This window comes from Coregonus lavaretus, assembly GCF_964263955.1.
Source record: "Coregonus lavaretus genome assembly, chromosome: 15".
NCBI classification, from domain to species: domain Eukaryota; kingdom Metazoa; phylum Chordata; class Actinopteri; order Salmoniformes; family Salmonidae; genus Coregonus; species Coregonus lavaretus.
This window is the reverse complement of record NC_140002.1, coordinates 8,034,320-8,103,940: the sequence shown is the minus strand read 5'-3', so window position 1 is coordinate 8,103,940 and position 69,621 is coordinate 8,034,320. Positions and strand designations below refer to the sequence as shown.

The 69,621-nt window shown below is 43.2% G+C and overlaps 2 protein-coding genes and 1 pseudogene across 4 annotated transcripts in view; 1 reads left to right on the top strand and 2 right to left on the bottom strand.

Moving 5' to 3' along the window:
- Nucleotides 1-9,523: 9,523 nt before the first annotated feature.
- On the bottom strand, nucleotides 9,524-36,445 carry LOC311142481 (protein transport protein Sec24A-like). Of its 2 annotated transcripts, none has more exons than XM_084178131.1 (23): nucleotides 36,052-36,445; nucleotides 32,967-33,530; nucleotides 30,786-30,950; nucleotides 29,793-29,867; nucleotides 29,456-29,619; nucleotides 28,980-29,161; nucleotides 28,735-28,837; nucleotides 26,643-26,769; nucleotides 26,263-26,372; nucleotides 25,832-25,944; nucleotides 21,394-21,512; nucleotides 21,042-21,097; nucleotides 20,596-20,802; nucleotides 18,553-18,676; nucleotides 17,188-17,346; nucleotides 16,828-17,001; nucleotides 15,465-15,575; nucleotides 14,546-14,721; nucleotides 14,112-14,249; nucleotides 13,753-13,857; nucleotides 12,344-12,436; nucleotides 11,732-11,835; nucleotides 9,524-11,389 (listed from the first exon to the last, which is right to left on the bottom strand). In XM_084178131.1, exons 1-23 carry the CDS (start codon nucleotides 36,110-36,112, stop codon nucleotides 11,275-11,277), a joined length of 3,345 nt encoding a protein of 1,114 aa, XP_084034257.1. In that variant the 5' UTR covers nucleotides 36,113-36,445; the 3' UTR covers nucleotides 9,524-11,274. The 2 variants fall into 2 exon arrangements, with proteins under 2 accessions (XP_084034257.1, XP_084034256.1); XM_084178130.1 differs by having other exon boundaries at nucleotides 29,793-29,870; nucleotides 36,052-36,444.
- Nucleotides 36,446-36,945: 500 nt separating this feature from the next.
- Nucleotides 36,946-44,070, top strand: LOC311142978 (small COPII coat GTPase SAR1A). Its single transcript, XM_084178759.1, has 7 exons — nucleotides 36,946-37,116; nucleotides 39,744-39,819; nucleotides 40,622-40,741; nucleotides 40,939-41,004; nucleotides 41,113-41,216; nucleotides 41,943-42,074; nucleotides 42,443-44,070. Exons 2-7 carry the CDS (start codon nucleotides 39,762-39,764, stop codon nucleotides 42,557-42,559), a joined length of 597 nt encoding a protein of 198 aa, XP_084034885.1. The 5' UTR covers nucleotides 36,946-37,116; nucleotides 39,744-39,761; the 3' UTR covers nucleotides 42,560-44,070.
- A 7,954-nt stretch (nucleotides 44,071-52,024) lies between these two features.
- LOC311142614 (E3 ubiquitin-protein ligase Jade-2-like) overlaps nucleotides 52,025-69,621 on the bottom strand; it is a 185,326-nt pseudogene continuing 167,729 nt past the window's right edge. Inside the window, exon 10 of the transcript XR_014615531.1 lies at nucleotides 52,025-58,426. The product of XR_014615531.1 is annotated as an E3 ubiquitin-protein ligase Jade-2-like (transcript). The remainder of the gene's footprint in view (nucleotides 58,427-69,621) is intronic.

Sequence of the window (69,621 nt, the reverse complement as noted above, 5' to 3'; positions counted from 1 at the left end):
GTCACAGTGCCCTTTGATTATCCCTGAGACAATGTTCATTCAAATTGTGTTGACTAACAATCTGTTTAAAACACAATGAACATAAGACATCCTTAAAAAATCTCCCAAATTGAATGAACAGGTCTTTCAGAAATGTGCAATTGGTTGATGAATTAGGAAAAAAACATAAATTTTAATAATCTATTCCTTTTAACTTTAGTTTGTCTGCGTTTTACATTATCATTTAGAATCACTGACTGCACATAGGCTTTATCAACTCTAAAACATCATAACTCAGATGAGCCTTTCTTTTCACTGATTAGACTGCTAAACTGTTAACAGTGAACACCTACATTTAAAACAAATACCGTAGCCTTCACAGGAACTATAAAACATTCACATCTGTAAATCAAGTCCACCTAATGTATTTGATAGAAAACAATACCATTTTGACCAAGGTGTTATTTACATACACATTCATTGTATGCAACCCTGAATAACGCTTCAAAACCCATTTCTCATTACATACAATATATTCACTTAGGCAGACACCTAGTGGCCAATATCTGCAATTACCTTAGATGATTTCTCTACTTACCGTGGCTATTTTTATTTTATTTTACCTTTATTTAACTAGGCAAGTCAGTTAAGAACAAATTCTTATTTACAATGACTGCCTACACCGGACGACACTGGGCCAATTGTGCACCGCCCTATGGGACTCCCAATCACGGCCGGTTGTGATACAGCCTGGAATTGAACCAGGAGGTCTGTAGTGACGCCTCAAGCACTGAGATGCAGTGCCTTAGACCGCTGCGCCAGTCGGGAGCCCGAGTGAAGTCGGAAGTCGGAAGTTTACATACACCTTAGCCAAATACATTTAAAGTCAGTTTTTCACAATTCCTGACATTTAATCCTAGAAAAAATTCCCTGTTTTAGGTCAGTTAGGATCACCACTTTATTTTAAGAATGTGAAATGTCAGAATAATAAATGATTTATTTCAGCTTTTATTTATTTCATCACATTCCCAGTGGGTCAGAAGTTTACATTCACTCAATTAGTATTTGGTAGCATTGCCTTTCAATTGTTTAACTTGGGTCAAACGTTTCGGGTAGCCTTCCACAAGCTTCCTACAATAAGTTGGGTGAATTGTGGCCCATTCCTCCTGACAGAGCTGGTGTAACTGAGTCAGGTTTGTAGGCCTCCTTGCTCACACACGCTTTTTCAGTTCTGCCCACACATTTTCTATAGGATTGAGGTCAGGGCTTTGTGATGGCCACTCCAATACCTTGACTTTGTTGTCCTTAAGCCATTTTGCCACAGCTTTGGAAGTATGCTTGGGGTCATTGTCCATTTGGAAGACCCATTTGCGACCAAGCTTTAACTTCCTGACTGATGTCTTGAGATGTTGCTTCAATATAGCCACATAATTTTCCTTCCTCATGATGCCATCTATTTTGTGAAGTGCACCAGTCCCTCCTGCAGCAAAGCACCCCCACAGCATGATGCTGTCACCCCCGTGCTTCACGGTTGGGATGGTGGTCTTCGGCTTGCAAGTACCCCCTTTTTCCTCCAAACATAACGATGTTCTATTTTTGTTTCATCAGACCAGAGGACATTTCTCCAAAAAGTACGATCTTTGTCCCCATGTGCAGTTGCAAACCGTAGTCTGGCTTTTTTATGGCGGTTTTGGAGCTGAGCGGCCTTTCAGGTTATGTTGATATAGGACTCGTTTTACTGTAGATATAGATACTTTTGTACCTGTTTCCTCCAGCATCTTCACAAGGTCCTTTGCTGTTGTTCTGGGATTGATTTGCACTTTTCGCACCAAAGTACGTTCATCTCTAGGAGACAGAACGCGTCTCCTTCCTGAGCGGTATGACGGCTGCGTGGTCCCATGGTGTTTATACTTGCGTACTATTGTTTGTACAGATGAACTTGGTACCTTCAGGCGTTTGGAAATTGCTCCCAAGGATGAACCAGACTTGTGGAGGTCTACACATTTTCTTCTGAGGTCTTGGCTGATTTATTTTTGATTTTCCCATAATGTCAAGCAAAGAGGCACTGAGTTTGAAGCTAGGCCTTGAAATAAATCCACAGGTACACCTCCAATTGACTCAAATTATGTCAATTAGCCTATCAGAAGCTTCTAAAGCCATGACATCATTTTCTGGAATTTTCCAAGCTGTTTAAAGGCACAGTCAATTTAGTGTATGTAAACTTCTGACCCACTAGAATTGTGATACAGTGAAATATAAGTGAAATAATCTGTCTGTAAACAATTGTTGGAAAAATTACTTGTGTCATGCACAAAGTAGATGTCCTAACCGACTTGTTTAAACCACAGTTTGTTAACAAGAAATTTGTGGAGTGGTTGAAAAACGGGTTTTAATGACTCCAACCTAAGTGTATGTAAACCTCCGACTTCAACTGTATGTAGTTGATTCCTCATGACAGTTTTAGGATAATGCATTTAGTTACAATAGTGAATGACAGAATACTATCTCCAATTCACATCTTTTAGAAACAATATGCATGGCTATAACATGACTATGATGACATAATGCTATACAGGACCATACAGCGCAATTGTAAGTGACTGTGATTGCACTAATTGAGATCAAAGGGGTGCCGCCGCACGTGTACTACAAAGCATAGCACCATCATCTTCAGTACAAGGCTACAACTGCACAATGAACTTGAATACCTCTAAACAGTGAAATACAATTGATATTACATATTTTATACAGGATTTGTTAATATTTGATATTGTGAGCTGCATAGGATTTTGAGGATGAGCACATTCCATGTATTTATTTCTGTCACTGGTGGGTGCCAGAAGGTATGCGTGCCAAGATAGCTGGGGGGCCACTGGTGCTAATCTTAGAAGGAGTATGTGATGGAATATCCTGACTAGGGTGCAACACAATACCATATAGGGTGATACTATTGTGGTGAGGAGTGACACTCAATAATGGTTGGCAACTGTTGGATGGAATTAGCTTGCAAATCAGTATATAAACTGAGTGGTTTTCTATGTAAGTCATTCAAATGACAATAGGCTACTCACGTGCCGCTTGTCATGTTGAATCCGGTACCATAATATTAAATACTTTGTACCAACTCTCCATCTAAGTGTTTAACTATTCTCTTGCATCCTGAATTACTTGATGCCGGAGAAACTCATCATAACAACAATGTAATACCCATATAATGATGTACCATATACAGTGGCTTGCAAAAGTATTCACCCCCCTTGGCATTTTTCCTATTTTGTTGCCTTACAACCCGGAATTTAAATAAATTTTTTGGGGTTTGTATCATTTCATTTACACAACATGCCTACCACTTTGAAGATGCAAAATATGTTTTATTGTGAAACAAACAAGAAATAAGACAAAAAACGGAAAACTTGAGCATGCATAACTATTCACCCCCCAAAGTCAATACTTTGTAGAGCCACCTTTTGCAGCAATTACAGCTGCGAGTCTCTTGGGGTAGGTCTCTATAAGCTTGGCACATCTAGCCACTGGGATTTTTGCCCATTCTTCAAGACAAAACTGCTCCAGCTCCTTCAAGTTGGATGTGTTCTGCTGGTGCACAGCAATCTTTAAGTCGTACCACAGATTCTCAATTGGATTGAGGTCTAGGCCATTCCAAGACATTTAAATGTTTCCCCTTAAACCACTCAAGTGTTGCTTTAGCAGTATGCTTAGGGTCATTGTCCTGCTGGAAGATGAACCGCCGTCCCAGTCTCAAATCTCTGGAAGACTGAAACAGGTTTCCCTCAAGAATTTCCATATATTTTGCGCCATCCATCATTGTTTCTATTCTGACCAGTTTCCCTGCCGATTAAAAACATGGTGTTCTCTGGGTGATGAGAGGTGTTGGGTTTGCGCCAGACATAGCGTTTTCCATGATGGCCAAAAAGCTCAATTTTAGTCTCATCTGACCAGAGTACCTTCTTCCATATGTTTGGGGAGTCTCCCACATGCCTTTTGGCGAACACCAAACGTGTTCGCTTATTTTGTTCTTTAAGCAATGGCTTTTTTCTGGCCACTTTTCCGTAAAGCCCAGCTCTGTGGAGTGTACGGCTTAAAGTGGTCCTATGGACAGATATTCCAATCTCCGCTGTGGAGCTTTGCAGCTCCTTCTGGGTTATCTTTGGTCTCTTTGTTGCCTCTCTGATTAATGCCCTCCTTTCCTAGTCCATGAGTTATGGTGGGCGGCCCTCTCTTGGCAGGTTTGTTGTGGTGCCATATTCTTTCCATTTTTTAATAATGGATTTAATGGTGCTCCGTGGGATGTTCAAAGTTTCGTATATTTTTTTATAACCCAACCCTGATCTGTACTCCACAACTTTGTCCCTGACCTGTTTGGAGAGCTCCTTGGTCTTCATGGTGCCGCTTGCTTGGTGGTGCCCCTTGCTTAGTGGTGTTGCAGACTATGGGGCCTTTCAGAACAGGTGTATATATACTGACATCATGTGACAGATCATGTGACACTTAGATTGCACACAGGTGGACTTTATTTAACTACTTATGTGACTTCTGAAGGGAATCGGTTGCACCAGTTCTTATTTAGGAGCTTCATATGCACGCACCACTTTTCCATTATTTATTTTATAGAATTGTTTTAAACAAGTTATTTTTAAAATGTCACCACCAATTTGGACTATTTTGTGTATGTCCATTACATGACATCCAAATAGAAATCAATTTAAATTACAGGTTGTAATGCAACAAAATAGGAAAAACGCAAAGGGGGATGGATACTTTTGCAAGGCACTGTAACAATTTCAAACAATTGACTGATTTACAGTTCATACTGTATAAGGAAATCATTCAATTGAAATAAATTCATTAGGCCCTAATATATGGATTTCACATGACTGGGAATACATATATGCATCTGTTGGTCACAGATACTGTACCTTAAAAAAAAGTAGGGGCGTGCGACACATCTCTGAGGTTGTGAGGCCGGATGGACATACTGCCAAATTCTCTAAAACGACGTTGGAGGCGTCTTATGGTAGATTAATTAACATTCAATTATCTGGCAACAGCTCTGGTGGACATTCCTGCAGTCAGCATGCAAATTGCACGCTCCCTCAAAACTTGAGACATCTGTGGCATTGTGTTGTGTGACAAAACTACACATTTTAGAGTGGCCTTTTATTGTCCCCAGCACAAGGTGCACCTGTGTAATGATCATGCTGTTTAATCAGCTTCTTATATGCCACACCTGTCAGGTGGATGGATTATCTTGGCAAAGGTTAAAATGCTAATTAACAGGGATGTAAACAAATTTGTGCACACAATTTTAGAGAAATAAGCTTTTTGTGTGTATAGAACATTTCTGAGTTATTTTATTTCAGCTCATGAAACATGGGACCAACACTTTACATGTTGCATTTATATTTTTGTTCAGTATACATAACTATGGATCTATGTGTCGCTAGGAACCTGTTTCAGCGTTCCAAAAAAAAAAAAGAATGAGGCGAACTTGACCTCTCCTTTTATAGATAAGAGGTAAGTCCCACCTCTAGGTAGGGCATTGATTTTAAAAAATATATATGGTCTCGATGATTTTTTGCATCATTCACGGTAAGGACCGTTACACTTATCAGTGACGTTCATCCTTTGGTCTCATAGATCCATAGTTATGTACATAACTTACGATATTGATCATGCAACTGCCGTTAACTTGGGTCAGCTTGTAACTGCGCGTTCATGTAGAACATGGCAAGTCGAATGCCAAACTCTTCATTGAGCAATGCTGAAACAGCAATCAATGGGCGAGTCAGAGCCACATTTTAACTTTTGCAGAAATCAAAATGAAAGAAAGGTTGTCTTCCAAATTCAGCAGGCTATGGTGGGAAATAGACTATTAGAAATTGCATCTTTCTTTTTAATAATCATATTGGTAATGTCATCTTGGATGTGCTTTGGTGTGCTTATCAATGCACAAGCACCTTTTTTCCCAACTGCTATCGATAAAATTATTTTCGGAGGAAGAGGACAACACACAGTTTTGTGGGCATCCTCCTGGTGGTAAAATGTGAACTTGCGGTGCAACCAGCGCCCAACCTCATGTGTCGTTACCCGGGATCGAACCAGGGACCTTTAAGGCCAGTTCAGATACATAAAATGAGACGGTTTTGAGGAAATTTAGAACGAAGTTTCCTTGATCTGAACGGTCTAGTTTTAGAACGTCTCACGTCGGTTGCTGGAGTTTCCAAGTTTCAACATGTCAGATTTTAAGGAAAGACTGACGACGAGACGGATCCATTTAGCAAATAGGAAGTCAGCACTAAGCAAGCTCAAGCTTACGTTTTATGACCTCAAGGGTGGAAAATCATGTGACGCGCAAACTCAAACACTTTGACGCTGATCAAGGTTGAGGTTGGTGATACAACTATTGAATGTCCCTTTACTGCTGTACCACCAGTATATTTTTATTATTCACACATCCCTTTGACTGTCAAATCAATGGTTGGTTATATTATAGAAAGTGCTCCAATATTGAGATCCATGATTCCCTTCAAGTAAAATATCACAATCAATTGTTTCTACCAATCCAAGCAACAATTGTCCAAAAGCTAATAGTAAAAAATATAATTTGTTTATTTATAGAGTAATAGTACTCTAATACCAAAGTATCAATTGATCCCTGTTGAGCAAACTACTTCAACATCTATTTAGAATAAAACACACTAACATTTGATATAACTATTATTTAACCCTTAGAAACCCAGACCCAGTTTTCTTTACATAAAAAAAGTCAGGAGTGATAGAACTGCTCAAGGAGACCCAAATAACATATTGTTGAAAACCCCCCGAAAAACTAAATAATACAAATGTTGGTATATGAAAAATAAAAGCAAATACAGTGAGGGAAAAAAGTTTTTGATCCCCTGCTGGTTTTGTACGTTTGCCCACTGACAAAGACATGATCAGTCTATAATTTTAATGGTAGGTTTATTTGAACAGTGAGAGACAGAATAACAACAACAAAAATCCAGAAAAACGCATGTCAAAAATGTTATAAATTGATTTGCATTTTAATGAGGGAAATAAGTATTTGATCCCCTCTCAATCAGAAAGATTTCTGTCTCCCAGGTGTCTTTTATACAGGTAACGAGCTGAGATTAGGAGCACACTCTTAAAGGGAGTGCTCCTAATCTCAGCTTGTTACCTGTATAAAAGACACCTGTCCACAGAAGCAATCAATCAATCAGATTCCAAACTCTCCACCATGGCCAAGACCAAAGAGCTCTCCAAGGATGTCAGGGACAAGATTGTAGACCTACACAAGGCTGGAATGGGCTACAAGACCATCGCCAAGCAGCTCGGTGAGAAGGTGACAACAGTTGGTGCGATTATTCACAAATGGAAGAAACACAAAATAACTGTCAATCTCCCTCAGCCTGGGGCTCCATGCAAGATTTCACCTCGTGGAGTTGCAATGATCATGAGAACAGTGAGGAATAAGCCCAGAACTACACGGGAGGATCTTGTCAATGATCTCAAGGCAGCTGGGACCATAATCACCAAGAAAACAATTGGTAACACACTACGCCGTGAAGGACTGAAATCCTGCAGCGCCCGCAAGGTCACCCTGCTCAAGAAAGCACATATACAGGACCGTCTGAAGTTTGCCAATGAACATCTGAATGATTCAGAGGAGAACTAGGTTAAAGTGTTGTGGTCAGATGAGACCAAAATCGAGCTCTTTGGCATCAACTCAACTCGCCGTGTTTGGAGGAGGAGGAATGCTGCCTAAGACCACAAGAACACCATCCCCACCGTCAAACATGGAGGTGGAAACATTATGCTATGTTTTTCTGCTAAGGGGACAGGACAACTTCACCGCATCAAAGGGACGATGGACGGGGCCATGTACCGTCAAATCTTGGGTGAGAACCTCCTTCCCTCAGCCAGGGCATTGAAAATGGGTCGTGGATGGGTATTCCAGCATGACAATGACCCAAAACACACGGCCAAGGCAACAAAGGAGTGGCTCAAGAAGAAGCACATTAAAGTCCTGGAGTGGCCTAGCCAGTCTCCAGACCTTAATCCCATAGAAAATCTGTGGAGGGAGCTGAAGGTTCGAGTTGCCAAACGTCAGCCTCGAAACCTTAATGACTTGGAGAAGATCTGCAAAGAGGAGTGGAACAAAATCCCTCCTGAGATGTGTGCAAACCTGGTGGCCAACTACAAGAAACGTCTGACCTCTGTGATTGCCAACAAGGGTTTTGCCACCAAGTACTAAGTAATGTTTTGCAGAGGGGTCAAATACTTATTTCCCTCATTAAAATGCAAATCAATTTATAACATTTTTGACATGCGTTTTTCTGGATTTTGTTGTTGTTATTCTGTCTCTCACTGTTCAAATAAACCTACCATTAAAATTATAGACTGATCATGTCTTTGTCAGTGGGCAAACGTAAAAAATCAGCAGGGGATCAAATACTTTTTTCCCTCATTGTATGTGGTTTACATCACTTAATGCCCCATGATACATATACAGTACATAAAAAAAATGTGTGACTATACTTAGCCAAAAATTAATATTAACTTTCTCTGGACAGCTTATCAGTATTTTGTATACATAGAATTTCAGAAACTCACGTTTTTGACAACATACGCGACCATTCGTTGGAGGAGAATTTACATTGTTTTTTTGGGGGACATTTTCTTTTGCGCCAATCTCTGATAGAGTAATTAAAATGATTGGCAACCAGATGGTGCCAAAAGTGTTTATTGGGATCTCTTCTTGAAGATAGTGGTTTCCTTTTATGTATTGATCGTGTACAGACACTTTACCAGGTGTTTAAAGACAATGTTACATATACGTAACATTTGGCTTTAAATGGTTAATTCTTCTGGAAATGTACCCAAGTATAGGGCTGTGGCGGTCATAACATTTTGTCTCACGGTAATTGACCGATAATTAACATAAACACATTTAGCATCTCCAGGTCTCCATGCACATTTTTCATACAAGCCACTGATGTGTGGCTTTGGAACATCTACATTTAAAAGTCTAATAAATCAATGTAATATACACCATCACAATAAATCCATTATTTATATTAGGCAGGTCTAAAGAAACATTATGATATGTAGTAACGCAGCTTGCACTGCGATGCAGTGCCTTAGACCGCTGCGCCACTCGGGAGACCCTATTTCATTAAACTGTCGACAGCGCCTCTCTCTGCGCGCTCGAGAAAGGAATGAAGGAGAGAGGGGAGGAGATGGAAACGCACGGTGGTGAGATATTCTGTAGCTAAAGGTAATGTGTCAGCCTATTTTGAAAAAAAAAAAAAAAGCCCTATTACTAGGTTTTTCAAAATCAAATAGAAATTCACTATAATTGTAGGCTAACTCTGTAAGCCGCCCTGCACAATCAATGAACCAACAGCATTGCCTAGGCCTATACATTCTCTCCCAGACTCATGGATAGAAAGTTTGGAGCGTAGCATAGGATAACCAACCAGTCCATCCAGCACTCTTAATAATACAGTCCACACTCAAAGGCGATTACTAGAATTTGTTTAATTTGAGTACAGGCTAGACCAAATATGCACCAAAGACCTCTTAAATCAGTTTTTCTGCCATGCGTAATATGCAGTAGGCTATGTATTATATAATGGCAAAATTATTTTAATTCAGGGTTTTTTTTCAGGGTGGGCTCATATATAGGCCTATGCTATGCATAAGCTCTAATATGTATATGGATGTTTTGAATTAATCATCACCTTAGAAAGCACTGTCCATTTCGTTGTTAGGCTTTGAAACAACATCCACAAGGACTGTTTTCAACTCAGTTTCAACCTGTTGTTGAACGTCTTTCTTCAAATTGATCAATCACAGTTCATGGCTTGATCAGATGAATAGAATTAAAGGACCTTGGACAAAAAGGCATACCATTCGAGACAACATCCATTTTAATCGTACCCTGCCCATCCATGGTACAAACCACAACTACGTTTAAAAAGTCCCAAACATTTTATTTTCTTAGCGTCATTTCACCTTCATATGTTCATACTAAAATCAACAATTCTTTACCATTATAATGTAGTCTTTTCAATATAGAAGTATCAATAAGCATGATTAAAAGATCACAATGGCTTTGTTATGTCTGTGTTAAAGAATTTCCCATATCCTATTATATTAAAATATTTCATATATTGTGTCTGTATTTAAACAGAGGTTTAATAATAAAAAGTAAGTTCCCATACAAGGCAATTATAGTATTTAATCAGGTCGGGAATCTCATAAGTTAAACTAAAAAAAAGTATTTTAAAAAGCGACATCTTCAGAGTTGTTTTGAATGTCCATGAGGAGAGAAAGAGAGGGGGGAAAGGGTGGGTGAGTGAGAGAGTCTTTGAAGGACAGACCAGACCCAAGAGATGAGACGGCGTTCCATTGCTTAGGGGCAATTCCAATTCCACGGTAACAGTCATTGTGCATAGAGTTGTATGGTTTGTTTAACTTTGCAATCACTGGTTTTTGTTTAAAATACATTTTAAAGTGAAAAATGTGAGTCTCAGTGTCACTCTGTTACCGTGGAACTGCCCTTAGTCAACAACATTCAAAGCAGGAAATTATAACGAGCTCTGTTCACCTACGTCTACATTTTACTTTACATTAAGCCTAGAGATTTGTTCAACACAATAATAACAACCAAAATAAAAGCACACTTCTGTCCTGTACCAATAATCGGTAGATTATTATCATCATCGTAGCTGAGATACTGTGTTCTTATGCATAAGGTGACATCCAATAATAACAGTCCTCGAGGGTAGGCGATACTCCTCCAACATGGCCTTTAGCATGATGCATATATTACTTTATTAACAAATACAACTGTGCTTTTTGAACAAAAAGACTTCACATCAATAGCCAGAACTGAATCTGAAAAGATGTCTCTCTTAGAAAGCATCTTTTCAATCATTGACGTACATAATATCGTGTCATGGATTCCCTGGTCTCAACAAGATGTTCCAGCTGGAAAAAGAGCCAAATCAGCAGCAAAATCTGAATTCGCCTAGCTGCCTCTGTCCAAGTCCTGCTTACCACACAAAGTTTGATCTGTTTGAGAGAAAGTATGCAGATGGGGGGGGGGGCAATCTTTCGGAAAGGCAATGATAGACACACAAAAATAGTGCGCCACAACTGAAGGTGCTGTGAGGCAGCCGTTCCTGACAGGTTCAATCCTCCCACCGTTCGTTCACACACTGATGCACATCCTGTCAGTGTTCCCAGGGCTGACTCCATAAGCTGCGTTTACTTGGAGACTTGCTGTTGGACGTGGAGTAAAAACTCATAGTAAGACAAGGCTGACTCTGTCCGATCCTCAATCATGTTCTGCATAAAGCTGGCTTTCAGTGGGCTCTCATCCCTGGAAAGGAACAGAAAAGGAAGGTTGGATCCACAAAATTTACACATCGTCTACTGCGGAATTGAACTCTGAGTCGTTTGACAGGTCAGCAAAACTCTGTAGGCTGTCAACACGTTGTCAATGAGTTCAACCTGATCTTAATACTTCTCATTTTATTTTGGGCTTCAAACTTAACCAAATGGCCCCCTATTCCCTATACAGTGCACTACTTTTGACCAGAGTTCTACAGGCCCTGTAGTGAACTATAAAGGGAATAGGGTGCCATTTGGAATGCAGACATAGCCTCTGAACTCCCCCAGTGACTTCATCTAGTAGAGCCACAACAGTGTTACTACTGCCTACCTGATGACATGCAGGATGGGGAAGAAGGGCCTCTGTTCCCTCAGCCAGCCAACAAACGCTCTGGTTCTCTGGGACTCTGCAGTGTCCAACTCTGGGAGAATGTTCTGGGAGATACAACACATAATTATATCTTCATGGTCTCCCTTTCAGGAAATCAGTTTTAAACAGCACAGCATTATACTGCAATATAAATACATAGTACAATGTAAGTCATAAACAAAAGATACAACCAACACGTGAATTAAGTGGTATATGGCCAATATACCAAGTCTAAAGGCTGTTCTTAAGCACGACAATGCAGAGTTCCTGGATACAGCCGTTAGCTGTGGTATACTGGCCATATACCACAAACCCGAGGCGCCTTACTGCTATTATAAAAAACTGGTTACCAATGTAATTAGAACAGTAAATTGTACTTTTTTGTCATACCCATGGTATACTGTCTGATATACCACAGCTTTCAGCCAATCGGCATTCAGGGCTCGAACCACCCGGTTTATTATACAGTATAATACACAGAGGTCCTGGTAAGCGATACAGAACCTTGTCAGGAGCAGGGGAGATGGGCTAAGAGAGACCGTTAAAGGGGGAGCAGGTACTTAGGTTCCTTACCATGTTCTGAGGCACAGCAGCGTAGTTTGGGACCCCGAGGACTTGCGTGAGGAAGTTGGGGTTGCAGTTTCTTCCGATCCAGAGATAGATCACCTGTTGGAGAACATTGTGTTCATGTTATCCATCTGTCTGTTTGTTGAGAAGAATCCACTGTAGATGTTGTAGTAAGTCTATCTATTTTGTATGCCAAATGACAGAAAAATGATTCCTCAATAATCATCATCATGCAAATTAGCGCAAGCTAAAGCATGATGGTGCAATGCATCTTACGGTTGATGATTCAATGTGTCAATGCTTTCATTGTAGTTGTCCCTAACAAATAAATACACTACATTACCAAAAGTATGTGGACACCTGCTCATCCAACATTTCATTCTAAAATCATAGGCATTAATATGGAGTTAATCCTCCCTTTGCTGCTACAACAGCCTCCACTCTTCTGGGAATGCTTTCCACTAGAGGTCAGGGCTCTGTGCAGGCCAGTCAAGTTCATCCACACCGATCTCAACAAACTTTCTGTATGGACCTCGCTTTGTGCACAGGGGCATTGTCATGCTGAAACAGGAAAGGGCCTTCCCAAAACTGTTGCCACAAAGTTGGAAGCACAGAATAATCTAGAATGTAATTGTATGCTGTAGCGTTAAGATTTCCCTTCACTGGAACTAATGGGCCTAGCCCGAACCATGAAAAACAGCCCCACCAAACTTTACAGTTGGCACTATGCATTGGGACAGGTAGCGTTCTCCTGGCATCTGCCAAACCCAGATTCGTCCGTCGGACTGCCAGATGGTGAAGCGTGATTCATCACTCAAGAGAACGCGTTTCCACTGCTCCAGAGTCCAATGGCGGCGAGCTTTACACCACTCCAGCCAACACTTGGCATTGCGTATGGTGATCTTAGGCTTGTGTGCGGCTACTCGGCCATGGAAACCCATTTCATGAAGCTCCCGACGAACAGTTCTTGTGCTGACATTGCTTCCAGAGGCAGTTTGGAACTCGATAGACCATTTTTACGCGCTACATGCTTCCGCACTCAGCGGTCCCGTTCTGTGAGCTTGTGTGGCCTACCACTTCGCGGCTGAGCCGTTGTTGCTCCTAGACGTTTCCACTTCACAATAACAGCACTTACAGTTGACCAGGGCAGCTCTAGCAGGGCAGAAATGTTACGAACTGACTTGTTGGAAAGGTGGCATCCTATGACTGTGCCACGTTGAAAGTCACTGAGCTCTTCAGTAAGGCCATTCTACTGTCAATGTTTGTCTATGGAGATTGCATGGCTGTGTGCTCGATTTTATACACCTGTCAGCAATGGGTGTGGCTGAAATAGCCGAATCCACTAATTTGCAGCGGTGTCCACATACTGCTGTATATATAGTGTACATCATCATCATCATGGTCATGCTACTAACCGAGCCAGCATCCATGAGGAAGGCCCCCTCTCTGCTCAGCTTCTCCACAGACAGCTGCTGGACTCTGGGCTGGGGGATGGCACGCTCACTGATGTTCAGGGCTCCCTGTGGAGGGGGTGGAAGGAGAGGAGGAGGAAAGAGGGGAGAGAAGCTAGGTTAATAAAACAGGAAAAATGCAATATATCCACAAGTCAGATGGAAGCAGAACCATAGACCTAAATATCGGTGTTCTATCTTTTTTATAAATGATCTGAGTGTATAAGAGGTGATAAACTATAAGAGTGTACAGAAAAAAATTGCTCTTCTTTTATTATCATTATCTATGCTCTGGTGTGAACAGTGTTTCCCCTCGCCCTCACCTCGTCAGTCAGGTCGTCCACACGGTACAGCGCTGGGTGGATCATCAGCATGACGTATGCCAGAGGCTGGTACTTCAGCTGACACATAGCAAACACACGGTCGTCCAGCCTGGTGCTTGTTCCCGTTCTGAAGGCTTTCTGTGGACCACAGGGAATAAAAACAACATATGAGCAAAGCAGCACAAAGGGTGCCAAGGGTTCTGTTCCAAGACTTATGCCATGCCGAGTTGTATTATAACTACAGTTGAAATCCCAATGGGAAGTAGGTTTCATCCCACATGGCACCCTGTTCCCTATATTGTACACTACTTTTGACCAGAGCCCAATGGGCCCTGGTCAAAAGTAGTGCACTAAACAGGGAACAGGGTGACATTTGGGATGAAGCTGTAGATTTCCAGGGGACTAGCCAGGGAAAGAGTGGGTGGGTAGTGTACCTGTTTGAGCAGGGCCAGGATGTAAAGAGGGAACAGCCTGAGGCAGGCGGGGGCCAGGAGGCCAGGCTGCTGGATGGTGAGCACAGAGGTGCGGTAGGACGTCAGAGAGTCGATGGAAGCGTTGGTCATCGCGTCTCGGGCGTCACTCAAACTGGCCGTCACCGAGCGATCCACAGCTAGAGGGAGAGGACACACATCAGGAACAGGGCATTGAATTCAAAACTCTCAGCTACATTTTTACCTCAGGGATCGGGATTCACAAGTTACATGATTGTACATTACATGTTTGCAGTCATGGCATTCATTACAAAAAGCAACCATTGGGTTCAATCATTTCTGCTAAATGGCATATTATTATTTCTTGTTGCTTTATATCAGGGTAAACCAGCAATAACAGTACCTCATATTACAGTAAATTCTCTTTAGAAAAACAATATTTGGATAGTCTGTAGAGCATCTACAGATGGACTATCTACTAACCCTGAACTTAGCCCTTACCCTAACCCTTATTCTAAACCTAACTCTAACCTTAGCAAGCAGTTGCTTATCTGTAGAGCTTCTACAGATGGACTTTCCAGACTATCCAAATAAAGTGTGACCGAATAACATTTAGAAGAATTACATTTCATCAGTGACTGAATAGAATGAATAAAACCTCTAATACATTATATGAAGATTAGTCTTCAGTCAGTTTGATTTAGCCACTTGGATTCAACAAAGGTCACGGTAATCAGGCAACCATCTGACATCACCCATGACCATCTGTCCTTGCAAATGAGGCAGCTATGGCACTGTGTGAATGACAAGCCTGTTCTCACTATGAGACATTAAAGATCACAGGATGATGGGACCTGGTACGTAATGGAAATAAACATGCATTTAATAACTACACCAAGACTGCATCCCAGGAACTACCTACCCATGCTAGCCAGCAGACCAGTGATAGCCTGGACATCAGCCCCAGCAAAGATGTCGGACAGGGAGTTGACAACAGGCAAACACATGGTGTGGACTCGAATTCTTCTCTCTCCTGTAGAAACAACACCAAGCAACAAGTTATTATTTCAGCGTTACAATTGGTATGCATCGGAAATATAATATTTGTCCAGAAAGGCAACAAATAAAATTAAACTAAATTGCCCTTCAGAAAGAAATAACATTTTCAAATTTCAGTATCCATTATAAAAAGTGTTCCATCGCACTCGTTCATGGTTCATGTTTACAAACAGTGAGGCTGAGTCCCAAATGGCATCCTATTCTCTATATAGTACACTTTTCTTGACAAGAGCCTTTTGAGTCCTGGTAAAAAGTAGTACACTATGTATGGAATAGGGTGCTATTTGGGACACAGCCAGTGAGTCTAAACCAAGTAAATCCCACAGAAAAAGAATGACAATAGCTGTGTTCGAATACTCATACTAACATACTGTATACAACATACTTAATGAACATATACACTACATACTATTAGTTCATTTTTATTTACTGTAAACAAACGGTATCCTTTCAGTTGAGTGTGCTAGCGCTTTGCCCGTCTACCGGAAGTTGATGCTGTTGCTATGCAACTTCTTGCTAGCTTGTTAGCATTTCAAATACTAGCTAGACATCTTACGACTTCATTAACAATGTCCATTGAGAACGCACAACAACTATACCACAGCTAAGCATGACATGAATAATCAAGTCAATAAACGTTGAGTAGTTAGTTAGATAGCATATAGTTAATATACTAGCAAGTTCGATGTATTAGTAGCCAACTAACGTTAGGTAGCTAGCTAACATACCGGTACATACAAGCAACTGCTGTAATGATATGATATGTGGTTCATAAGGCTAGATTAGCTAACAAATTGTCAGCCAACATAACTTATCTGAAAAGTAATTACTTTATTACATTGCTCAACATCTGTCATAATTAGTTAAATCATGAATTTGTATCGGCTCTCGTCGGACTTCGGCTGCATATTTTCCACAATTATCTTCCAATCTGAAAATGTTGTGAAGCTACGCCCATTTTCTGAAGAATTGCATTATGGGCCCTAAAAGCACGGAAATAGTGTCCACTTCTTGTATACTTCGTATTTTGGTGAATATAGTACGACATCAGGGAACTTTTGGCATACTAACTATATCCATACTATGACCTATAAGCATACTACATACTCAATGTACGTCACAAATAGTACGGTTAGTATGAGTATTCAAACACAGCTCATCTTTTTATGGTAAAGCTCCCTACACCATCTCAGAGCCCCCCATCACAGGAGCTCCAGACAGTGTACCTTTGCTGGATGTGTAGAGCAGCGCAGCCTGGAAGGAGACGGACTGCATGTCCACCAGGTTCTCCTCAATGGACATCTGCACAGCGAAGCCCGCGTCTGGGTTCACGTTGGGCAGGGACAGCAGATCCGTGGAGCGCACAAAGAAATTCCCATGGAACGTGTGGATGGACAAACCTGCATGGAAGTTGAGGGGTCAGAGTTGAACATTTTCTTTTCACAATAATCAACATACAAAATAGATATAGAAGTAGGTCAGAGAGATTTGAGTTAAATACATTTAATCTGACAGTTTTTCCACGTGAAATAACATAATACAAGGCAATCTTCATAGTGAAAAAGTATTGAGTGATGACTTGTTACCTTTAGTGCAGCGGATCCTCATTACGGCCTCCAAGCCAATCTTCCTGGTAAGGTACCTCTTGAGATCCTTCTGGAAGCACTCAACCCCAGCTGGGTTGTGCTGCTGCTGGTAGGAGGGGTAATAGTACACACTTCCTGCTGAGTACCTGGATATGCAAGCTGACGGGAGGAGAGACAGAAGATGAAGCAGAGATTACACATTAATCGTATAGTACGATGTTCTATACGAAGGGCCTTATCATTTGTGGCATTTGAATAAATGTACATTGAACAAAAATAAAAACGCAACAACAATTTCAAAGATTTTACTGAGTTACACTTCATATAAGAAAATCAGTCAATTGAAATAAATTCATTAGGGCCGTGCATTATCATGCTGAAACACGAAGTGAAGGCGGCGGATGAATGGCAAGACAATGGGCCTCTTATCACGGTATCTCTGGGCATTCAAATTGCCATCAATAAAATGCAAATTGCGTTCGTTGTCCGTAGCTTATGCCTGCCCATACCATAACCCCACCGCCACCATGGGGCACTCTGTTCACAACGTTGACATCAGCAAACCGCTTGCCCACACGCCGCCATATGCCCGGTACAGTTGAAGCCGGGATTCATCCGTGAAGAGCACACTTCTCTAGCGTGCCAGTGGCCATCGAAGGTGAGCATTTGCCCACTGAAGTCGGTTACAACGCCAAACTGCAGTCAGGTAAAGACCCTGGTGAGGACGACAAGCATGCAGATGAGTTTCCCTGAGACAGTTTCTGCAGAAATTATTCGGTTGTGCAAACCCCCAGTTTCATCAGCTGTCTGGGTGGCCGGTCTCAGATGATCCCACAGGTGAAGAAGCCGGATGTGGAGGTCCTGGACTGGCGTGGTTACACGTGGTCTGCGGTTGTGAGGCTGGTTGGACGTACTGCCAAATTCTCCAAAACGACATTGTTGGTGGCTTATGGTAGAGAAATTTACATGCGATTCTCTGGCAACAGCTCTGGTGGCATTCATGCCAATTGCACGCTCCCTCGAAACTTGAGACATCTGTGGCATTGTGTTGTGTGACAAAACTACACATTTTAGAGTGGCCTTTTATTGTCCCCAGCACAAGGTGCACCTGTGTAATGATTGATTGAGAGATGAAAATTTGAGAGATATAAGCTTTTTGTGCATATGCAACATTTCTGGGACCTTTTATTTCAGGTCATGAAACATGGGTCCAACACTTTAAATATTGCATTTATATTTTTGTTCAGACGTATACAGCAACATCAGAGACACACATACAGAGCACTGCTGGCTGCTGAAATAAGGTAACTTTGTTAATAATAACACATTGAAGTTCAGATGTTTGAGTCAGAAGGCACCGCTCACCTAAAGAGGCCAGGTCACAGTACTGGGTGCTCAGTAGGAACAGGTCTACAGCCACCTGCTGTCCTGAACAGTCCAGGGCCAGCTTCTTATAGAAGTCTGTGGCAGGAGACAGGTTCTGGATGTCCTGGGGAATCACCACACAACACAATGAGCACCACAGAACATTTCTAAAAAAGAATGAGTATATTATGCATAAAAAATTTCTGAACTGTATTGAGATAAAGATATCAAGTTTCAACCGCCACTGCAGAACAGATGTGCACACTGCATACAGTGGGGGGAAAAAGTATTTAGTCAGCCACCAATTGTGCAAGTTCTCCCACTTAAAAATATGAGAGAGGCCTGTAATTTTCATCATAGGTCCACGTCAACTATGACAGACAAAATTAGAAAAAAAAATCCAGAAAATCACATTGTAGGATTTTTTATGAATTTATTTGCAAATTATGGTGGAAATTAAGTATTTGGTCAATAACAAAAGTTTCTCAATACTTTGTTATATACCCTTTGTTGGCAATGACACAGGTCAAACGTTTTCTGTAAGTCTTCACAAGGTTTTCACACACTGTTGCTGGTATTTTGGCCCATTCCTCCATGCAGATCTCCTCTAGAGCAGTGATGTTTTGGGGCTGTCGCTGGGCAACACGGACTTTCAACTCCCTCCAAATATTTTCTATGGGGTTGAGATCTGGAGACTGGCTAGGCCACTCCAGGACCTTGAAATGCTTCTTACGAAGCCACTCCTTTGTTGCCCAGGCGGTGTGTTTGGGATTATTGTCATGCTGAAAGACCCAGCCACGTTTCATCTTCAATGCCCTTGCTGATGGAAGGAGGTTTTCACTCAAAATCTCACGATACATGGCCCCGTTCATTCTTTCCTTTACACGGATCAGTCGTCCTGGTCCCTTTGCAGAAAAACAGCCCCAAAGCATGATGTTTCCACCCCCATGCTTCACAGTAGGTATGGTGTTCTTTAGATGCAACTCAGCATTCTTTGTCCTCCAAACACGACAAGTTGAGTTTTTACCAAAAAGTTCTATTTTGGTTTCATCTGACCATATGACATTCTCCCAATCCTCTTCTGGATCATCCAAATGCACTCTAGCAAACTTCAGACGGGCCTGGACATGTACTGGCTTAAGCAGGGGGACACGTCTGGCACTGCAGGATTTGAGTCCATGGCGGCGTAGTGTGTTACTGATGGTAGGCTTTGTTAAATTGGTCCCAGCTCTCTGCAGGTCATTCACTAGGTCCCCCCGTGTGGTTCTGGGATTCTTGCTCACCGTTCTTGTGATAATTTTGACCCCACGGGGTGAGATCTTGCGTGGAGCCCCAGATCGAGGGAGATTATCAGTGGTCTTGTATGTCTTCCATTTCCTAATAATTGCTCCCACAGTTGATTTCTTCAAACCAAGCTGCTTACCTATTGCAGATTCAGTCTTCCCAGCCTGGTGCAGGTCTACAATTTTGTTTCTGGTGTCCTTTGACAGCTCTTTGGTCTTGGCCATAGTGGAGTTTGGAGTGTGACTGTTTGAGGTTGTGGACATGTGTCTTTTATACTGATAACAAGTTCAAACAGGTGCCATTAATATAGGTAACGAGTGGAGGACAGAGGAGCCTCTTAAAGAAGAAGTTACAGGTCTGTGAGAGCCAGAAATCTTGCTTGTTTCTAGGTGACCAAATACTTATTTTCCACCATAATTTGCAAATAAATTCATTAAAAATCCTACAATGTGATTTTCTGGAGAAAGAAATTCTCAATTTGTCGGTCATAGTTGACGTGTACCTATGATGAAAATTACAGGCCTCTCATCTTTTTAAGTGGGAGAACTTGCACAATTGGTGGCTGACTAAATACTTTTTTCCCCCACTGTAATTCTCTTTACCAAGTAATTAAAATAGAAATGTACAGCAAATGGCACCCTATTTCCTACATATGGGATCTATGGGCCCTACAAAGTAGTCCACTATATAGGTAGTAGGGTGCCATTTGGGATACAAAATGTATAAACCAATGTGACCCAGGCTCTCGCTAGTCCCTACCTTGGCTGAAGCTCTCTGGTTGGGGTCCTCTCTGGACTTGAGGGCCCCCACGCCCAGGTTGGGCAGCTGTGTCTGGAAGACGGACACGCGCCCCCCGGTGGCCGACAGCAGCTTGAAGGCTGCCTGCAGGGCCGGGCCCAGAGCAGACTGGGTCTCCATGGTCTTGCCAAACATCTGGGGCAGGCTCTTCAGCAGATCCTGCACCAGCTGTAAAAAAAAAAAAAAAAATCTATAAAGTTTTGTAATGCAAAACAGAGCGTAAGAGAGGTTCAGGCAAAAAAAATTACCCAATGTGAATGTGTCTTTTGATGGATTTTCGCAATGTTGTTGTGAGTAGTTTGACAGATTGGACTCGTAACATTTTCTTTTGAAATGTTGTATTGAGAGTGCCTGTCTCTGGAGAATATTAGGGAATATGCTCAGGAATAGTTTTAAGGGCTCCTTACCTCCTTGCATTCATTGAGGTTCACTAAAAGGCTGTCTGGTGTTGGTAAAAATATATCTGGAAGAAAGGAATAAACAGCATAGAAGACCATTAGACCATTTCAACCTGTTGAATACTTTAAAAGTACAGCATTACAGCACCATTTATTTTGTAGCCCTATTTCTACGGTGTTTTCTATGTCGTCACAACTTAAGACACTGATGATTGGGCGATGCATTTGTCACAAAATAATGAATACATTTTCCTTTCTTTCACTGCAAATACTGAGTGTGGACCTTCCTCATTTTCCTAAGCATTTCTAGACAGTGAATTACTCTAATGACAAAGCTTGTAAGCCCTTGCTCCTCTCTCACCTTCAATGTCAGAGACAATGAGCATCTGTGGTTGGGCCAGGCCCTCCTGGAGGTTGTAGAAGTGGATGGTGCTGTCAAAGGTGATGAAGCCAATCTTTGTCCTGGAGTCTCCAGGGAGCCTGGAACACACATGGTCAGTCAGCTGATACTCACAGGACACACTGATGTGTTCAGATACTCACAGAACACACTGATGTGTTCAGATACTCACAGGACACACTGATGTGTTCAGATACTCACAGGACACACTGATGTGTTCAGATACTCACAGGACACACTGATGTGTTCAGATACTCACAGGACACACTGATGTGTTCAGATACTCACAGGACACACTGATGTGTTCAGATACTCACAGGACACACTGATGTGTTCAGATACTCACAGGACACACTGATGTGTTCAGATACTCACAGGACACACTGATGTGTTCAGATACTCACAGGACACACTGATGTGTTCAGATACTCACAGGACACACTGATGTGTTCAGATACTCACAGGACACACTGATGTGTTCAGATACTCACAGGACACACTGATGTGTTCAGATACTCACAGGACACACTGATGTGTTCAGATACTCACAGGACACACTGATGTGTTCAGATACTCACAGGACACACTGATGTGTTCAGATACTCACAGGACACACTGATGTGTTCAGATACTCACAGGACACACTGATGTGTTCAGATACTCACAGGACACACTGATGTGTTCAGATACTCACAGGACACACTGATGTGTTCAGATACTCACAGGACACACTGATGTGTTCATATACTCACAGGACACACTGATGTGTTCATATACTCACAGGACACACTGATGTGTTCATATACTCACAGGACACACTGATGTGTTCATATACTCACAGGACACACTGATGTGTTCATATACTCACAGGACACACTGATGTGTTCATATACTCACAGGACACACTGATGTGTTCAGATACTCACAGGACACACTGATGTGTTCAGATACTCACAGGACACACTGATGTGTTCAGATACTCACAGGACACACTGATGTGTTCAGATACTCACAGGACACACTGATGTGTTCAGATACTCACAGGACACACTGATGTGTTCAGATACTCACAGGACACACTGATGTGTTCAGATACTCACAGGACACACTGATGTGTTCAGATACTCACAGGACACACTGATGTGTTCAGATACTCACAGGACACACTGATGTGTTCAGATACTCACAGGACACACTGATGTGTTCAGATACTCACAGGACACACTGATGTGTTCAGATACTCACAGGACACACTGATGTGTTAAGATACTCACAGGACACACTGATGTGTTCAGATACTCACAGGACACACTGATGTGTTCAGATACTCACAGGACACACTGATGTGTTCAGATACTCACAGGACACACTGATGTGTGTGGTGGGGTTCAGATACTCACAGGACACACTGATGTGTGTGGTGCGGTTCAGATACTCACAGGACACACTGATGTGTTCAGATACTCACAGGACACACTGATGTGTTCAGATACTCACAGGACACACTGATGTGTTCAGATACTCACAGGACACACTGATGTGTTCAGATACTCACAGGACACACTGATGTGTTCAGATACTCACAGGACACACTGATGTGTGTGGTGGGGTTCAGATACTCACAGGACACACTGATGTGTGTGGTGCGGTTCAGATACTCACAGGACACACTGATGTGTGTGGTGCGGTTCATATACTCACAGGACACACTGATGTGTGTGGTGCGGTTCAGATACTCACAGGACACACTGATGTGTGTGGTGCGGTTCAGATACTCACAGGACACACTGATGTGTGTGGTGGGGTTCAGATACTCACAGGACACACTGATGTGTGTGGTGGGGTTCAGATACTCACAGGACACACTGATGTGTTCAGATACTCACAGGACACACTGATGTGTGTGGTGGGGTTCAGATACTCACAGGACACACTGATGTGTGTGGTGCGGTTCATATACTCACAGGACACACTGATGTGTGTGGTGCGGTTCAGATACTCACAGGACACACTGATGTGTGTGGTGCGGTTCAGATACTCACAGGACACACTGATGTGTGTGGTGCGGTTCAGATACTCACAGGACACACTGATGTGTGTGGTGCGGATCAGATACTCACAGGACACACTGATGTGTGTGGTGCGGTTCAGATACTCACAGGACACACTGATGTGTGTGGTGCGGTTCAGATACTCACAGGACACACTGATGTGTGTGGTGGGGTTCAGATACTCACAGGACACACTGATGTGTGTGGTGGGGTTCAGATACTCACAGGACACACTGATGTGTGTGGTGCGGTTCAGATACTCACAGGACACACTGATGTGTGTGGTGCGGTTCAGATACTCACAGGACACACTGATGTGTGAGGTGGGGTTCAGATACTCACAGGACACACTGATGTGTGTGGTGGGGTTCAGATACTCACAGGACACACTGATGTGTGTGGTGGGGTTCAGATACTCACAGGACACACTGATGTGTGAGGTGCGGTTCAGATACTCACAGGACACACTGATGTGTGAGGTGGGGTTCAGATACTCACAGGACACACTGATGTGTGTGGTGCGGTTCAGATACTCACAGGACACACTGATGTGTGAGGTGGGGTTCAGATACTCACAGGACACACTGATGTGTGAGGTGGGGTTCAGATACTCACAGGACACACTGATGTGTGTGGTGCGGTTCAGATACTCACAGGACACACTGATGTGTGAGGTGGGGTTCAGATACTCACAGGACACACTGATGTGTGTGGTGCGGTTCAGATACTCACAGGACACACTGATGTGTGTGGTGCGGTTCAGATACTCACAGGACACACTGATGTGTGTGGTGCGGTTCAGATACTCACAGGACACACTGATGTGTGTGGTGCGGTTCAGATACTCACAGGACACACTGATGTGTGTGGTGCGGTTCAGATACTCACAGGACACACTGATGTGTGTGGTGCGGTTCAGATACTCACAGGACACACTGATGTGTGAGGTGCGGTTCAGATACTCACAGGACGACACACTGATGTGTGTGGTGCGGTTCAGATACTCACAGGACACACTGATGTGTGTGGTGCGGTTCAGATACTCACAGGACACACTGATGTGTGTGGTGGGGTTCAGATACTCACAGGACACACTGATGTGTGTGGTGCGGTTCAGATACTCACAGGACACACTGATGTGTGTGGTGCGGTTCAGATACTCACAGGACACACTGATGTGTGTGGTGCGGTTCAGATACTCACAGGACACACTGATGTGTGTGGTGGGGTTCAGATACTCACAGGACACACTGATGTGTGTGGTGGGGTTCAGATACTCACAGGACACACTGATGTGTGTGGTGCGGTTCAGATACTCACAGGACACACTGATGTGTGTGGTGGGGTTCAGATACTCACAGGACACACTGATGTGTGTGGTGGGGTTCAGATACTCACAGGACACACTGATGTGTGAGGTGCGGTTCAGATACTCACAGGACACACTGATGTGTGTGGTGGGGTTCAGATACTCACAGGACACACTGATGTGTGTGGTGCGGTTCAGATACTCACAGGACACACTGATGTGTGTGGTGCGGTTCAGATACTCACAGGACACACTGATGTGTGTGGTGCGGTTCAGATACTCACAGGACACACTGATGTGTGAGGTGCGGTTCAGATACTCACAGGACACACTGATGTGTGTGGTGCGGTTCAGATACTCACAGGACACACTGATGTGTGTGGTGCGGTTCATATACTCACAGGACACACTGATGTGTGTGGTGCGGTTCAGATACTCACAGGACACACTGATGTGTGTGGTGCGGTTCAGATACTCACAGGACACACTGATGTGTGTGGTGCGGTTCAGATACTCACAGGACGACACACTGATGTGTGTGGTGGGGTTCATATACTCACAGGACACACTGATGTGTGTGGTGCGGTTCATATACTCACAGGACACACTGATGTGTGTGGTGCGGTTCAGTTAAAATCTACATTGTTTTTCTCTCTCTCAATACTTCTGTAAGTAATTGTATTTCTGTGTCTGAATCACTGTTGACATGTTATTAATATTATTGGCTACATTTTGTATATTGTCCAATGAAAAACCAATAAATAAACATAGTTTTAGGGCTATCTGAGGTTAAACTGAAGCCTTTAAGCTAGCTAGTATTGATCAGTATAGAAAATGTTATTACATAGCTTAATAGGACAATACAGATAGAGACAATAAGTAATGAACCATCCTGTCAGGGCTGTGGACATTATCCCAGGACTGTATTTCATCTGCATCCCAATGGCTTCCATAGGGTTCTGGTCAAAAGTAGTGCACTATATAGGGAATAGGGTGCCATTTGGGAAGCACCCTCGGTCTGTAACTGATGTATACATACGCATTGATGTTCTCCAGCAGTGACTGACAGACGACATCTAGGTATCCAGTTTCCACGGCGTTGTGGGATACATCCAGCACGAAGAGGTAAACGGCAGGCTGGGGGGGTCTCAGCTGAGGATGACAGGTTTCACACCATCAATACAAAGACTAACACAAACACTGATACACACCACACACTATCACATTCTAACAAAACGTGCAAATGCTTCCTAGATAAACAACTCCAGGAAAACAAATCCATGGAGTCAAAGCCTGATGGAATCACTATGAACACGGCAGCAGTGGAAGACTGCACATTTCATCTGTATTTAGCTAGCAGATAAAAGGGGGGGAAATGTAGCCATTTAACATATATTTCCAGGCAAAATAACATGCAATGAGTTGCTTTAAATAGACAATAACTCTTAAGACTATATAATGTGTATTTACCATGTATTCTGAGGGTGCGATGAACTCGATGGTGGCGTTCTGGACCTCAGGTCTTTTGTGTGGCTCTCCGTACGATCTGCTAACTGGGTTGTACATGAACTCCTCTGGAACTGCACAACAAACATGGAGGTTATCATCAGTCAGAAAAGAACAGTACTGGGCTTGTCCGTCACTACAGTCATCAGGTGAGTGATATTCTGGACGTTTAGGTCAAAGCTATGTGCTGGAAAACCTTGGTAGTGAATTCCTTTTCCAGCCTAACTTCTCACTTAAAACAAGTGTTTGTTTTTAATGAACATTGGAGCTGGTCAAAAGTAGTGCAATATATGGGGAATAGACAGGGTGTCATTTAAGATGAGCTTGGTGGCTGTGGTCCTTACCGTCATTGACCCGGTAGCACAGGTTACACTTCCATCTCCTCTGGTCCAGGAAGGTCACAAAGGGGTTGATATACGTCCTGCAGGAACGACACCTCACTATAGTGCTGGAGGTGACCACAGGCAGTTGCTGCAGTGTACAGACAAACCAAACAATTAAAAAAGGGCAATCTGGGATTGGTACATCATTTAAAAAATATAAAAAATGTAACCATTGATTCTTGAAGAATAAAACTTCATACAGCTAGTTGCTGCAGTTCACAGACAAATCAAACCATTAAGACAGGACATGTTAGGCTATGACAATCGTCAATGCCAAGTTCCACACAAATGAGAAACATCAAATTACAAAGGAACATTAAATTAAGCAGATTAAATACACATTTATTCTAGGCTATACAGTGAGGGAAAAAAGTATTTGATCCCCTGCTGATTTTGTAAGTTTTCCCACTGACAAAGAAATGATCAGTCGATAATTTTAATGGTAGGTTTATTTGAACAGTGAGAGACAGAATAACAACAACAAAATCCAGAAAAACGCATGTCAAAAATGTTAGAAATTGATTTGCATTTTAATGAGGGAAATAAGTATTTGACCCCCTCTCAATCAGAAAGATTTCTGGCTCTCAGGTGTCTTTTATACAGGTAACGAGCTGAGATTAGGAGCACACTCTTAAAGGGAGTGCTCCTAATCTCAGTTTGTTACATGTATAAAAGACACCTGTCCACAGAAGCAATCAATCAATCAGATTCCAAACTCTCCACCATGGCCAAGACCAAAGAGCTCTCCAAGGATGTCAGGGACAAGATTGTAGACCTACACAAGGCTGGAATGGGCTACAAGACCATCGCCAAGCAGCTTGGTGAGAAGGTGACAACAGTTGGTGCGATTATTCACAAATGGAAGAAACACAAAAGAACTGTCAATCTCCCTCGGCCTGGGGCTCCATGCAAGAACACCTTGTGGAGTTGCAATGATCATGACAACGGTGAGGAATCAGCGGGAGGATCTTGTCAATGATCTCAAGGCAGCTGGGACTATAGTCACCAAGAAAACAATTGGTAACACACTACGCCGTGAAGGACTGAAATCCTGCAGCGCCCGCAAGGTCACCCTGCTCAAGAAAGCACATATACAGGCCCGTCTGAAGTTTGCCAATGAACATCTGAATGATTCAGAGGAGAACTGGGTGAAAGTGTTGTGGTCAGATGAGACCAAAATCGAGCTCTTTGGCATTAACTCAACTCGCCGTGTTTGGAGGAGGAGGAATGCTGCCTATGACCCCAAGAACACCATCCCCACCGTCAAACATGGAGGTGGAAACATTATGCTTTGGGGGTGTTTTTCTGCTAAGGGGACAGGACAACTTCACCGCATCAAAGGGACGATGGACGGGGCCATGTACCGTCAAATCTTGGGTGAGAACCTCCTTCCCTCAGCCAGGGCATTGAAAATGGGTCGTGGATGGGTATTCCAGCATGACAATGACCCAAAACACACGGCCAAGGCAACAAAGGAGTGGCTCAAGAAGAAGCACATTAAGGTCCTGGAGTGGCCTAGCCAGTCTCCAGACCTTAATCCCATAGAAAATCTGTGGAGGGAGCTGAAGGTTCGAGTTGCCAAAGGTCAGCCTCGAAACCTTAATGACTTGGAGAAGATCTGCAAAGAGGAATGGGACAAAATCCCTCCTGAGATATGTGCAAACCTGGTGGCCAACTACAAGAAATGACTGACCTCTGATTGCCAACAAGGGTTTTGCCACCAAGTACTAAGTCATGTTTTGCAGAGGGGTCAAATACTTATTTCCCTCATTAAAATGCAAATCAATGTATAACATTTTTGACATGCGTTTTTTTGGATTTTTGTTGTTGTTATTCTGTCTCTCACTGTTCAAATAAACCTACCATTAAAATTATAGACTGATAATGTCTTTGTCAGTTGGCAAACGTACAAAATCAGCAGGGGATCAAATACTTTTTTCCCCTCACTGTATGTATTCTTCTATCTTTTATCAGAAGTGGGATTGGTACTAGGAAGAGTCTACTGAGGGTTAGGAGTGTTTTGCATGTTGGGAGATAGTGGGCAATGTCATACCGAGAGATCTTTGAAGGGGTGGAGCAGCAAGCCGAGTGGAAGCTTGGCTTTATTTAACAGAGACTGGGTCTGGGGGATGCTAGTCAGGGTACTCCGGAAGACCCTGTAGTGAGAGGAGGCGAGAGAAACACAACAGGTCTAAACCAGTACATTTTATAGTTAAAGTACATGAACACTTTTTACAATATTCAACATTGTGGAGGGGGTTGATGTTGAAAAACACTGCCAGAAAAACTACCACTCACTCTGGGTGGCAGTTGATTTTCTGCAGGTCCTTGGGCAGGCAGGGCGTAGGAGGGGTGAAGGGGCCCGGGGGGAGCAGGTTCCTCTCCTGCAGCAGGTTGACCACCCTCAGGGCCTCAGGGGTCTGGGACTGCAGACTCAACCCAGCTAGGGAGGGGCTCAGCTGGGATGGACCTGCAGAGGGCTGGGGAGGAAACATAGGACAGTACAGTGGTGAGTACAATGAACGAAGGTCAAAAGCAGTGCACTATAAGGAATAGGGTGCCATTTGGGACGCATCCCTGTTAAGTTTCAATATTTATAAACAGTCTATACATGTCCTATTTCAACATTCAGAGTTCATTTTAAAATGTCTGTAAGGGTTCACGTGATCAGACAAGAGCTAAGCTCTAAATGTATATAATAGAGAAGATTCAGCGATGTACTGTTAGATTTGGATTTGGTTTGAGAAAGCAGAGAGCACAGTCTTGTGTCTTACCTGCTGGTATGACTGAGGCGCATGGCTGTAAGGCTGCGTCGGGGCATGCATGGGATGGTGCATGGGGGAGGCGGAGGTGTTCTGGTACCCTGGGGGTAGAGAGGGGTAGGACAGACCCATGTGTCGAGCAGGGGGGCCCGGCTGCTGGGGCGGGAGTGGGACAGCTATAGGGACAAGCACCAAAACAGGCCTCATGTCAGTTCTGAGTGTTGCTAGCAGTACATATAGGGGACTAAAATGGCACATTAGTCATTCATTAAATGTCACATTAGTCATTCATTAAATGTCACATTAGTCATTCATTTCTGATGAAACTATGGTGTAGTAGCAGCCTTACCCATTTTAGGGCCTGTCTCCAAGTGATCAAAGCGGTTGGGAACTTGAGCGCCATTACCAGGTGTGGGTATGTGTCCTGCTACAGTGCAAAGATTCCATAGTCGGTCAGTTCAGGATGGATAAAAACAACAACAACAAAAACATTCCGCTACTTTTGTGAAAGCACTTGAAAAAGGCGCTATCTGTCGGTTTAGTTTATGGAAAATAACTTAGGAATTAGCATACATGTTTTTGTTTGATGTTTCAGGTCAGTTGTGGTTCTACTTTGTTTTATTGCCACAAGGTAGAGAAAATGTAGGAATTGCATCTTCAATGCACATAATTCACAGTCACTATGAAAGACAGTAAGACACAATGTGATGAAAAATGTGATACCCATGAGGTCACTAAAATGTAATAATGGCAAAAACTAAGACAACTTAGAAAGTGTCAAACGTAAACACTGAATATCTGAAAGATCCATGGAAGTTCCGTAGGCCTTTTCGTCCTTTGAGAAACCATACTAATAATCTAACAGAGGACATGACAGATCAAATATGATCTCATCAAAACTACACAGGGACCACACAACACTGATAGTGACTAAACCACACCTGGACACTCAATATCATTCTCCTGGTTGTCGCACTCAGTGTGGGCATCATCATCACTAGCATCACTCCCACACTGAGCTGGCATGGTAGGAGGAAAGAGATGGCAGTGAGACCCAAAGGGTGGCTGTTGGAGATACTCTGGGATACCCCCCCCCAAAAAAAAACATCCATTTACAACAAATAAACCACAATAAATATCTGTGGATGCTTCAAAGACCAAGGTAAACAACAACATATTGTTAGATGAGAGGATCAAAACAAATGTCTCTGAGTAGGAGTGCTGATCTAGGATCAGGTTACCCTCTTATTCATTATGATTTAAAATACAAAACTGAACTTGGATCAGCACTCTTGCGCTGAGATGTTGTATAAATATGGTCCCAGAAGTGATATTTCCTTACCATCAGTCTCGGGGCCAAAGGGAAGGGGAGGGGTAGCATTGCCCATGGGGGGTGGAGTGGGTCTCATAGAGGGTGGGGGTCCTGCAGGTGGGTGGCCGTAAGGTGCTGCCATACCTGGCTGGTATGTGTGAGGAGCCATGGGGTTCTTTGGAGGAGGGTCAGAGCCTGGACAACCACAACAACAGTTCAACATCACATCATTCAGGATCTTTAGCCACACATATTAAATGTATTATACAGTATCCTATCACAACCCTCTACAACACAAACCTTGTCCAAAATGTCAACATGACAATTGTATATTTACAGAAGTGGCTCATACACAGTCTTCTGCTGCTAGCCCATACATCACACTGTACAAAGGCTTGGTCGAGGCTAACCTAAGACATTGTATTTTATTGTATTTTAATATTTAAGGAAGCTTGGAAGATTAGTCCAAATGAGGACTAAAAGAGATCCTAATAAAATAAAATCAAGACAATAAAACTGGCACCTATAGGCTACATCATGATGAATCCTGATGCATATCATGACAATGTATCCTATGGCTGTATTTACACAGGCAGCCCAATTCTGATTTTCTTTTCACTAATTAGTCTTTTGACCAATCAGATCAGCTCTGAAAAAGATCTGATATGATTGGTCAAAAAACCAATTAGTCTTGAAAAATGGAGTATACCGTATATATGGTATGGGGACTATCATGCATAAGAGGAAAATAGGCCCCTCTGAGGAGAGTAACATTATATCCCTACACTGGAGGTGACGAGTCCCACAACAGCTGATGCTGCAGACCCAGAGTTAGCTAATGTCAATGAACCCCAGTGACTAGAGACTACACTGACTGTGGCATTTCAGACAAGAGTGAACTATTCTTCCAACAGCAAAGATCTGTCATTCAGATATTGTGAGTATGAAAAAATATTCAGTCATCATCAAATCATGGCAACAAATCAATTTGAATGAAAATTGTCAACTGGCCAGATTGGAGTGAATCATATTAAAAACCAGGCATCAAGGAGTAATCTTTGATTACTGATCATGTGGTATTTCTTACACCACATTATTGTGGCATAATGCCCTTGATCATCATTCATGAATCACCGATGGCTTCTGACCAAATATAAGCGGTGGAAAACATAATCCTAAATATAAACCATAAATTTAGTGAATACCATTGGCGTTTAATATGAGGGGTTTTTGACAGACATATTTTTCTATGTCAATATGTCTTTGTTGTCTTTGTTTTGCTGTCAAACTGGAGGCAGTTGTGAAAAAAGTCAATATTTGGAAAAGCTGCAGAGTTAATTGAAAATAATGCCACTGTTTATTAGACGCTATTTTCATTCATTAGGCTATTTTCTCTTGAACCATATGGTCTATCTACTAGAAACTCATCGACAATATGGACACCGATATTAAAAAAATGAATACTATATATATGAATAGATTTTTTTAAAACGTTATTCCAATATAAATGACCAAAATGACTGAAGCCCGCGCACCCACATGCTGCTGCTCCGTTCTTACACTCATCTCTCCAGATGTCTAGTCACTTTACCCTGCCTTCATGTTCATATCTACCTCAAATACCTCAGACCTCTGCACATTGATCTGGTACTCCCTGTATATAGCTCCATTCTTGTGTATTTTATTCCTTGTGTTAGTACTTGTATTTTGTATTATTTATTTGTTTAACTGCATCGTTGGGAAAGGTTCGTAATCAAGCATTTCATGGTAAAGTCTACACCTGTGGTATTCAGCGCATGCAGCAATAAAATCTGTTTTTTATTTGATATTGGTGGTGGATATGTATATCACCAGGGGTTACTGGAACTCTCCTTTGGTCCCTGGACAACTATTCAAGAGTGTCTGCCAAGGAGATATGTGCAGCCAATTGGATCGGTGTGTGTGTGGGAGCGGCAGCAGGGGGCAATGTCCACTTCCAACATCAGCTTGCTAGAACACTTCAGGCGCTTCCCTGTGACATCATAGTGACCTAGCATTTCACGGTTGTTAATCCCGATATGGAGTGTCACTACACAGTCAAACCACCAGTCAATGTCATAACATCATAATGTCTAAGTGTTTTTCATCATAGAAAGTCAAACTGCTGTAGCATATGTAACAGTGTGTTAATCATGGAGCCGTTGGACTGCTCCCTTCTGCACTGTGTTTTACCTTCGTGGGTGTATCTGTGGAGGGAGGTGGGAGGCAGGGAAGGCCCCGGGGATTGCATGGCGTTGTTGAAGACAGGAGAAGGCGCTGCGCTGTACCCCGCCGAGGTGGCCTGGGGTGGTGCCGGGCTAGGCGAGGAGGTCACGTGATTACCCACAAACGCGAGGGGAGGCGTGGCCATAGGAGGCGGCGCCCCAATTGGTGGAGGAGCTCCCATCGGTGGAAGGGCCCCATACTGCCAGGCTGGGGGGTGCTGGTAGTAGCTGTTAGCAGACACAGGTGGAGGGGTGGCATGCGCTGGGGGCATCCTGGGGCCTGGGCAAGGGCTGGTGGACTGGGGGGGGGTCATGGGCTGGGGAGGTCCCATAGGAGGCCTGTTTAACATGGGCTGACCTGGAGGGGCCTGGTAAGAGCTGACTGGTGGGATGGGCTGGTAGGGCCCAGAGTTATAGAGTCCAGTGCCAGGCGGCATGGGGCCCTTGGCTTGCATTGGGTTGTATGGAGGCTGGTGGGACATGTTGTAACCCGGTCCTGGTGGCTGCAGCACTGCTGGATTCTGTAAGGGACCTGGAAGACAGGTTCATGACGACAGAGATTAGATTCCAGACCAGAGTTTGACATAAATTACAGCACCTCACTGACATCCCATGTGAATGTCCCATGACTATAGTAATAGCTGACTGCCTCATTTGCCTTCCAGTTAATAAAAAAAAGATGAGAAAATCTCATTTTTAAAACAATGTTTCATTACTAGAACTAGAACTGCCTGGCAGTATTGATTGACTAGGCCTACAACAGTTTTTGGCTCTGAAGAAGGATTTGGGCTAGATAACTTTGAGAGCAGCAGAAATATTAGGCTAAATGCAGTCGGGCTGGGAATTGCCAAGGACCTCCCGATACAATATTTTCACGATACTTAGGTTCCGATACGATATGTATTACGATTCTATACTGTGATTTCATTGCGATTCGATACTGTGATTTCATTGCGAGTCGATGTTCCAAACATATTGCTCACCATATGTCTGCTGCAAAGGGACAAGAGAGAGCCATGAGAAAACAAGTTTTGATCAGTCACGGAAATAAAAGTGCTGAAAACAAATTAGCTCGCTATTTAAAAAGATGGTTTGGTGCAGGTACACCCAACTTGTGCAAAATAATATCCCGATATGTAACTAATTTATTCCCCCCCATGTCCAGGAAGTCTTCAGCTACAATACTAGCTAGGATAAACAGGTGGAGATGGTGGGATTAGAAAACAACTCTTCTCAATGGCGAAGATGAACACCCATAATCCCTGTCTTTCCGGGCAGCACCGGTGAAATCTCCAACATTAAGCTGCCGGACGGCCACAGTAGTCGTGTTGAAGGCTTCCCTCCAATCACAGTGAACCTGGCCTGGGCCGAGTACAACTGCTCAGCCAATTACAGAGGCAAGTGTAGGAGTCAAACTCTTACCACTACTGTACAGCAAACAGACCACTGATAAAATATGCTATTGTTTAGATAAGGGCATTGTTTAGGCCTAAAGCAAAGTCTAGGAATTTCCTGGACTCAGCGAAGATATTCTTGATTAACGAGGGTCTATTGTTTTAACAAAGTGGAAAAGTAAATTAACTAGGATGAATTCAGCCAAGATTAAATCCACTTTGGCAAGAATGATCAGAGTTCAAAAACCAATCTTGGAGTAGAGACTTTTTATTGCCTCTTACACATAGATAAGGAAAAGATGAAGGCCTAGGGAGCTTAATCATAAATCATCAATAGCCAGACCCAACAGCATAAAGAACTTGTCCTGCTGTAGTCAAAACCCTCCCTGGTTATCTATGGACAAAGAGAATGAGTACTACTGGTACTGTACAAATAACACTGAGTTTGACTGCCAGTGTCTAATTCAGTCCAGTTGGATGGTTAACTTTCCCTCCTGAGATTATTGATACGAAACAGCTATCAAACAGTACATAAACATACAAACAATATTTTATAATTACTATGTCATTCAGGGAGAGACAAAAACCCGTCTGTTTATACTACTGAACTTAAACAAAAAAAAAAATATCTGGCAACTAAATTGGATCATCCCAAACGTGCCACATGTACACACAGAGGTAGAGCACAAAAAAGTCGCTGTGGTACGTCATTCACTTCTGAGTAGATGTAGCAAAGCATAATACGATTAGAACTATAATTTTACATTTTATGTGACACCAGCCAAGTGATTCGGAAATGGCAACGCAGTACGCAACAGTCACGCGACCCATACCCAAAGAACCTCAACAAATGAGAGGAAAGTTTAGCCCTAAACAAAGGCTAAGCCCCTATAAAACAACTAGTCGTGGACACGGTATCAATCAAATCACAAGACTCAAAGGATATAGCTAATAGGATCTTTTTTGTGAATTACTCTGGTTAAATATTTACCCAAATCTTAGTTCCACGTACAATATGAGTCAACTAGCTATAGCTAGCTAGCTAACTACAGTGAGCAAACTAGCTAGCTCAAAAACGGACAACTTGTAGCATCATCGTGACCAAAACAACCATCAGTCTCTCCCCTGAACTTGATCTTCAATTGAGAGTTATTCTGACTACAAATTAATGTGTAGTCATCTTCTAATGTTAGCTAGGCTGTCATTCAAGGTATCACTAGCAGCTAGCTAACGTTAGCGAAGCTAGCGAATTGTCAGTAAGCTGCAATTTGTGTCAGTCTAGTCTATAACCAAGTTTAGCTAACTAACGTGAGATACCTGACTAAATGTCACCTACTCTAGCTAAGCCAGATCATCCTAGCTAGTTACGTAGTTGGGGAATCAAAGCGATTACTTATGTCCAAATAACTAGCTAATATGAACAATGTTTTTTTTTTAGCTACAGTCTTGATAGGAGTAAGAGACCATTAGCCCCACTAACATTAGCCATAATTTATGTTAGCATTATTAGCAAGCTAATGTAGTTAGCTAGCCATCTCACTAACAAGCCAAATCAGATTCGGATAAAGTAAAAGCCTATATTGTTAGCTAGATAGCTAGCTATCAAACAGTTGTGAGGAGGTAACGTTAGCTGGCTAACATTAGTGCGAAATTGCTCACCATTTGCGTATGGCTGTCCTCCTGGCCCATTCTGAGAGTTGAATCCCGTGTTACTTGACATCTTGAAATAGACACCGACCGTAATCAAATTAAGAAGCTTGGTTGGAGAATAGCTAGTTGCGTCTTACTTGGCTAGCCGGCTAGCTGTTTAGCTAGCAATGGGAGCTGTCTGTTTAACGGAGCGTCTTTACCACAGGCTTTCAGGTAAAAAAAAAAAAAAAAAGAAGAAGAAGAAAGTGAATTAGCCGACTTATTAGCTATCACAGACCATGGTTGGGACCGTTCCCCGTCCAACTACGGGTGTAAGCCTTGTCAATATAATCGTGTGATACTCTCCTTTCTCTAATATCTCTGTTGCTTCTCTCTTCTTGCACAGGAAGTTGGGATCACCCACCCAGCACGAACAACGTAATACCTCCTCAAGCATGCGCAGTTGGTACACGTGGCACTTCCTGTGCATAGTGGATTTCTACAGTACTGGAAACAGTGAAACACTCGCAATGTTGTACTGTCTTCGCTTCCTCTGATGTTTGAGTAAAAAACGTAGGATCAGTTAAATACATGGTGACAGACTGTATATTACAAATACAATTAGTTTATATAAAACCAGACTAATGGTTCACTTTATAATAAATACGTTTCTCCAGCGTGATTTTATACTGGAGTGGAAGACTGGACTGGAAGTAGAAATATGTTCAGATCAGAAATATAGACATACCAAACTGCCCCTTCATCAAAGAGTTTGTACAATATGGTAGGATGAATATGAGTATTTAAATAAAATGTTTTCTGTGTTAACACATTTAGATTACAGGAGTGCTAGAATTTGGTTCATATTTTTGTTCCCCTATCGGAAAGATGATTGTGAAACAGAAACAGGAAGCGGCTAGACCTGGGCCTGGGGAGTTGTTGGACACCCATTGCATTGCTGTGTCGTGGCTCTGTAACATAACACGAAGGTGGAGAGGAAGACGTGAATTGCGGGCTCTCATTTGACCACAAGGCAGATTTTCATGATTTTAAGAGCAAACATATTTAGTCAATTGATCTACACTTAGATAACGGGTAAGTGTACGCATTAATTATTTCAAATATGGGGTTTGCTACACTAGTGTATTTGAACGTTTGGTAACAAGGCTTGCTAGCTAACGTTAGTTAGTCGGTCAGGAACCCTCAATCAAACTGCTGACGCTAGCTAATGAACCCTTTAAACTTATTTTGACACATAATGTGGTAAACTTAAAGTAGGCCCATTTGTGGGTGCATTTTTATATTGAGACGTTCTCTAGCTGTAACAAACAGCCTTTACCGTCAATAAACCTAGCTAGCGCTTCCTTACGTTTACAATTAGCTAGCAAACTGCTCCCTCCCACAACTAGCTCGATGCTACTATAGTTAGCTAGCTAGTTCTGAAAATGACACGTATCTATGAATTCAGATGCACTAGTTAGCTAAAGGGCCAACCAATCAGTATGGCAATTTACGTGTGTAGCTATGTCAACGATACTGTAGCTAGATTTTAATGTTAGCTAGCAAACTAGCAAGTTACGGTAAATGTGAACAACAACCAACTCTCGCTGCCAGCTAAAGGTACAATTTGTTACTCACAGCTCTCTATCCTTTAGCGTTGCTATCAAACGTTAGCTAACCAGCTGGATATAGTCGTCATAACTATATTATTAATCATGGCGATTTTGCATCGTCAATTAAGCTGATGATATGTTAACGACAGTCACCATTTCGAGATCAAATTGTATGTATTTGTAGTCAAAGAAATCAAATTCGATAGGTATCGGAGACGTTAGTTACATTCGCTTTAGTGTGTGTGAGTTGGTGAATTCTTGCATTAGTTGGACACTATTCTACTAGCTAATAGAAATAATTAAATCAGTCAAAAAAAAGTTTATCTCCGGATTCTCCACTATGTGACTGTCCTTTGTCTTCCAATTTCAGCCACTGCTGTTAAATGTTTCAGATTAGTTTGATACGGACTACACTGAATTTAATCCCAGTAATTTGACCTTTCCCCCATTTATAGCAGCTATAGTTTTTTTTGTTTTTTGAGCTATCTGCGCTCACCTCATTCTATTAGGGCTAGAAAACTTTGAGCTGAAAATGACTTGATTGATCAGTGTATGTAAATTATAGCTGTCAGAACCTGTAGTTTGTTTCAGTTTAATACAAATCCTCCAATTTGAGAGGCTCTAGCAACATGGTGAGAACACGAGCCAGCTGGGCTGGCAGGTAGATCTGCCTGGGAGCCTGGGGTGTAATCATTAGTCCAAACTCCAAACGGTTGCAAACCGAAAACGTTTTGCAACGAAAATTAGTTTATGTTGGACAAATTCAGGTAGGTCCCTCCCTGTTACTTGTGTTTGGTTCCTAGTGAATACACCCCTGATATCCTACTGGAAGTATATTTTATCTATCATCCTTAAGTAAACTTCCTCTCCTGACCTCACTGCCCTCTGACCTTAATATTTAAATATATTACAATATTTTGCAGAGGTGCATTGCTACTTTCATATATATATATATATATATATATATATATATATATATGCTACATGCTGTATACAAAATATTATTGTTGGGCTTATATATATTGTTGAGCAATGACATAAAGGACTGTGATGTTCAGGGGAATTATCAGAATTAAGTAGAACATTATGATACCTAAAGGTGTCCTAAAATTTAAAATGAAATAGCTAAATGATCCATGGTATGACCATCTTAAAACAATTCCATATGTCAGCTTAGAACCCCCCCCCCCCCCCCGATCACGCCACACCCTGGAAGCCAGCCAGGGAGAGAGCTCCTGCTGAGTGTAGCCTAGTTCAGCTGTATTTGCATGGTCTTGACCTTTAGATCGCTTATACTTTAGCTGTGGAGCTGTTTGCATGTTGCGTTACGAGAGCCACAGTGTGGCACATTGTGGTGCCACACTAGCCAGGGAGAGAGTTCATTCTGAGTGTTGTGACAAAAGTCTTGGTGTCGTGGAATTGTGGTGGAAAATAGCCACCTCAGCCAGCCAGGCCTCTCTCTTTTTTCTTCTTCAGAGAAAGTATTTTTTCTCCTGCTCAGTCCTCACCGAAGGAAGAATTTATGTAGAGATGTTAGAGCAAGTTCCCTTTGTTACCGGGCCCAGCTCTGCTCCAGAGAACTCATCTGTAAGATGGCTTTCTAATATTGACAACTACTTAGATGTTACATTGCGCCAACCACTTTCTACTGCATGTTATTATCAAGCTATTTTCAATCATTTCATTCACAGTTAAATATCTTTCTGATCTTGTCTGCTAGCTAACAATTTGAACCTCGAACCCCAAAGAGATGGTTATATAGCAAATATGATGACTTTTCCTTTGTATTATTCCAAATTAAAATGTCCCCTCCCATTGTGCTATATGGTCCATTCTATCATCTCTCACAACCCGTTGGCCTGTCTACACTCCAGTCCTGGAGCATGGGACTAGTCCGTGTCAACAGACAACACACTGCTTTTTGGAAATGGAATTACCTTAAATGCCAATACAAGTGACAAACTCTTAAGAAATGTATTAGGCCTAGGTGTTTTGTGTGAGAGTGTATGTCAAAGGAAGTTTACAGAGCCAAGTAATCAGTCAACAGTTTTGTCATGTGCTGTACTTGCACGCCTGTTGTTCATCACCTCTGTTGTTGCTGTCTTACAGGATTCACCAGCTCTGGATATGTCCTTCATATTTGATTGGATTTATAGTGGTTTCAGTAGCGTACTGCAGTTTCTAGGTAAGTACCATGTAAACATCACCTATTCCACTTTCAATACTGTCCTCTGAATGGCTTGTATAGGAAGCTGGATCTCAAGCTACCTGGTACTGAGAACTTTTCTTTTGCTTATTTCCTAATTACCACCTGTTCTAAAGACTGACAACAAGTGTGGTACTGTCTGTCGTTCCTAGAAATCCATGTTGTCCCTCTTGTGGTTGAACATGGAAGCTGGTGATTTGAGTAGTCTAGGACTAGGCCTATGTGTTGTTTTACAACGTGTGCCCACTACCTAGCTACAGTGAAACACACACAAGCTCACAACAGGCTGATGCTACCACTCCCTTTAGCCTCCCTCTCCAGAGCCCTCTCTAGTTTCTGTGACACTAGCTAGCTCTCATCTCCGAGAGGCGTGGTGGCACTCCTGCTTACCTTGTTAAACAGGTACTGCTGATGTTCTCTTGGTGTTGCGTAATGATGACGACGGCTAGGCCTAAGAGCTGACTCAGAAAAGACAGCCATTCATCCAGGGCTCTGGGTATAATGGTTGTGTGTGGTAGTGCAGGTCAGCAGTGTATTTTGAATCTCAGATAAAAAAAAGTATTGTTCACTATAGTTCATGCATATCTGATAGCATGTTTTAACTTGATACTTATTTTGTTGGTGAGAAGATTGATTTCTTAGACTTTCCAAAGATTTGGTTTCATTGTGAATACATTGTTAGGCAAAGGAAAGTCAACAGGTCTTAACAGGGCAAGGTGATAGTCACAGCTTCTTTGTTATCAATGTACAAAAAAAATCTGAAATTTAAATTACATTTTAGGACTGTACAAGAAATCGGGCAAGTTAGTATTTCTTGGACTGGACAATGCTGGCAAGACGACGCTACTGCACATGCTCAAAGATGACAGATTGGGACAGCATGTGCCAACTTTACATCCAAGTGAGTAGATCTTTTATAGTCACGTTTGTATAATTTTTCAATCCAGCTTCTGAACAGACCTAATAGTTAGACAATCAAGCTAAGTATGGATCATCCTCTCAATGTACATAAAAGGCTAGCGCTATTTGATGGTTACTCAATTGACTGAGCTTGTTTAGTAGTTTCCCAATGTAACAATGACCCATTTTACCCACCAGCCTCGGAAGAGCTGACGATCGCTGGCATGACCTTCACCACCTTTGACCTTGGAGGCCATGCACAAGGTATGTATGCCCGACTGCCCTTGTGTGAGAGAGAGAATTGATTTGTTAATTTGTGGTTCCCAGCAAAACTGCACTAATTTATCTTATTTTGTGCTTGTGTTCACACAGCTCGCAGAGTGTGGAAAAACTACCTCCCCGCCATCAACGGCATCGTCTTCCTTGTGGATTGCGTAGACTTCCCGAGATTGGCAGAGTCCAAAACAGAACTTGATGTGAGTATCATTGATTTACAACCACATTGGAAAAACCTCATGAATAAGATGGATGGGACTGAAAACTATCACATTTCAACTTAAACCCTGCCAAATATGTTCTATCAAAACAGATGGCCTTTTCATAAGCAGTTCATTTGTTTTGTACTGATTCCTTCGTATATGCTTGATGAAAGAATGGTACCATTCCCAAAGTCTCATGATAGCTCATGAAATCTGCTAAAAGTTAGTCAGTTGATGGGCCTCCTGAGTGACGCAGCGTTCTAAGGCACTGCATCGCAGTGTTAGAGGCGTCACTACAGCCCCGGGTTCCATCCCAGGCTGTGTCACAGCCGGCCGTGACCGGGAGACCCCAGCGTCGTTAGGGGAGGGTTTGTGTTTTCTCCGACACATTGGTGCGGCTGGCTTCCGGGTTAAGCGAGCAGTGTGTCAAGAAGCAGTGCAGCTTGGCAGGGTCGTGTTTCGGAGGAAGCATTGCTCTCTACCTTCGCCTCTCCCGAGTCTGTACGAGAGTTGCAGCGATGGGACAAGACTGTAACTACCAATTGGATATCACGAAATTGGGGAGAAAAAGGGGTAAAAAGTACAAAAAATAAATAAATATTGTCAGTTGCAATGAAGCCATGCCTTGCTCTTTCACGGGTAGATAATGTCTAAGATTATGACATGTTTGGTGTGGAGTAATGTGATAACTAACCAGACATTTCCGTCCTGTGGTCCACACAGGCTCTAATGACCGATGAGACCATTGGAAACGTGCCGATCCTGGTCCTCGGCAACAAGATTGACAGAACAGACGCCATCAGTGAAGAGAAACTGCGTGAGATGTTTGGATTATATGGACAGACAACAGGCAAGGTAAGGAGATCCCTGCACTAACACACATCTCCTGTCTGTCATCTCCTGATACTACTGTGCCACCCACTCTTCTCTCCTCCCAGTAGAACTACTGAACTGTACAACAAATCACAGTGCTACTGTTTTTAGAATTATACAAACCCTCATCCATTCAAGGGTCTTTATGGGCTCATAGGGACAAGACATGGGCTATAACTAGGTCCTGGCCCCACCATTAACCAAAGCAATATCCTGTTGAAAGGCCACCGCTATAACGTAGGTAAGGTTTTTAGAACAGAAGAAAAAAAATAAACGGAGCCCCTCAGGTGCTTAGAACAACCATACATTTTAATGATGTGGTTCCCTGACAATGTTTGTCTGGTCTCCAGGGCAACATTCCCATGAAGGAGCTGAACACGAGACCCCTGGAGGTGTTCATGTGCAGCGTGCTGAAGAGGCAGGGCTATGGCGAGGGCTTCCGCTGGCTCTCCCAGTACATTGACTAGAGCCCTGGCACCAGGAGGCGCTACAGGGAGACTTCTACCGCCACCGCCACCATATTCAGTCCTATGTTTGGTTTATAAAGTCTGCCTCCGCCATCAGAAAAAAACAGTACAACTTGAACCCAATAGACTTTTATTGGTCTCCAGAACACTTTTTTGGGGGGTTACACACTTTTTCTCTTCACACTCTTTTCCAAGAGAATTAACATAGCATCGGTTCTGCAGAAGTGTTAAAAAAAATCAAACGGATGAATATTTTTTTCGATTTTGTTTCCATCTATTCGCCTCCCCATGACATCTGTTGGTGTGAAAAATGCAGTATATAATTGTAAATCTGTAAATGTATCTAATGGTATAGGGCAGCACATTTTGAGCAGTGAGACAGTAGTTGTACACATCGCAATACACTTTTTTTTAACAGGAAAGGCAACATACAGACATGACTCGTGTTTAATCATGTTTCCTTCATGTCTTTTCTTCATCCTATATTTTTTACATAGTAAGAAGTGTGGCCACCTAGACAGCAGCATTCACCTTAAAGAAAACCCTTCCGTCTCTCTGGCTGTGTCATTGTCATAATAAACCGAGCCCTGCATTGATCTTCATTAATGTATTGGAAATAGTTACATTTCTTAAGAGTTTGTCACTTGTATTGGCATTTAAGGTAATTCCATTTCCAAAAAGCAGTGTGTTGTCTGTTGACACGGACTAGTCCCATGCTCCAGGACTGGAGTGTAGACAGGCCAACGGGTTGTGAGAGATGATAGAATGGACCATATAGCACAATGGGAGGGGACATTTTAATTTGGAAAAGTAATAATATTTGCTATATAACCATCTCTTTGGGGTTTGAGGTTCAAATTGTTAGCTAGCAGACAAGATCAGAAAGATATTTAACTGTGAATGAAATGATTGAAAATAGCTTGATAATAACATGCAGTAGAAAGTGGTTGCCGCAATGTAACATCTAAGTAGTTGTCAATATTAGAAAGCCATCTTCCAGATGAGTTCTCTCGAGCAGAGCTGGGCCCGGTTTCCCAAAAGCATCTTAAGGCTAAGTTCACCTTAGAACCATAGGATCCTTTTGGGAAACCGGGCCTGAACGGGATGAATATAGTGACCAAGTTAGATATGAGGAATAGTCCACGAGTGAGAACAGACAGGAAAACCTAGAAGAAAGGGACCGTATGAAATGTACATGACTACCGTACGTGGAATTTTTTTATATGCGGTTTCCTTGATCAATGTGCATTATAAAAACTATTATGCATGCCTTGTTCTTTGATTTGTAATGACCATATACAGAAGTACAAGAGGGAGCAAATGCCAAATTAAAATGTAAGGAATTGAGTGCTTATCTCAAAATCTAGTTTTTTAAAGAACCAGAATGAAGTGGTTTTTCTGTTCTGCCCATTTGTCCCTTTATTTCCTCATATTCCATGAGCTGTTCCGATAAGGGAGAGACTTACTGTTTGCATCATAAATTGTAATAAATGTTTGCAATGAATAACCGACTTAAGTGGTACGTAACCAACAGTTATTTTGGCGTGGCTCAGTCGGTTGACTTTGCTAGAAATTACACAACCGTTTTCTCTCTGCTGTTTACTGCGATAATGGACTCAATATTATCAAGGTATACCAACAGACCAGGAACATGTTTATCTTTCTACTGACGCAATAGATCTGTCCCAAATGGCACCCTATTCCCTATATAGTGCAATACTATTGACCAGAGTCCTGTGGGACCTGTAGTGTACTAAATAGGGAATAAGGTGGTTTAGATCATTTGGTTGTTTACCCTGGGGAACTGTATTGACTGACGAGTATATGGCAATATGATTTGACCTATATTTGCGAGGTGATGTGGACACTACAGTTAGCAGTGCATTGGTATTGTATAGTCATGCCGATGCATTACAACATTAGTCCAGTAGAGGGCATAACTGATAAGGTAGAGAACAGTGATATTCATTTTGTACTAATGGTAGCCTTTAAATTACTTTACAGACAGGTAGTCAGTAAACAATACATTTGATAGGTAAACATTGCTTCTTTAGTGAAGCAATTATCAAATACAGTATCAAACAGTTTAAATACAAATTGTAGTGTTTTTACACCATTTTCTTAAAGACTTGCCTGGTTCAGCTTCTCTCTATGCTACCGTCTCTTGTGAATAGTCCCATTGGCCCTTATTTCAGTCTCTTTAAACATATACAGTTGGCAGTGATTTCCATTTTCTTTTCAAACAAATTAATCAATTGAGTATGTGTCCTCATCCAGCTTACAACGGTCCCCTTTAACAATGTCGACAATGCACACTCCCAATGCTATGACGGGAGAAAACAGCCAGGAATACCGCCAGGAGCATGTGGCCACACTTCCCACAGCGCCTCTGGCTTTTCTGGGCACCTCCGTCCCCCTCAGTCCTGCCACCTCCACAGTTCCACTCACAGTGGGCACCACCACCATCTCTCACAGGGTTGGCCAGTTTGGGGTCCAGGGGGATGTTTCTGGGGCTGGGAGATGGAGGTCTACCACACCTCTGGCTCTCCTTCAGGGGCACCCTGGTGGTCTTTCCTCTTTTAGCTGGTCTGATGTAGAATCCCCTGGTGGTCGACTTCTATGTTACACCCCTCAAGTGGGAGGCTGCTCTCAGTCTCACCTGTACCCAGGGAGGATGATCTCTGGCCTGGGAATGGATCAGTTGTTGGGCAATGTTGTCCACTTCCATAACCAACTGAGACTGGCTCGGCATGTTTGAAGACTGGGGTGATGAGATTCAGCTGTTGATGGTTGAATGATGCTGAAGAGTTTGATATGAAGATAAACCAGAAGACATAACTTAATTGGAGCCAAGAACACAGTGGCCTCCATCACTATTAAATGGAAGAAGTTTGGAACCACCAAGACTCTTCCTAGAGCTGGCTGCCCGGCCAAACTGAGCATTCGGGGGAGAAGGGCCTTGGTCAGGGACATGACCAAGAACCCGATGGTCACTCTGACAGAGCTCTGGAGTTCCTCTGTGGAGATGGAAGAACCTTCTAGAAGGACAACCATCTCTGCAGCACTCCACCAATCAGGCCTTTATGGTAGAGTGGCCGGAAGGAAGCCACTCCTCAGTAAAAGGCACATAACAGCCCGCTTGGAGTTTGCCAAAAGGCACCTAAAGACTCTCAAACCATGAGAAACAAGATTCTCTGGTCTGATGAAACCAAGATTGAACTCTTTGGCCTGAATGCCAAGCGTCACATCTGGAGGAAACCTGGCACCATCCCTACGGTGATGCATGGTGGTGGCAGCATCATGCTGTGGGGATGTTTTTCAGCGGCAGGGACTGGGAGACTAGTCAGGATCGAGGCAAATATGAACAGAGCAAAGTACAGAGAGATCCTTGATGAAAACCTGCTCAGGACCTCAGACTGGGGTGAAGGTTCACCTTCCAACACGACAACGACCCTAAGCACACAGCCAAGACAACGCAGGAGTGGCTTCGGGACAAGTCTCAATGTCCTTGAGTGGCCCAGCCAGAGCCCGGACTTGAACCTGATCTAACATCTCTGGAGAGACCTGAAAATAGCTGTGCAGCAATGCTCCCCATCCAACTTGACAGAGCTTGAGAGGATCTGCAGAGAAGAATGGGAGAAATTCCCCAAATACAGGTGTGCCAAGCTTGTAGCGTCATACCCAAGAAGACTCAAGGCTGTAATTGCTGCCAAAGGTGCTTCAACAAAGTACTGAGTAAAGGATCTGAATACTTATGTAAATGTGATATATTTTTTAATTTTTTAAATAAATTAGCAATAATTTATAAAAACCTGTTTTTGCTTTGTCATTATGGGGTATTGTGTGTAGAGTGATGAGGGGGGAAAAAAACTATTTAATCCATTTTAGAATAAGGCTGTAACGTAACAAAATGTGGAAAAAGTCAAGGGGTCTGAATACTTTCTGAAGGCACTGTATGTAAATGTAGAACGTGTCAGTGTGTAGCCTACCTACAACTTGATTTGTGTTATACGTTTAACTAAGGATGACCTCACCAGTGAGATGCTGACCATTCACAGTGCAAGACATGCTTTGATGTCTGGGTAGATAATGTAAATATGCATGACCTCATGCGTCTCTGTACTGTACTCCCAGTCTGGGTTCAGTCTGTTGTTATTACAGTAGCTGATTGATCTGGTGATTGATTGATGGGTGAGAGAACAGGTATTTCTGGCATGTGGCTCTTATTCTCAGCTCAAGAAAGGAGACCAGACACACAAACACTGCACAGGTGACTGGAATGTTTGAGGAAGTGTTCCATAAAGTGTCCAATCGTGTGAAAGAGTATAATGTATGGATATTTAATGATAGGTCTGTGGTTATTGAAGCTCAGCATGATCTATTTTGAGCATTTTATTTCTATTTTATGGAAAATAAATTAGTTTCAGTGTGCCATTATCAAAGTTATTTGACTTGACTTGAGCTTATCTGTTGAGGCAAAAGTTGAGACAAAAAGCTGATGGACTTGAATAATTGATATTCATAACTATAAACCCAATCTTTGTTTGAAGAGGCCTTTCCCACAGGGCAAAAACTGGTTGACTCAATGTTGTTTCCACGTCATTTCAACGAAAAAATGCAATGTGATGACATTGAATCAATGTGGAAAACAGATTAAATTTGCAAACAGTCATCAACATAAGGGAATTGTGTATTTTTTTCACACAACTTTTAACCTAAATCCAATGACATCGTTAAATTTTTTGTTGAATTCACATTAGTTGACAACTCAACCAAATTTAAATCAAAACTATACGTTGAAATGACATCTGTGCTCAGTGGGTTGTGAGTTTGGACATACGTCTTTTGATTGGAAAGGCCACTGCAATTTACTGTATTTCAGTAAAAGCAGGCAGTTAAAAGGGTCAACACTACATTATAGGGCCAACACCACTAAGAATTTGAGGCTGGACCAAGTCTTTTCAAAACACATAAGACCTGTCTTCTTGCCTAGCAATTAAACATTATGACAGAATCAAGTTCAGACTTTTACAACTTTCCATTAGGTGAAACGCAGATAAAACACGCACACTGGCCCTGCACCGATCTGCATATAAAAACAACAGTGGACCATGTGGCTGGGATCCTATCCCCCACTTCCTAGGATTAGTGAGTGTCGGTACACCTTGGGCTGAAGTATGTGCTGAAGCCAGGCCCATTTGTAAACTGTGAGCCGTTGCCAGAGAGACAATACTTCACTCACTATGGCAGGTTGCTGCCCGTTTCCGGGGGCGACACTGATTTTGCACCAAGGTCACCAAAAAAGACATACAATGTTTACAGACTGGACAGACTTGGAGCAGCACTGGATCTGACTGTGGCACATCCACATCAATGAGATCACTGGCTCTGTTTGGTTTTAGTGAAGAGATAGAGAGAAACAGGGAGAAAGAGAGGGAGGGAGGGGAAAGGAGGAGGGGAGGGTTAGAGCCTCTCCTGATTAATGATGCAGTAGTAAATGAAGTCTTTTGTTGTTCACGACAAAAAACAAACTAGAAGTACAAACTGGGAAGAATTTAAGCCACTGCACAGGCATGCATGGACTGCCCCTCCTGTAGTGAAAGCCTATCGTCTGCCTCGCTGAAGAATCACTTCCTTGTTACCATGGGAAGAGGCTAGGTGGCTGTTGGCGGCATCACACTGGTAAACATCTCTGAAAGGGTGAGCAAAAAAGAGAGAAGGGAACTGCAAAAGCAACACTCTATTTTTAATCTCTGGGAGAAAGGGGGATAGGCCAGAGAGTGCTGGGTGTCCTTGAGTGATGGCACTCGGAACAATGCTGCCTGGATCTTTTTCACGCACGCACGGACATACACAATCCCAGAGGACACAGTTCCTAAATATACAAACTTAAACAGTGGAGACAGTGCTAGTGGAGGGGGACTCGCAGCTCTGTCAGCCCAGACACTTCAAAAGAGCCAAGAAAAAGGAGAAAGCCCCGGGCTATGACAGAGGATAATGCAACTGGCTGAAATACCCTCCCCTGATTATATAGCAGAGAAGAAGACCCACTGTAACTCATTATTAACCTACTATTCTACAGCTTAATAAACACTTAGACTGAAGACTACAGGTCCCAGCCATCTTTGAAAGTGCTAGTTTGGGGTTGACAATAGATCCAGTGTCAGGTTTGGGACTGTCAATAGAGCTTATCTCAAAAGTAGGACAGTATTGTAGCTAGTTGTCCTCAGTGGTGTACTGTAACTGTAGCCTAGTACTATGCGAGGAAGCCATTGATTTTGAAGTCATGTAATATGGCCACAAGAGGTCACTAGAGGTGGGTAATTGAGTGTTTCACCGTCAACACCTCCCTTCCGGCTTACACTGTTCTGCCAGAGAGGATCCGCAGTCTTCTCCTCCAAAAGGGTTTTCCAAGTCCTGTCATGGTAGCAGCCACCATTTACACCACCATTTATGTTACAAAGGGATGCATTGGCATAGAAAGGCATATTAATGGCAGCAAACGCCACTCCGAAGTTACTTTCTTCCACCTACCCTGCAGGAGACAAAATGATGGCTACTCCCTCGTGTGGCAGGATGTCCCAACTGCAATCTGTTTCTGTTTAGGAATGAATGTTTCACAAGAGGAAGAAGAGGACATGGGGGATTATTCACCAACAAACATATTACAGTCACACAATCACATCACATTTACCAACTGTTTGTTCAAACTGACCGACCGACTGACTGACATAAGAGGTATCAATGAGTCTATCTTACCAGCAGTGAGGCTATCAAAGAATTATACTAAACAAAAATATAAACACAACATGCAACAATTTCAAAGATTTTACTGAGTTACAGTTCATATAAGGAAATCAGTCAATTGAAATAATAAATTAGGTCCTAATCTATGGATTTCACATGACTGGGAATACAGATATGCATCTGTTGGTCACAGATACCTTAAAAAAAAAAGTTAGGGGCATGGATCAGAAACCCATTCAGTATCTGGTGTGACCACCATTTGCCTCATGCAGTGTGACATCTCCTTCGCATAGAGTTGATCAGGCTGTTGATTGCGCCCTGTGGAATGTTGTCCCACTCCTCTTCAATGGCTGTGCGAAGTTGCTGGATATTGTCGTACATGTCAATCCAGAGCATCCCAAACATGCTCAATGGGTGACATGTCTGGTGAGTATGCAGGCCATGGAAGAACTGGGACATTTTCAGCTTCCAGGAATTGTGTACAGATCCTTGCGACATTATCATGCTGAAACATGAGGTGATGGTGGTGGCTGAATGGCATTACAATGGGCCTCAGGATTTCGTCACGGTATCTCTGTGCATTCAAATTGCCATCGATAAAATGCAATTATGTGTTCGTTGTCCGTAGCTTATGCCTGCCTGCCCATACCATAACCCCACCGCCACCATGGGGCACTCTGTTCACAAAGTTGACATCAGCAAACCGCTCGCCCACACGACGCCATTCACCTGGCCTGTGGTTGTGAGGCAGGTTGGACGTACTGCCAAATTCTCTAAAACGACATTGGAGGCGGCTTATGGTAGAGAAATGAACATTAAATTCTGTCAACAGCTCTGGTGGACATCCCTGCAGTCAGCATGCCAATTGCACGCTCCCTAAAAACTTGAGACATCTGTGGCATTGTGTTGTGACAAAACTGCACATTTTAGAGTGCCCTTTTATTGTCCCCAGCACAAGGTGCACCTGTGTAATGGTAATGCTGTTTAATCAGCTTCTTGATATGCCACACCTTTCAGGTGGATGGATTATCTTGGCAAAGGAGAAACGCTCACTAAGAGGGATGTAAACAAATTAGTGCACACAATTTTAGGGAAAGTAAGGTTTTTGTGCATATGGAAAATTCCTGGGATCTTTTATTTCAGCTCATGAAACATGGGTCCAACACTTGAAATGTTGTGTTTCTATTTTTGTTCAGTGTATGTAATAAGGATAAATGGATATAAATTAACGAAGGCCTAATGTGTGCAGCAGTCAAGACACAGTACCACTACTTTTTGAATCAACCAACTCTTAGTTTGGTCGTTTCAATTCACAGAAATTATTATTTCTCTAAAGGATTATTTCTCTGTACAGTATGTCTGTACAGTCCAACACACAGGTAATTTAACAGAAGCTCTTATCCAGAGCGACTTACAATCAGTGCATTAAACTAAGGTAGAGACGACAACCACATATCACAGTCATTGCAAGTAAAACCTTCCTCAAAAAGCAGCTGCTCTACTCCCACTAGTTTCCCACATGTAGGATAGAGCGGTAGCACTCTCCTTCTGCCATGCTGGGTATTTACTAGGGGTAGTGCCCTGCCTGGACCCAGGTCAAGAACAACAATAACAAACTAGCTTTCATTTCCAGTGGCTTGGTGTGTAGGATACTTTAAACAAGCCCTCCACAAAGTCAACGCCTGTTTCTTTAAGAACAGTAGGATACTCTAATTCATCGCAGAGCACACAGACAGACATGCTCTTAACATTTAGCCTTTATGGATGGGAACAGGCGATTTCAGATAATTTAAGAATGATTTGTTCAAACTAGCCTTTGTGTGCATCCCAAATGGCACCATATTCCCTAATATAGTGCACAGGCCCATAGGGATCTGGTCAAAAGTAGTGCACTATAACAGGAATACGGTGCCATTTGGGACACAAACATTGTGTTATGTTTCATCCCAAAGTTGCTCTGCTTGCTGGATGTCCTGGTAGTGTTGTAGGAACATGGCAGAAGTCCATGAACATTTTGTTATAAAGATCTCTGCTTCATGGATTCGTCACGGAAAGGCATGTTTTGGTTTTGATGCTTATTTGGAAATGTCAACTGTTGATATAGGGGCATGGTATAGTTAGCTACAGTATGTGCTATCAAGCACTGGAAGTAACTAGCTGTATGAGGATACTATTGTAAAGTTCACCTGAAGATAAATGTATTAATACCTACTAATTCATCACCTTAAGCTATTCTTACACATGCAGCTATGATGTCAACATTCACTAGGCCTACAACTTGGGATGTTTCGTAAGTTATGGGGCACTCGATCTCACAACCTACATGTAAAATACAAGTGATAGAAACAGTCTCTGACAACAAACCAGGGAGTATCTAGTCTAGTTACCTCTGAGTCCGTGTAGAGGCCCAGATTGATTCAGAATTGCACTGTGTTGAATCAATCAACCTTGAAAGCTCTTTAAAGGGGCATTCTGGGATTGATACATCAATTTTTGGACTTTTAAATTAATGATATATAGCCATTGATTCTTGAAGCATGTAACTTATAAATGCCTCATGAGCTTAGTTCAACTGTTATACCCTATCCCTCAACTGTTTACCAAAAAGTGTCGGGGTGTCTGCTTTGTTGTTATTTGAAATCACAGATTGCCCCTTTAAAAAGAAGAGATGAGCTCTTGGGATGGTGAACTGAACAAAAAGACGAGCGAGAGCATGGGTACACAGAAAGCTTTATTGACTACACTGGTCAACCACTCAAGAGTGCCGGGGGACAGGTGGGGTCATAGTGTACGCAGCCATCGTTAAGGCAACACAAACAGCATGCAGATACAGTCACATGGAACATCATATTGCTTTATAACGTTTTGCTTAACATTGAAAGTGTACAAAAAGGAAAAAATAGGTTTTTGCACTAATGAAAAATACAGGTTTTGTTTTTCCTCCTACAAAGAAGATTCTAATACAAGAAAATAAATATTGCAAAAAAAAGCCCAAAAATAATTTAAAATAGCTCTTCTTTTTAATATATGTTCAATATTTATCTTTGCTATTAACAAATGGCACAACATTCTTTGAAACAAAGAATACAGAAGGATAAACTCCTGCAACATTCATATTATCGTATTGTAGAACTGATGCAGATCGAGCCGAAATGGGTGAGGAATTGAATTGTACACGGCAGCAGAGATTTCAGCGCCTTTTAAGGACAAATAACAAAGGCAGGTGGAGGAGGGAGGAGTAACCATGTCAGAGTCTGCTTTGAAAAGAGAGATCACTGACTCCTATCAAAATGATGGATGTGACCAGTAGGAGATACAGGACAGGCATTTAGAGAGGCTGAGTTTGCATCCCAAATGTCACCCTATTCCCTAGTGTAATACTATTGACCAGAGCCGTAAGGGCCCTGGTCAAAAGTAGTGCACTTTATAGAGAATAGGGTGCCATTTGGGATGCAGCCTGAATTTGGAGGCAGCAAATTGATGCCAGATCAGTTACACAAACAAAACCTGCCAAAAATCTGAGCTTTGCTCGGTTGCAGAGACACTAACGGTAAATTGGCCCAACCTTAGGAGGAGCAGCTGTGGTTCTGGATATTAAACCTTATCTCCTGGAAATGGACTCATAAGTGCATTAATAAAGGTCAGGGAACGAACATCGCAAACAAAATCAACATGGTAACAACTGTTTGAACTGTGGAATTTGAACAGGAAACCGAAATAAACGTTCCTGTGCACTCTGTCACACATTTGAAATGTTATTGGATTTTAAAAAGTAAAAGGTTTGAGCCTTCTGGAGGGGAACGATTGGTTTTAATGAGAGCAACACATTCTGTGACCCTGCTGGTCAGAAATAGCTTGTGTGCATCCCAAATGGCATCCTATTTTCTTGATAGTGCACTACTTTTGACCAGGGTACCATTTGAGACCCAACCACTGTGCTGCCAGAGAGCAGTGGTTAGTTCCCTGTGAGTGTTCTCCACGGAGGAAGTGAAAGAACAAAAGGTCTCTCCCAGGCTTCAGCTGCACGCTGATCAGCACACTGAAGGGCCAGCCATTTTAACTATCAGCACACTGAAGGGCCAGCCATTTTAACTATCAGCCCACTGGGGAGCCGGCCATTTAAACTATCAGCCCACCGGGGAGCCGGCCTGGCCATTTGAACTATCAGCATACTGAAGGGCCAGCCATTTGAACTATCAGCACACTGAAGGGCCAGCCATTTGAACTATCAGCACACTGAAGGGCCAGCCATTTGAACTATCAGCACACTGAAGGGCCAGCCATTTTAACTATTAGCACACTGAAGGGCCAGCCATTTAAACTATCAGCCCACTGGGGAGCCGTCCTGGCCATTTGAACTATCAGCCCACTGGGGAGCCGGCCTGGCCATTTGAACTATCAGCCCACTGGGGAGCCGACCATTTAAACTATCAGCCCACTGGGGAGCCGGCCTGACCATTTAAACTGTAATTAGCACTTCCCCCTTTTGTGTTATCAAATCATTTTCTCTCTGGTTCTATAAAACAAAAGCAGAGAACGCAAATAAAAGTAGCTCCAGTGAAAACAGAAGTGTTTGCACTGAGTTTGTGGCCTTACAGAAGAAGGGAGAGAGACGGGTGTTGTTCAGATTCCCTGCCAGTTTGAGTTCACTGTGTGGACAGGGCGCAAACACTAAGAGGAAAGAACAAACTGTGTTCTCTCGCTCTCTCTCTCTGAGCAGCAGTGACAAACGCTCTCTCCACTACACATGCACGTCATTATTTGACCTTAAAGCTTGTTCCTTTGATCCTGCTGTGCTTCAAAACAATGAAGAAGTGGAGGCGGGCCGGCGGAACACTGAAGCAGGGGAGGGGAGTGAGACAGAGCGCTGGTCTGTGGGGTGGGTGTTGGATGGGAACCATACTTCACTGTGTGGAAGCAGTCAGTCGACGGTTGGGGAACTAAAGCGCCAGTAAGGAAGCTATTGGTCTGATTATGAGTCAGCGTTCTAGTTAAATGAGCCGCGGCAGAAGCGTTACAAAAACAGCTTGCGAAGGCTTTTAACAAGGAAACAAAAAGGTCTCTAGTACAGTATTATACATTATTGTTGGTGCATACAAAAACCAGATAGGTAAACGGCAGTCAAACTACTACAGCCTTGAACCAGTTCCCTATGGGAGGAAGCAGCTAACACAGAAGAGGAGATCCTTTTCAATGACGTCTTCGTTGTTGTGTTCTGTTTGTGTGCTGATGGCCTTTTCACGCTACAAACGACAACAGCAGCAGCAGTTCCTAGGTGGTACGGAGACAGCACTAGGACATTCATCCACAGCTACACCAAAGCAGCTTTTCTCAACCCTATTCCAGGGGACCCACCGCCCGAATGTACGTTTTGTTCCAGCCCAGCGCCAACACACCCTAAATTAAACTGATCATCAATTTGATTAGCTGAATCAGGTGTGTTAGGGTGGGCTGGAATAAAACATGCAACCCTGTGGGTCCTCAGGAATGGGGCAAAGAAACTCTGCTTGAGGAGGATAATAGCAATACCATCCATACATACATACTCTGTAGGATAATATATCCATCTAGGATATAATACCATCTATCCATCCATCTATACTCTGTATGAAAAGTGCAGTCACCTGCTGCCTGCTGGACTAAAAGGCCTCACTACCTCACTAAAACGCCAGCTTACTGTTTCTAAGAGGAAGCGGAGGCTGAGGACGTAGATGCCCCACTCCAATAATAACAACCTGTTTCTACTACGTTAGGGGCCGTACATGAAGCGCTCCGTCTAAAACACTGTCTAGTCTAAATTGGTGTATATATTGAATATTGAAACCAAGTTTACATTTCATCGTCTTAGCAACACGTAAACAACTAGGTGGTTGGGTGGATTCTGTGGGGCTACTATAGTGCTAACCCCATTCATCCACCCAGACGACCTATCTGCAGACAACAATAAGCATGGTTGTTGTTATTGTATATGTTGTAATCGTAGAATATGAATGAATAGAATCTTCTACTCATTCTATTTCTATGGTTGTAATGGTCTGTCTCCAAGGGTTACGGTGGATGGAAAGGAAGTGGCCAAAGGAAGTAACCAGACTGGCTACAGACAGACAGACAGAGCCAACTGACCAATACGCTGTTTTAAGGGGTTTCATCCTGAATATGTGTGTCCCATCTGGGACCGGACAACAAACATAAAAATCTAGTCATCTCCTACATTCCAACCCTGTTATAACAGCACTGGGGGTGTCAGTGGGCTCTGAACCATCAGCCACCTACACGGTTCAGCAGCATTCAACCCTTCCCCAGGTTGGGGGCGGGGGGGAACTGGGACACTCCATCCAGAGTAGGTCAGTGGCACAGCGGGCCAGTAAGTAACACCCTTAAGGGAGCAGGGAATGGGAGGGTTCAAGGTGGAATAGTGGTGGTGGGTGTTAAAACCCAGCCACACCATGCCAGCGCAGGCCTGAGCAATGCGGAGCTCCCAAATGAATCGACTAGAACAGCGCTGCTGGCATCAGGTAGAGTTCCGTCTTCATGTCCTTTAGCGGATCCCATCATGACACCGGAGACTGAGGTCGTGTCCCAAATGGTACCATATGCACTATATAGGGAATAGGGTGCCATTTGGGACGCATCCTGAGTGAGTGCATGCTGCCCAGTCTGTTTTACACTGTTCTTTGGCATCATCAACTCAGGAGACAGCCAGGTGGGTAGTATTAGTAGCAGTAGTAGTGTACTGATTGAGACAGGAGAAAAGCTCTCCGTATAGTAGTAGTCAGGTCAAACAGTGAAGCTTTGCCAAAGGAACTTTTTCTATACATACTTATATGTATAAAATATTTACGGTTTAACTTTGATTTCAATACATTTTCAACCCTTCTTATGTCTTCTTCGATTTTTTTAAACCCTGAGAAAATACCATGGACCGCTTTAAGTATAAAATTCAACTCTCTGAGACGAAAAAACAAGAGTTAAAACAAATGTACAAAGAACTAAAAAAATAAGTCCGAATCCAGGAGTCTGTACTGTAGCTGATTATACCATTCGTCTGACGGGAGCAACAATGACTCCAGAAGTTGCTTTGTTGGGGCAGCACTTTGCACAAATATGGTAGAATTGTGTATCTGTGTGGCTTTGCGTGTGGTTGGGTTGATTAATGACAAAAGCTGTATTTACATCCTTTTTTTAGGCACTACAATTAAGGTAATCTGTTTCGGTACGCTTGATTACCAATACAACAGGTTTTCCTTTTTTGATTGTAACAAATCAGATTATAGAAGTGATTGATTGATTGATAAACTCATTTTGGGGGAGCGACAGAAGGCACACGATTAGTAAAATATTGTTTCTCCAATGATTCAAACGGAAGAGGAGGCAGTGTCAGTGAAGAGCTGACGTAATTCTCAAACAATATGTTACAACAATGGCTGAATGCAGAGGGAGTAGCTTTGAGAATGTAATCATGTGTGTGTTTGTGTAATGTGTGTATCTGTGCAAGTGTTTATGCACAATGTTTGTATTACAGTTCCTGTTAGCTATTTGTGCTTTTAAAGGCTAATATTTGTGTGATATTTTCTGTACATTTCTCAGACTGAAGGGTTAGCCCATTATCTGTGTTCTGGGTCTGATTCTAAACTGAAAGGCTTTTTAAACATCCTATCCCAGGGATCTCATCAAGGGATTCATCTTAGGTCAAGAGAAAATAAGTGATTCACCTGAACTAGATTATAATGCCCACAAAGTATTCACCCCAACTCTTGTGGTTAGTTACCACTGACCACACGCTGCTAGAAAGGATTGATGACATGGTTTACCACCATGATATACTTCAACATCTAAACCAAACAAAACCTAAATGTAACGTAGTCCAAATCCATTTCCTCCTTGTCTTCTTACATCATCATACAGCCTTTGTTACTTTAACTACTAACATCTAGGGTCTCATTGTTTAACTATGCAGCAGCTACATTAAAATCCCCAGAACAGAGCAGATAGACTGATTTATGACTAGTGATGTACAGAGATTTGGTTCATTAAAGCGATCTAGAAAGAAAATAACTGCATGTTTAATATCAAGAGCACAGAAGCTGTGGCAGCGGGAGCTTGGATGGAGCTCCAGTCAGTCTGAGAAAACAGTGTGTGTTCTGGTCGATGGTGTGTGTGTGTGCGTCTGTTTTTTCTACAAAGCCAGCACGCTCCTCCTCAGCAGGTCCTCGCTCCCAGAATGCAACTGAGCCAGACGAAGCTTGCGGCCGCTGGAGCGCGTGTCCGAGTCGCTCTGCTCGGCGTCAGAGAAGTAGCCGTCTGTCTCGGGGTCCAGCAGCGACGATGATGACGTCTCCTTCACTGGGTGGGAGACGGGGTGAGGGTCCCTCTCTCTCTCCCTTTCCAGGGGGCGCTCCACAGCTTCCTGCAACCCTCCACCCCCACCCTTCCCCCGGGACTTTCCCTGCCGGTGCAGGCGGAGGCGCAGGGCCGTGCGGGGTCCGGGACCCCCCCCTAACCCCCCCTCAGGCACTGTCCCAGGACTACTGCATGGGGGGCAACAGGAGGCCAGGGGGGCAAACGCTACCCCAGTACCCGTGAGGCTGTCCCAGCAGCCACGCTCCTCTGAGATGTGACAGGAGTACATTTTGGAGGTGGGCGGCTGCGGTGGCGGGTCCAGTGGGGCCTCAGTGCTCCTGGTCTGGGGGTGGTGGTGGTGGAGGGCCTTGCTGCCCCGGGACCTCTCCCCTCTACGAGCCCCGTGGCCTGGTCTCTCCTCTGCCAGAAGAGCCCCCTTGGCTGTGGAGGCGGCGGTGGCTGCAGCAGCAGGGGGGGTTTCGGTGGTTGCTGCGGCGGTGTTGGTGGTGGAGTGGTGGCCCCGGGTTCGGGGCTTGCCCCGTATCTTGCGGCCCAGCTGAGGGGTCTTCCAGGTGGACTTCATGGAGTGGTCCATCATAAGGCTGAGCAGGCTCTCCTCTCCCTGCAGCAGCTGGTCAGACAGCAGGCTGGCTGTCTTGTCACGGTGCTGCCCGGCGTCCAGGGCCCACTGGCTCAGCATGTCGTCAGCCGTGATCTGCACTGACTGGGCAAGCCAGCTGTCAAACAGGGAGTTGTCCAGAGGGAAGGTCTTGGGGAAACCTGGGGGAGAGACAGACAGACGAAAGGTGAGAGAGACCATAGAAACCACACTACAGAGCAGGGGTGTCAAACTCACTTCCTGGAGGGCAGTGTGTCTGCTGGTTTTGTTATTTCCTTTAAATTCATGTCCAATTAAGACATAGACAACCAGGTGAGGGGAGTTGCTAATTAATAATTTACCTTAATTGCTCAATTAAGTAGAAGGGAGGAGCGAGAAACAGACACACGGCCCTCCAGGAAGTGAGTTTGACACCTTTGCTATAGAGATTCACAGTGCTTTGGTTGATCTGTCTATGACCATGATTCTAATGATAATGACTGTGGGAGGTTAGTAAGATCAAATGTTCCATCCAAAATATAAAGCCTTCTGGGAGGAAGTCTGGAACAACCCTGGAACCCATAGGAAGAGGAAGTCTGGAAGAACCATGGAACCCATAGGAAGAGGAAGTCTGGAAGAACCATGGAACCCATAGGAAGAGGAAGTCTGGAAGAACCATGGAACCCATAGGAAGAGGAAGTCTGGAAGAACCATGGAACCCATAGGAAGAGGAAGTCTGGAAGAACCATGGAACCCATAGGAAGAGGAAGTCTGGAAGAACCATGGAACCCATAGGAAGAGGAAGTCTGGAAGAACCATGGAACCAATAGGAAGAGGAAGTCTGGAAGAACCATGGAACCCATAGGAAGAGGAAGTCTGGAAGAACCATGGAACCCATAGGAAGAGGAAGAGGAAGTCTGGAAGAACCATGGAACCCATAGGAAGAGGAAGTGTAGGACTGACTGAGTACAGTACGGGGGATTTGACCACACTTTCTTTCACTGAATCACTTTCTTTCACTGAATTTAAAATAATTTAACAGACAGTGTGTGTGTCTCAAATGGCACCCTATTCCCCAGATAGTGCACTACTTTTAACCAGAGCCCTAAGTAGTGCAGTACATAAGGAATAGGGTGCCATTTGGTACTCATCCTATCAACCCACTTCCTGTGTGAGTCTAAACAATGCATTAGCCCTGTTCTGGGTCTGTCAGTCTGTCTGTACTTTGTCACCACCACCAGGGTGTCAAACGCAGCTTTTGGAGACGATGCATGCTGCGTGTGTATATAAGATATGCATGGCTCCTTGTCTGTCATTATGGCCCAGTGTTAGCTGCCAGAGCCTCTCTGCAGCCCGGCAACTACAGTTCTCACAGGGCCAGACAATAGAGGGATAGAAAACCAGAGGTGGGAGCAAGTCACTATTATTCGAGTCACAAGCATGTCTCAAGTCACAAGGTCGGAGTTCAAGTCGAGTCCCAAGGAGAACGGGTCGAGTCTCGAGTGAAGTCTAAGTCATGCATTCTAAGAGCAAGTTAAGTTGAGTCACAAGTCTCAAGTCAAGTAAAAAAAAATTATAGACATGCAATGACTTGTTCAACTACAAATCAGTCTATTTATTGAAGCTACCAGACAGCCATTTTCATTATTTTGTCTACAACATATTTTGATTATGTAATTGTAAAATAGGGACTTGTAGCAGTCGTAAGGGCATGACATCAGCAAAAGGCAAGGCAGGTTGACATGCTCAGAGAGTCTTGGTGATCCAATGGTGAAAGCACCATATCATACAAAATATACAACTAGATTTACGAAATATACAGTGGGGAAAAAAAGTATTTAGTCAGCCACCAATTGTGCAAGTTCTCCCACTTAAAAAGATGAGAGAGGCCTGTAATTTCATCATAGGTACACGTCAACTATGACAGACAAATTGAGAGAAAAAAATCCAGAAAATCAAATTGTAGGATTTTTAATGAATTTATTTGCAAATTATGGTGGAAAATAAGCATTTGGTCACCTACAAACAAGCAAGATTTCTGGCTCTCACAGACCTGTAACTTCTTCTTTAAGAGGCTCCTCTATCCTCCACTCGTCACCTGTATTAATGACACCTGTTTGAACTTGTTATCAGTATAAAAGACACCTGTCCACAACCTCAAACAGTCACACTCCAAACTCCACTATGGCCAAGACCAAAGAGCTGTCAAAGGACACCAGAAACAAAATTGTAGACCTGCACCAGGCTGGGAAGACTGAATCTGCAATAGGTAAGCAGCTTGGTTTGAAGAAATCAACTGTTGGAGCAATTATTAGGAAATGGAAGAAATACAAGACCACTGATAATCTCCCTCGATCTTGGGCTCCACGCAAAATCTCACCCCGTGGGGTCAAAATGATCACAAGAACGGTGAGCAAAAATCCCAGAACCACACGGGGGGACCTAGTGAATGACCTGCAGAGAGCTGGGACCAAAGTAACAAAGCCTACCATCAGTAACACACTACGCCGCCAGGGACTCAAATCCTGCAGTGCCAGACGTGTCCCCCTGCTTAAGCCAGTACATGTCCAGGCCCGTCTGAAGTTTGCTAGAGTGCATTTGGATGATCCAGAAGAGGATTGGGAGAATGTCATATGGTCAGATGAAACCAAAATAGAACTTTTTGGTAAAAACTCAACTCGTCGTGTTTGGAGGACAAAGAATGCTGAGTTGCATCCAAAGAACACCATACCTACTGTGAAGCATGGGGGTGGAAACATCATGCTTTGGGGCTGTTTTTCTGCAAAGGGACCTTGACGACTGATCCGTGTAAAGGAAAGAATGAATGGGGCCATGTATCGTGAGATTTTGAGTGAAAACCTCCTTCCATCAGCAAGGGCATTGAAGATGAAACGTGGCTGGGTCTTTCAGCACGACAATGATCCCAAACACACCGCCCGGGCAACGAAGGAGTGGCTTCGTAAGAAGCATTTCAAGGTCCTGGAGTGGCCTAGCCAGTCTCCAGATCTCAACCCCATAGAAAATCTTTGGAGGGAGTTGAAAGTCCGCGTTGCCCAGCGACAGCCCCAAAACATCACTGCTCTAGAGGAGATCTGCATGGAGGAATGGGCCAAAATACCAGCAACAGTGTGTGAAAACCTTGTGAAGACTTACAGAAAACGTTTGACCTGTGTCATTGCCAACAAAGGGTATATAACAAAGTATTGAGAAACTTTTGTTATTGATTCATTAAAAATCCTACAATGTGATTTTCAGGAAAAAAAAATCTCATTTTGTCTGTCATAGTTGACGTGTACCTATGATGAAAATTACAGTCCTCTCTCATCTTTTTAAGTGGGAGAACTTGCACAATTGGTGGCTGACTAAATACTTTTTTCCCCCACTGTACACGAGCAATAGCCCAAAAGAAAGAGCCTCTGTATCAGGCTTAACCTGTTCTATCTGAACGGACACAGGTAGAGGGCAAGACTGCACAGCCTCCCCTTGAGAAACCAAATCGAATCTGTCTAACAGGAGCTCAAATAGGCAGCTTACATAAAGGCCGCGCTCCCCTGCTCAGACATTGCATGCATCAACCAATGGTTGCGTGCCACGTCATCGACTGACAGATTGCTATAACATTTGATGTGATTAGCTGATACTAATGCTGCGTTCAAAACAACTAGAAACTGGGAACTCAGAAATCTCTGACTTCCAACTTCAGTGCGTTCAAGACAACTTGGAACTCTAGAAACAAATGAGCTCCGACTGGGAAAAATAGTTTTGAACGGTCATCCAACTCGGAATTACAAGTCGAAAACACTGCCATCTTTCTAGAGCTCAAAATTTGACTCAAAATTCCGACTTGAAGATCACTAATGTCATAATTTGACCTTGCATTTTAAGGAGGGAAATAAGTATTTGACCCCCTCTCAATTAGAAAGATGTCTGGCTCCCAGGTGTCTTTTATACAGGTAACGAGCTGAGATTAGGAGCACACTCTTAAAGGGAGTGCTCCTAATCTCAGCTTGTTACCTGTATAAAAGACACCTGTACACAGAAGCAATCAATCAGATTCCAAACTCTCCACCATGGCCAAGACCAAAGAGCTCTCCAAGGATGTCAGGGACAAGATTGTAGACCTACACAAGGCTGGAATGGGCTACAAGACCATCGCCAAGCAGCTTGGTGAGAAGGTGACAACAGTTGGTGCGATTATTCGCAAATGGAAGAAACACAAAAGAACTGTCAATCTCCCTCGGCCTGGGGCTCCATGCAAGATCTCATCTCGTGGATATGACCCCAAGAACACCATCCCCACCGTCAAACATGGAGGTGGAAACATTATGCTTTGGGGGTGTTTTTCTGCTAAGGGGACAGGACAACTTCACTGCATCAAAGGGACGATGGACGGGGCCATGTACCATCAAATCTTGGGTGAGAACCTCCTTCCCTCAGCCAGGGTATTGAAAATGGGTCGTGGATGGGTATTCCAGCATGACAATGACCCAAAACACATGGCCAAGGCAACAAAGGAGTGGCTCAAGAAGAAGCACATTAAGGTCCTGGAGTGGCCTAGCCAGTCTCCAGACCTTAATCCCATAGAAAATCTGTGGAGGGAGCTGAAGGTTCGAGATGCCAAACGTCAGCCTCGAAACCTTAATGACTTGGAGAATATCTGCAAAGAGGAGTGGGACAAAATCCCTCCTGAGATGTGTGCAAACCTGGTGGCCAACTACAAGAAACGTCTGACCCCTGATTGCCAACAAGGGTTTTGCCACCAAGTACTAAGTCATGTTTTGTAGAGGAGTCAAATACTTATTTCCTTAATTAAAATGCAAATCAATTTAAGACATTTTTGACATGCATTTTTCTGGATTTATTTGTTGTTATTCTGTCGCTCACTGTTCAAATAAACCTACCATTAAAATTACAGACTGATCATGTCTTTGTCAGTGGGCAAACGTACAAAATCAGCAGGGGATCAAATACTTTTTTCCCTCACTGTAGGTGTTCCTTTTGTCCAGGTGGGAAAGGGCAGTGTGGAGTGCGATTGAGATTGTGTCATCTGTGGATCTGTTGGGGCGGTATGCGAATTGGAGTGGGTCTAGGGTTTCCGGGATGATGGTGTTGATGTGAGCCATGACCAGCCTTTCAAAGCACTTCATGGCTACCGACATGAGTGCTACGGGGCGGTAGTCATTTAGGCAGGTTACCTTCGCTTTCTTGGGCACAGGGACTATGGTGTTCTGCTTGAAACATGTAGGCATTACAGACGCCGTCAGGGAGAGGTTAAAAATGTTGACCTGTTTAAAGGTCTTGCTCACATCGGCTACGGAGAGCGTGATCACACAGTCGTCTGGAAAAGCTGGTGCTCTCATGCATGCTTCAGTGTTGCTTGCCTCAAAGCGAGCATAAAAGGCATTTAGCTCGTCTGGTAGGCTAGCGTCACTGGGCAGCTCGCGGCTGGGTTTCCCTTTGTAGTCCGTAATAGTTTGCAAGCCCTGCCACATCCGACGAGCGTCAGAGCCGGTGTAGTAGAATGCAATCTTAGTCCTGTATTGACGCTTTGCCTGTTTGATGGTTCGTCTGAGGGCATAGCGGGATTTCTTATAAGCGTCCGGATTAGTGTGCCACTCCTTGAAAGCGGCAGCTCTAACCTTTAGCTCGGTGCGGATGTTGCCTGTAATCTATGGCTTCTGGTTGGGATATGTACGTACGGTCTCTGTGGGGACGACGTCGTCAATGCACTTATTGATGAAGCCGGTGACTGAGTTGGTATACTCCTTAATGCCATTGGATGAATCCCGGAACATATTCCAGTCTGTGCTAGCAAAACAGTCCTGTAGCGTAGCATCCGCGTCACCTGACCACTTCCGTATTGAGCGAGTCACTGGTACTTCCTGCTTTAGTTTTTGCTTGTAAGCAGAAATCAGGAGGATAGAATTATGGTCAGATTTGCCAAATGGAGGGCGAGGGAGAGCTTTGTATGCGTCTCTGTGTGTGGTTTAGAGTTTTTTTCCCTCTGGTTGCACATGTGACATGCTGGTAGAAATGAGGTAAAACTGATTTAAGTTTGCCTGCATTAAAGTCCCCGGCCACTAGGGGCGCCACTTCTGGATGAGCATTTTCTTGTTTGCTTATGGCCTTATACAGCTTGTTGAGTGCGGTCTTAGTGCCAGCATCGGTTTGTGGTGGTAAATAGACAGCTACGAAAAATATAGATGAAAACTCTCTTGGTAGATAGTGTGGTCTACAGTTTATCATGAGGTACTCTACCTCAGGCGAGCAATACCTCGAGACCTCCTTAATATTACACATCGTGCACCAGCTGTTATTGACAAATAGACACACACCACCACCCCTCGCCTTACCAGACGTAGCGGTTCTGTCCTGCCGATGCATGGAAAACCCAGCCAACTGTATATTATCTGTGTCGTTGTTTAGCCACGACTTGATGAAACATAAGATATTACAGTTTTTAATGTGCCGTTGGTAGGATAGTCTCGAGCGGAGATAATCCAGTTTATTTTCCAGTGATTGCACGTTGGCCAATAGAACGGATGGTAGAGGCGGGTTACCCACTCGCCGACGAACTCTCACAAGGCACCCCGATCTCCACTCCCTGTATTTCCATATTTTCTTCACGTGAATGACGGGATTTGGGCCTGGTCTCGGAGAAGCAGTATATCCTTCGTGTCGGACTCATTAAAGAAAAAGTCTTCATCCAGTTCGAGGTGAGTAATCGCTGTTCTGATATCCAGAAGCTCTTTTTGGGCTACAAATTATTACTTTTTAAACACCCTCGCTAGCACAGGGTAGAGAATAATTATCTCTGGCCCTCTCCCGTGCTACCGAAAGGATTCGGAACATTTCAGCCGACTCTTTGCCCTGAACGAGTACCTGAAGAAACTTAGCAACGACAGGAATGTCTCTTTTTGTGACAACTTTGATTTGCTGTGGGAGCAACCAGCACTTTTTAAAAGACAGATTCACCCTAACCGCAGGGGTTCCTGGATTATTTCCAGCAACATCGCAAATGTATTAGAGACTGATGGACAGGGTCTCGTAGTGTTCCAGTTCTCCCTGTCAGAATAAGCAACAGAGGACTTGGAAAGCCTATAAACTCCTATAGAAATGGCACTATGGTTATTGTGAGTAACCTACTTTATGTTTCTTTAACTCTAGTGAGTTTATACAAACTGTTATCTCCAACCATTCTGATAGATTGGAGACTGTCAGAAAACGTGGTTGTAACGTTAATAATTTGGTTGTTATTGCATTGGTTACCTCGAGGCACATGCCCCAGACTAATTGAATATGGCGCTTTTAAAATGTTAGAGCAATCACAAGTAAAACCTTTCTCGTGAATGACCTCATTACTGAGCGCAAAGTTGATTGCATGTTTCTCACTGAAACATGGGTGTCATCAGACAGTAGAGCCAGTCTTATTGACGCCTCCCCCCCCAGACTACAGCTTTTCATACTATCAGAAAAGGGAAAAAGGGTGAGGGTATAGCCTCTATTTTTACTAATGCTCTCAGCTGTAAGGACATTTCGTTTGGCGACTTTGGGTCTTTTGAGCATAATATTATACTGTTTAAATGTCAGCCACCAGTGCTGGCCATAACCCTGTATAGGCCACCAAAGCACTGCCCCACTTTCTTTACTGATTTATCTGAAGTATCGACTATTGTCCTTGAGAACTATGATAAAATCATTGTGTTGGGCGATTTTAATATTCATGTTGACAAAGACACTGACTCCAAGGCCATTGAATGTATTAATCTTTTGAGCTCTATGGACTTTATCCAACATGTTACTGGGCCCACCCATAACCGCGACCATACTCTGGACCTGGTTATTACCAAGGGGCTTTCTATTGACATATCCTCTATTGTTGTTGTTGCTTTATCTGATCACCACTGTGTATTTTTTACTACCTTGTTGCCCATAGCACAGGGCAATACTGAACGAATTATTAAGAAACGCTACGTTACCTCTGAAGTTGCTACAGATTTTATTGAGTGTATGAACAATACTCCACCACCTATTCTGCCTTCCTCTTGTGATGATTTAATTGATAACTAATAGCAAATTAAGGGCAACCATTGATGCAATAGCTCCAGTAAAGTTGAAAAAGGCCATGGATGAGTGAGGAAACTAATCAATTAAAGAGAAATTGCAGAAAGGCAGAGCGGAAGTGGAGAAAGTCCAAGTTGCAGGTCAATTATGATCTTCTGAGAGAGCAACTTGGCATATATAACAAGGCAATTAGAAATAACAGACGGGCTAATTTTTCTAACTTGATCACTATTCATCCGAATAATTTGAGAGTGTTCTTCTCGACCATTAATGCCCTGATACGGTGCCTTCGGAAAGTATTCAGACCCCTTGACTTTTTACACATTTTGTTACGTTACAGCCTTATTCTAAAATGGATTAAATAAAATTAAAATCCTCAGCAATCTACACACAATACCCCATAATGACAAAGCGAAAACAGGTTTAGACATTTTTGCAAATGTATAAAATAAAATAAAACAGAAATAACTTATTCAAATAAGTATTCAGACCCTTTACTATGAGACTCGAAATTGAGCTCAGGTGAATCCTGTTTTCATTGATCATCCTTGAGATGTTTCTACAACTTAATTGGAGTCCACCTGTGGTAAATTCAATTGATTGGACATGATTTAGAAAGGCACACACCTGTCTATATAAAGGTCCCACAGTTGACAGTGCATGTCAGAGCAAAAACCAAGCCATGAGGTCGACGGAATTGTCCGTAGAGCTCCGAGACAGGATGGTGTCGAGGCACAGATCTGGGGAAGGGTACCAAAAACATTCTGCAGCATTGAAGGTCCCCAAGAACACAGTGGCCCCCACCATTCTTAAATGGAAGAAGTTTGGAACCACCAAGACTCTTCCTAGAGCTGGCCGACCGGCCAAACTGAGCAATCGAGGGAGAAGGGCCTTGGTCAGGGAGGTGTCCAAGAACCAGATGGTCACTCTGACAGAGCTCTAGAGTTCCTCTGTGGAGACGGGAGAATCTTCCATAAGGACAACCATCTCTGCAACACTCCACCAATCAGGCCTTTATGGTAGAGTGGCCAGACGGAAGACACTCCTCAGTAAAAGGCACATGACATCCCGCTTAGAGTTTGCCAAAAGGCACCTAAAGACTCAGACCATGAGAAAGAAGATTATCTGGTCTGATGAAACCAAGATTGGACTCTTTGTCCTGAATGCCAAGCGTCACGTCTGGAGGAAACCTGGCACCATCCCTACGGTGAAGCATAGTGGTGCCAGCATCATGCTGTGAGGATGTTTTTCAGCGGCAGGGACTGGGAGACTAGTCAGGATCGAGGCAAAGATGAACGGAGCAAAGTACAGAGAGATCCTTGATGAAAACCTGCTCGAAAGCGCTCAGGACCTCAGACTGGGGCGAAGGTTCACCTTGCAACAGGACAACGACCCTAAGCACACAGCCAAGACAACACAGGAGTGAATGTCCTTGAGTGGCCCAGCCAGAGCCCGGACTTGAACCCGATCGAACATCTCTGGAGAGACCTGAAAATAGCTGTACAGCAACACTCCCCATCCAACCTGACAGAGCTTGAGAGGATCTGCAGAGAAGAATGGGAGAAACTCCCCAAATACAGGTGTGCCAAGCTTGTAGCGTCATAGACTCGAGGCTGTAATTGCTGCCAAAGGTGCTTCAACAAAGTACTGAGTACAGGGTCTGAATACTTTGTACAGTGGGGAAAAAAAGTATTTAGTCAGCCACCAATTGTGCAAGTTCTCCCACTTAAAAATATGAGAGAGGCCTGTAATTTTCATAATAGGTACACGTCAACTATGACAGACAAAATGAGATTTTTTTTCTCCCAACCCTCTTCTGGATCATCCAAATGCACTCTAGCAAACTTCAGACGGGCCTGGACATGTACTGGCTTAAACAGGGGGACACGTCTGGCACTGCAAGATTTGAGTCCCTGGCGGCGTAGTGTGTTACTGTTGGTAGGCTTTGTTACTTTGGTCCCAGCTCTCTGCAGGTCATTCACTAGGTCCCCCCGTGTGGTTCTGGGATTTTTGCTCACCGTTCTTGTGATCATTTTGACCCCACAGGGTGAGATCTTGCGTGGAGCCCCAGATCGAGGGAGATTATCAGTGGTCTTGTATGTCTTCCATTTCCTAATAATTGCTCCCACAGTTGATTTCTTTAAACCAAGCTGCTTACCTATTGCAGATTCAGTCTTCCCAGCCTGGTTCAGGTCTACAATTTTGTTTCAGGTGTCCTTTGACAGCTCTTTGGTCTTGGCCATAGTGGAGTTTGGAGTGTGACTGTTTGAGGTTGTGGACAGGTGTCTTTTATACTGATAACAAGTTCAAACAGGTGCCATTAATACAGGTAACGAGTGGAGGACAGAGGAGCCTCTTAAAGAAGAAGTTACAGGTCTGTGAGAGCCAGAAATCTTGCTTGTTTGTAGGTGACCAAATACTTATTTTCCACCATAATTTGCAAATAAATTCATTAAAAATCCTACAATGTGATTTTCTGGATTTTTTTCCCTCAATTTGTCTGTCATAGTTGACGTGTACCTATGATGAAAATTACAGGCCTCTCTCATCTTTTTAAGTGGGAGAACTTGCACAATTGGTGACTGACTAAATACTTTTTTTCCCCACTGTAAATGTGATATACAGTACCAGTCAAAAGTTTGGACACACCTACTCATTCGTGGGTTTTTCTTTATTTTTTACTATTTTCTACATTGTAGAATAATAGTGAAGACATCAAAACTATGAAAAAACACATGGAATCATGTAGTTACCAAAAAAGTGTTAAACAAATCAAAATATATTTTATATTTGAGATTCTTCAAATAGCCACCCTTTGCCTTGATGACAGCTTTGCACACTCTTGGCATTCTCTCAACCAGCTTCATGAGGTAGTCACCTGGAATGCATTTCAATTAACAGGTGTGCCTACTTCAAAGTTAATTTGTGGAATTTCTTTCCTTCTTTATGCGTTTTAGCCAATCAGTTGTGTTGTGACAAGGTAGGAGGGGTATACAGAAGATAGCCCTATTTCGTAAAAGACCAAGTCCATATTATTGCAAGAACATTTCAAATAAGCAAAGAGAAATGACAATCCATCATTACTTTAAGACATGTCAGTCAATAAGGAACATTTCAAGAACTTTGAAAGTTTCTTCAAGTGCAGTCGCAAAAACCATCAAGCGCTATGATGAAACTGGCTGTCATGAGGACCACCACAGAAATGGAAGACCCAGAGTTACCTCTGCTGCAGAGGATAAGTTCATTAGAGTTACCAGCCTCAGACATTGCAGCCCAAATAAATGCTACACAGAGTTCAAGTCACAGACACATC

Coding starts and splice junctions, on each gene's coding strand:
- LOC311142481 (XM_084178130.1), bottom strand. CDS start 36,112: ATGTCAAGTAACACGGGATTCAACTCTCAGAATGGGCCAGGAGGACAG. Junction 26,770..28,734: donor ACCCCTTCAAAGATCTCTCG/GTATGACATTGC, acceptor TGTACACTGCAG/CAACTGCCTGTGGTCACCTC. Junction 21,513..25,831: donor CTGCTGGAGAACATCAATGC/GTATGTATACAT, acceptor TGTGTGTTCCAG/GCTCCCTGGAGACTCCAGGA.
- LOC311142978 (XM_084178759.1), top strand. CDS start 39,762: ATGTCCTTCATATTTGATTGGATTTATAGTGGTTTCAGTAGCGTACTG. Junction 40,742..40,938: donor TGTGCCAACTTTACATCCAA/GTGAGTAGATCT, acceptor TTTACCCACCAG/CCTCGGAAGAGCTGACGATC. Junction 41,217..41,942: donor AGTCCAAAACAGAACTTGAT/GTGAGTATCATT, acceptor TGGTCCACACAG/GCTCTAATGACCGATGAGAC.